This window comes from Saimiri boliviensis, chromosome 13, assembly GCF_048565385.1.
Source record: "Saimiri boliviensis isolate mSaiBol1 chromosome 13, mSaiBol1.pri, whole genome shotgun sequence".
Taxonomy (NCBI): Eukaryota; Metazoa; Chordata; class Mammalia; order Primates; family Cebidae; genus Saimiri; species Saimiri boliviensis.
Window position 1 is genome coordinate 14,572,031 of NC_133461.1, and position 72,089 is coordinate 14,644,119.

Sequence of the window (72,089 nt, forward strand, 5' to 3'; positions counted from 1 at the left end):
GAAGTCATCAATAAATGCCACAAGACAGAAGCATCATGGCCATAAAAGATTACTGTCTTATTTTTTGGTTTAATCCAAGAATCTACTAATACAGTACCCATAGATAAAAGTTGGTAGTCATTCATACTTCAATGGTAATGAATCTACCTTAAAATTAATACTTTTCTTCTACAAACCAAGTGTGGAGATCCTAAAGTATTTAATCATGATATTATTTTGTTTAAACACAAATTTGAATGCTTATTAGATCAACAGTCATAAAATTACATTTCAATTAATATAATAAAACAGGAGCCAAGTAAAGTGGTCTATACTTGTAGTCCCAGCTGCTCAGGAGGCTGAGGTGGGAGGATCACTTGAGCCCAGGAGTTTGAGGCCAGCCTAGGCAACATAGAGAGACTAGAGCTCTAAACAAACAAACAAGCAAACAGCAAACAATAAAGAAAATAATTACAAAACTGTATATATAGCTCATTAAGAGTGTGCATATAGGCAATTATATTTAGAATCACTATTAACACTCATAACTTTTGCCACTTTTAAATCAGAATGAAATAAAAAATTAGAATAAAACAACACATTTAACACATATTGTGGGTTTTGAGTGAACATTGTGCTTACCAATATTATTATTATTATTAATTATTATTTTGAGACAGAGTTTCACTCTTGTTGCCCAGGCTGGAGTACAACGGCGTGATCTTGGATCACTGTAACCTCTGCCTCCGGGATTCAAGGGAGTCTCCTGCCTCAACATCTGGAGTAGCTGGGACTACAGGCATGCACCACCACACCTGGCTTTTTTTTTTTTTTTTTTTTTTTGTAGTTTTAGTAGAGATGGGGTTTCTCCATGTTGGTCAGACTAGTCTCGAACTCCCAACCTCAGGTAATCCACCCACCTTGACCTCCAAAAGTTCTGGGATTATAAGGAGTGAGCCACCACACTAACACTCAATATTATTTTTATAAGTCAGGTTTATTGAGGTATAATTTAAATACAGAAAAACCGACTCCTTTCATGCATACAGTTCAATAACTGTAAGTGTGTAGTCATGGAAACAATCAAGATATAGAATATTTCATCATCCCAGAAAGTTCCTTTGTGTCCTCTTGTAATTAAACCCTTACTACTCCTAGCTCTTGAGACCACTGATACAATTTATGATACTAAGATTTTTTTTTCTTTCCTGAAATGGTGCATACATAGCACCATATATGATATAGCCATTTGTATCTGGCTTCTTTCATTTAACATAACACTTTTGAGATTTAGCATATTGTTACTTATATCCATAATTCATTATTTTTTATGGCTGAGTAGTATTTCATTTGTATGGGATATAACAAAATTTGTTTACCTGTCCACTAGTGGGTAGACATTTGGGATCTCTGGTTGTAATTATAGATAAAGCTGCTATAAACAGTCACATGCTGGTCTTTGCAGAATCATACATTTTCACATCTCCTGAGTAAATTGCTGGGGTTACCAAGTCTTATGATAAGTGTATATTTAACTTTATAAGAAATTGTTGATTTTTAAAGTAGTTGTATCAGTTTGCATTCTCACCAGCAATATATGAGTTTATTGCTCACCAACATTCAATGTTGTCATTTAAAAAACAATTTTAGCCATTTTAATAGGTGTGAAGTGGCACATCATTGTGGATTTAGTTTATATTTCTCTAATAATTAATGAAGTTGGGAGTCTTGACATGTGTTTGTTTGTCATCAGAATCTCTTTAATTAACAATACTGTAACTGCTTAACACATTCACCTTTGCCACTGCCTAGACAGAGCCAATTTATCGAGAGGGGAATTGCAATGGAGAAAGAGTAATTCACGCAGAGCAGGCTGTGTGGAAAACCAGAGTTTTATTATTACTCAACGCAGTCTCCTAGAGAAAAGTTGAGGATTGGATGGGAGTTTTTAAAGATAATTTGTTGGGAAGGGGCTCCGGAAATAGGGAATGCTGACTGATCCAGTTGAAGATGAAATCATGAGGGGTCGAAGTGAATTATTCTTGCTGTCTTCTATTCCTGGGTGGGATTGCAGAACGAGTTGAGCCAGCTTATGGGTGTGAGTGGTGTCTACTGGTGCATCGGAACGCAGAGTCTGCAAAATATCTCAAGTACAGATCTTAGGTTTTACTACAGTGATGTTATTCTTAGGAGCAACTTCGGGGAAATTTGGACTCTTGAAGCCAGAGGCCACATGGACCCTCAACAGTAATTTCTAATCTTGTAGCTAATGTTTTAGTCCTACTAAGGCCGAGGGGTCTCCAGGCAAGGTAGTGTTAGTGAGGTTTTATGTCTTGCACTGTCATAATTGCCTCAGTTATAATTTTTTGCAATGGCTGTTGCACTATCGTGTATTTCTAGATAATTTACAACTCATAAATGTTCCTTGTATACAAGTATATCACTTATATTGACAGAAAGCTCAATGCCTCTTTGAAATAAGCAAGGTAAGGATTATTTGATTTTTAAAACAATAGTATGACTCTAGAGATTAAGTGAATTTTTTGTGAGAATCATTCTCGTGAATCCAGAGCTAAGGGTCTTAGCATTTCCATGAGAACAAAAACAGAATACTTTAGAATAGAACTTAGAATTCTTACTAAACCATAATCCTTAAAAGTCAAGTTCATTGTTCTCTTTCTTTCTTTTTCTCTCAATATTATTATGAAGATTTCCATGATCTGTTAGTAATAAAATGTATATATTTTAAAAGGTAAACACAAAAAATTTAAACAACAATGAATTTCCATTATTGATGTATGAGTGTGACCCAAATCCAAAACAGTGAAGACATTAAATGCTAGGAAGGATGTGGAGCAACAGGAACTCATTTATTCATGCTGGGAATCCAAAATGGTGTAGCTACTTAGGAAGAAAATTTCTCAGTTTCTTGCAACTAAACATACTCTTACCATATGATCCAGCAACTGCACTCCTTGATATTTACCCAAATGAACTAAAAACATGTCCACACAAAACCCTGCAAATGGATGTTTATAACAGCTTTATTCATAACTGTGAACACTTGGAAGCAATCAAATGTCTCTCAGTAGGTGAATGGATAAATAAACTGTAGTACATAGATACAATGGAAAACAATTTAGATTTCTTTAAAAAAGAGCTATCAAGCAACAAAAATACACTGAGGAACTTAAAATGCACATTTACTAAATGAAAGAGTCCTTCTGAAAATGCTACTTATTGTATAATCCCAACTCTGACATTGTCAAAAGGGCAAAAATACGGAGACATAAAAAATATCAGTGGGACCAGAGGTTAGGGGAAGAGAGGAATGAATAGGTAGAGCACAGATTATTTCTAGGGCAGCAAAACTATTCTTCATGGCACTGTAATGGTACATATATGCTATTATACATTTGCCAAAGCTTTTAGATCCACACCACCAGAAGTGAAACTTAATGTAAACTATGAACTTTGGGTGATAATTATGTACTAATCTAGGTTCATTGATGGTAACAAAGGTACCACTGCAGTGCAGAATGTTGATAGTGGGGAGGTTGTGTATGTATGGGATTCAGAGTGGGTATGGGAACACTGTACATTTACTCAATATTGTTGTGAACCTGAAACTATTCTAAAACCTAGAATCTATTAATAAAATATTGTCAATAGGTCCTGATTTGAAGAAATATTTTAAAACATCTTGGAAAAGGCCGCTGTTGCATATATACAAAATGCATATATGCATATCATTTGTGGCAAGCAGAACTGGCGTTTTATTCTAATATGTTTTTAAATTGATATGTTTTATTGACTGTCAACAAAAAGATAGATAGATAAACCTAGAGATATGCTTCTTTCTTTCTTTTTTGATGTTTTTTAACATGTATTTTGAGTTCAAAGATACAATTGCAGATTAACTACGTAGGTAAACTTAGGCCATTGGGGTTTGTTGTACAGATTATTTCATCATCAGCTATTAAGTCCAGTACCCATTAGTTATTTTTTGTATCCTCTCAGGGGCTGAAGAGACATGCTTATTTCTAATTTTCATTAGGTTTGATTGAGCCTCAGCAAAGACACATAAATTCTTATAAAACAAAAATACGTCAGATTCCAAATTCCAATTAGTACCTGCATCTGATCTCCTTGTTTCAATGTCATTTATACTTGTATTTCACTTTTGGTGATTGTACTTAATTCTGCGTATACCTCCTAGATTGAACCAATAAGAAATCATCATTGCCTCTTGTTTCTACTATAAAAAGAATACCGGCCGGGGGCGGTGGCTCAAGCCTGTAATCCCAGCCCTTTGGGAGGCCGAGGAGGGTGGATCACAAGGTCAAGAGATCAAGACCATCCTGGTCAACATGGTGAAACCCCGTCTCTACTAAAAATACTAAAAATTAGCTGGGCATGGTGGCGCGTGCCTGTAATCCCAGCTACTCAGGAGGTTGAGGCAGGAGAATTGCCTGAACCCAGGAGGCGGAGGTTGTGGTGAGCCGAGATCGTGCCATTGCACTCCAGCCTGGGTAACAAGAGTGAAACTCCGTCTCAAAAAAAAAAAAAAAGAATACCATTCAGTATAATATTTTCAATATTTCTTTTTTTAAAATAAGACAGAATATCCCTGTTTTCATTCTAATGGAAAATTCTCCAAAAGTATGCTTCTTTTAAGATTTACTGGTTCCCAAATCTCCATAAGAAATGTCTAGTATAAAATTTTCTTTTCTTTTCTGTTAAAGGTATTTACCTTATAATGATCCCTTTGGCTTACTGGTAGAAAGCATTGCAGTTTAAACTGTTAGAGAAGAAAGTAGTTTTCCGAAAACATTCATGATAATAGTATATATATTTGATGAATAAGGTTTTTCTTGGGAATTTCATACATTTGTAAATAAACTAAGAGAAAAATGAAGTTTTTCTATAAAAAGTTAATAGGTAAAAGTATTTCATAAGAAAACTGTAAATTCGACATCCATTAGTAGAACAAAGGAATAGACCTTTATGTAAAGCATGTTTAATGTTTAAAACTCATTAAATTCATATCATACCTATTATAATCAGGCCAAGAAGGAAACTCACATGTTCCCTAGAGTAGATTGATTTTTCCTATGATATTTAAATGAATGGGTGGTGTGTTATAGTCATAAATAACATCAAAGTGTACTATTCATGTACTGGGATTAAAGTTCTGCTGTTACTGTGAAGTTAATCATCTTCACAATTATACAATCAAATGAAGAACTTTGAGTATTTTTTAGAGGGAGAAGAAAAACCCCTAAGGCTCTTTTTCTTCACACTTGCAAAAAGAACTTCTGTGAAGAAAAGAAAAGGAGCTTTTTAACTATACACCCTTAGGGAACCTCTTGGACACCATAGGCATTTATGAACACAACAAAAAATAAAGAAATTAAAATATTCTGGATTACCAGGTTTTCCTCAGGGAAAATAAAACTAAACACAGGTTAAGATGAGTTAGAATAAGTAGTCCTTACATTTCACAAAATAACAGCATTTCATAGAATGTATACTACTGTTTATTTCTGAGAAAAGAAAATGATGACCAAAAGGAAAAATAAAGCTTTTTGTCATTTCCTCACCTTCTTTTTAGGTGATAAAGGGGAAAAAACATAAAGCTAAGTTAAAAGATCATTTCCCATTCATAACTAATTCATTCATCTGATAAGAAGAAAACCTTTTCATATTCAGTCCATAAAGTAAATGTCTTGGTAATAACAAATTAAGAGGAAGTGTATTAGATACTATGAATTATTCACAGGAAGTTCTAGAGAGCTGAACAACATACTATTAATTCAGCTTTAATATTAAAATCCAATTGCAATAAACTAGTATCCTTTTTCTAAATATCTGTGTGGCCAATATCTTTTCTTTCACAAAAGAATTTTCTCTTATTCGAAACCATTTAAAAAATGGAGGATTAGGCTAATGAATTCTCTAGACAATGAAAAGAAATTACCAATCTACTTCAAGTGTGTATTGAACTTTCTCTTCAACTTAATACACATCACATCTACCGCAGGAGGCAACAAATACGGCTTCTTATTAAATCTATTTATAGGTGGAGAATTGGAAGCTAGAACAATCCATTATGTCTGCACAAAGCAATATCTCTTGAAATGTTTCACATTCCATGTTTTCATCTCTTAAACAATATTTGCTCAATTAATATGTTTAAAATCAGGTAGCAAGAGCTGCTGTGTAAGTATTCCGAACTTTGACTTTGTTGTTGATAGATGATTATGTTTGGTTAGTTTCATTTCAAGCACAGGCTGAGCCGGGGATACCTTCTGCCTGCCGGTGGTCTGTTTGCATGCAGTGCTCAATACTTCCTTGCTTCACCTGATACTTACTGTTGCTTTTGCTCCTTAGAGCAAAAGAGCTGCCTTGCTAGCTGAGTTGCAGTCCAAAGAGAAGTGGGTAAGTAATGAACTGTGAAGAAATACATCACTGGCAATGGGTTGAAGTAACCAGGAAGTGACTAGATATAAAAGCTGTCTGCAGGCTGGGTGTGATGGCTCACACTTGTAATCCCAGCACTTTGAGAGGCCAAGGTGGGTGGATCATGAGGTCAGGAGTTCAAGACCAGCCTGGCCAAGATGGTGAAACCCCGTCTCTACCAAAAGTAAAAAAATTAGCCGGGCATAGTGGTGAGCACCTGTTATCCCAATTGCTTGGGAGGCTGAGGGAGAGAATTGCTTAAACCAGGGAGGTAGAGGTTGCAGTGAGCCACAATCACACCACTCTTCTCCAGCCTGGGCCACAAAGTGAGACTTCATCTCAAAAACAAAAAACAGAACAAAACAAAAAACCTGCCTGCAAAGGCAACCTTATACTGAGTGATGCAGACATCTCACCTTAAAGATTAGTGCCGTAATGCTCTTTAACTTCCCATAGAAGCATCTCTTCTAGCATCTGGTAGGGGAAATTGCCCAGTACTTCAAAAGAGATCTGAATTTCTAGAGTGCAACTACTGAAGCTTCTACTCCCAGAACCCAGTGAATACTACTTGGTAACCCTGTTTGAAGACACCTATATAGGTGCTATGCATGTCAATCATATAACAATTATCCTGAAGAATTTCAGCTAAAGAATGTGCTTAAGTTTCACCATGATAGGAAATGATTTTTATTAAAACAAATAAACAAGTAGCAAACCAGAAACTAAAACAATGTGTCTTTCTCCTGTATCAGGAAGTTTTTTTGTGGTTGTTCATTGGGTCAAAAGATAATTAAATAGAGTAAAATAAGAGATAGAATCAAACATTAAGATTTTTTCTTTTGATTTATGCATAAATTTTTAATATAAATATGAAACCATGAGGCACTAATGGAAGATGAAATATTTCAGTGGACAAGACCGAGCATTTCAATTTCATGACAGTATATATAAACCCGTTTACATTTTTTGAACATGCCAGCATTGGGATCTTTTAAAGAAACTAAATATCTTATTGCTAGAAATTAAGTGATATTTGTGGTGTTTGATCCTATAATAGATTTCATTCATACACTCACTCTGTGTTTCTAACTGAATTATTTAGAGAAATGTACATGCTTTTGAAGTTGTCTGTCTTCTGTGTTCTTCCATGCAGTTTGTTACTAAAATACATTGAACTATGAAAATATTTATTCCATACAAATTTCCTGCTAAGACCATACACAACATACAATTTTTACACATCAATAGTGTCCTCACCTATTCTGGCTCTTCCAGTTCTCTGGTTCCTAGATTTATTTCACAATACATCCACACATGGGGATGGGGAATCTGGTCCTGTGTTTCACAACATTGAGAGCTCACTGGATGCATATTGTGCTAAATACGTAGTTATAACAAAGAAAAAAGTACACATACATATATTCAAACAAACAGTTTGAAATACGGGCACTCTGCTTAGCACAAGAGTTTATCTCTCAAAAGGTTAATTGCCTTACTTAGAATATATTAAGTATATAAATTCAAATTTATGTAAAATACAATAGCATATTGTGACCAGTGCAGTGGCTCACTCCTGTAATCTGAGCACTTCGGGAGGCTGTGGCGGGTAAATCACTTGAGGTCAAGAGTTCAAGACCGGCCTGGCCAACATGGTGAAATCCCTTCTCTACAGGAAATACACAAATTAGCCAGGTGTGGTGGTGGGCACCTGTCATCTCAGATACTCGGGAGGCTGAGGCAGCAGAATTACTTGAACCAGGAGGCAGTTGCAGTAACCCAAGATGGCACATTGCATTCCAGGCTGGGAGACAGAGCAAGACTCTTGTCTCAAAAAAGAAAACAACAACAACAAAACCAATAGGATATTGTTACATTCTAAATGAAATCTATATGCAGGGAATTCAGAAGTGAAAACTGTTTTCCTAGATAGAGTAGAAAAGAATTTGTTTTTGTATTTTTACAAAGAGACTGAGTATGGGAAATAGTTGAAACCAATGCATAGATAAAGGAATTAGAAAGATTTATTCAAGACAATGGGTGCTTTCAGCTTTTCAGGGAAAAGCCAGCTCATCTTATGAAACAGTCAAGCATTAGTTAATAAAAGACTTGTGCTGTTAACATAATGAAATATTGGTTAAAGGGGAAATTAATGAGATGATACTTTAGTATAACGTAAAATCAATGTAAGGAAATCTAACCGTATTTGTATAGCTGTTACTTATGTGCATTTTATTACGCGAAAGTGAAGTTTGTAAATGTAGTGTGGGATATTCTGCATGGTAAATTATGGGAATGGAATCTGGGACCAGAGAATGCTAGGGAACAAAATTTACTTGATTCTTGCCAGAGTTTGGGATAAAGTTCTCAATTGCCAGATTGATCATGGGAAGGATGAAGGAAGAATGAAAGAAGTTACCAATAGACAATGGACTGGACTGGAAGACTGGTTACATCTGAGAAATGAAGGAGGAAAATGAGGCAGAGATGGTGCTGACGTTTCAAATGTGCCTGATGATTTGTGGAGAGAGAGTTGTATTGGCAGCTGGGAAGTCATCCAGAAAGTGAACTTAAAAAAGGAACATGATGAATTATGTTCAAGATATGCCTGAGTTGAGCAAAGAATGGAAAATTCAATGGGATCATAGCACAATATTATCTCTGAGTTGTAATGGACTTTAAAAACTACAAGGCTGTCTTCATCTGATATGTCAATCTCCTTAAACATCATCCCTAGCAAATTGTCATTCCACCTGTGTTTGACATTTTTTTTTAATGACAGGAAAATTCCTTATTTTTCTACCAATTTAATGGTTTTTGACCAATTCAGTTATTATAAATGTTCCTCTTACACTGATCCAAAAGTATGCTCCTTAAAATTTTAAGCTTTGGTGGTAGCTTCTCCCTGTGGAAACACAAAATAAATTTAATCCTTCTTTCACATTAACAGTCCTTCAAATACTTGAAGGCACTTTTCATGTCCCATTGAGTCTTCTCTTCTTTAGGTTAAACATCATTTGATGTGCTTTCAATGCTTTAACTGTGTCTTTCTTTAAAGTGTAGCGCCTAGAACTAAACCGAGATTTCAGAGAAAGAACAGAGCTAACTTAAAAAATAATAATAATAAGATACTATTATCAAGATTTCTGAAGCTGTGACACAAGGAGAGTGTTCAAGGGAAAAACACACACCAGAAAGCGGAGCCAAGGACTGAAGATTGCACCTCAGCAAATGACACATGAGACTTAAAGAAAGAAGAAGAAACAATCCAGGCAAGACAAAGAAAGTGGGGACGGGCCAGGGCCAGCACAGTTAAAGAAAAGGAGGGTTTTATGATGATTACGGCAATAAAAATATAAAACGCTACAGAGAAACTGCTTTAAACATGCTGAACAAAGGCCATTGGGTCATTTATTAATTATCCTATGGGTTTTAGGAGAATTGGGCTCAAGGAAACCCTATTTCAGAAATTTCAGTTGTTGAGTCTAGAAAACATTGACAGTGAAAGAAATGAAAAAAATGACAACTGCTAGAGTAACTCTGTTTAAACTTGGAGGTCCAGATGAGAGGCATCTCTTCAAGTAAACTTTGCCCCTGATTCATGATTCTGGAGCACCTGTGAGATGCCCTGCTGGAGCATTCCTTATTGATTTGCAGCTCCTCCCCATCCCAACCGTATTATACATTTTTGATGACAGAAACTTGTTCTTAACCACCCCTGTGTCCTCAGCATTCAGCCCAATGTCGGAAGAATAGAAGATGGTTGACAGATGTTTGCCGAACCAGAAATTGAATGATCTCTAATGCAAGAAGTTCAAGGGAAGTGCTCTGCACAGTTTTGCTCAGTTTTGCTTGCTTGTTTGTTTGTTTTGAGACAATCTCACTCTGTCTCCCAGGCTGGAGTGCAGCGGCACCATCCTGGCTCACTACAACCTCTGCCTCCAGGATCAAGCTATTCTCCTGCCTCAGCCTCCTGAGTAGCTGGGATTACAGGTGCCAACCACCACGACTGGCTAATTTTTTGTATTTTTAGTAGAGACAGGGTTTCACCATATTGGTCAGGCTGGTCTTGAACTCCTGACCTCAAGTGATCCGCCCTCGTGGGCCTCTCAAAGTGCTCAGATCTTATTTCCTGTTTCTCTGAGAACTTTCCCCCATTTAGTGTGTGCTTTTGTTTCCAACTGCCTGAACCTGGCACTACTTTGGCTAGCTGTTTTAGGGTTAATGAATCCCCTTTGCACATGCTTGGACAGCAGAAGTGCGCTGGAGTGCCCTGGATTTCATCCGTCCCTCACAGGTGGTCCATAACATAACTAGGTGTAAGAGCAAGAAAACCCTAAAGCCCTGGCCTCTGGAAGAAATCACTCTCTGGCAAGGGTTACACTCCAGACTTGCCTTAAGGGACAAGGCCCAAACAATCCGCTTGGGGACTTTGAATTCGCATCCATGCTTGGCCTTTGTTTCTTCTGCAATTTCTTATCAGTTTGTCCTCTGAGTACCTTCTTGATAAATCACTGGCACACCAATCCCTGATTCCCAGATCTACTTCTGGTAAACCTGATTTAAAGTGAAACTCCTTTTAATATGGGTGATAACTATATTGAAAAGCAGAGAAGATGGGTCAGTACAGAAAGATGCTTCAATTGAATATGTGACTGTCTAGTTGAGGATTTGTACTCATTGAACATCACCCCCGTCTCCCTCTCATTGCCTAGCCTCTGGTAACCACACCATTCTATTTGCTGCTTTTTTTAGTTTAATTGTTTTAGATTCCACACATAAATAAGAACATGTTGTATTTGTCTTTCTGTGTTTGTGTTATTTCACTTAGCACAATATTCTCCAATTTCATCCATGTTGCACAGAGGACAGAATTTCTTCTTATTTTAAGGCTGAATGGTACTCCATTGTGTACACAGAATGACATTTTCTATATCCGTTCTTCCCTGATGGACACTTATTTAGACAGGAGAAAAAAAAAAAATTTGAGATCAATTGTACAGCATGGAGAATATAACTAATAATTGAATTCTATACATTTCCTAAAAATATAAACTTCTGATGCCCTCATTAAAAAACAGGTTAAATATTTGAGGCATAGAAACTTTAGTTAGCTTTATTTATTATTTCTAAATTATATTTAAAAATCATAATATCTCCCTTTACCTCCCTTTAAATATATGCAACTATATAATTTGTCATTACATAATTAAAATTAAAACTTAAAAATATGTGATTATGTAAACTTTACATTATAGAATATTGATGTAATAGCTGAGTACCAGGTAAAATCTTAGAGGAAAAGGGCTTGACACTAAACTTTTTAGAAAGAAAATGGAAAATAGAAAAATTTCATTAGGTAGGAATATATCCTTTTATTGTTTGGGAATTCTGAAGAATAGGCAGAGTTTAGGATAAAAAATAAATTTCAGTTACATAAATATAGAACTGAGTACAGATATAGAACTTAATATGATGATGTAACTGAAAATCTGAAACAGATCCAGGCCAGGTGCAGTGGCTCATACCTGTAATCCCAGCACTATGGGAGGCCAAGGTGGGTGATTCACTTGCAGTCAGGAATTTGAGACTAGCCTGGCCAACATGGTGAAACCCCATCTCTCCCAAAATTACAACAAAAATTGCTGGGCATGGTGGCACGCACCTGTAGTAATGCCAGCTACTCAGGAGGCTGAGGCATGAGAATCACCTGAATCCAGGAGGCGGAGGTTGCAGGGCGTCAAGATTGCGTCACTGCAGTCCAGCCTGGGCAACAGTTAGACCCTGCACTCCCCGCCCAAAAAACTGAATGAGATATAAGTACACACAGAATATACTAAAAAAGGTTTTTCAAAAATAAGCATTTTAGTTTCAAAATCAGGTGGTTTTAAGGAATTTCTAAATCCTTCACTGAGTGACACAAGACGATGTGATATATATTAATATTATGCTCCAAAGATCAAGGAGATAAATACCATTAAAGACCCTATGATACTCACTTTAACAAACACTTCAAAATCATTCATTGAACATTTTTATCAGATGCATGTTTATGCCACGGATACCAAACTAAATTAAATCTAAGCTTGTACTATGTTGTTAGCCTATTGGGCAAGAACAAAGAATCATTTAAGTACATTGAAATACAAGAAGTTTGTCTTATGAGAGAGACAAACAGTAAAATTAATGCACAATGAATTAAAAGTATAGATTTTCAATGTCTTGATAAAGCTGGTGAAAGGCTTCAACACTTCCAGAGTTGATTATACCATATTTAAATATACCACACATTTAAAGGATGTTCCAATCAGAATGGGAGTGGTCAGCTATGAAGTTACTGAAAATGGTAGTTAAAAGGTAAATATGGGCTGGTCTGTGTGAATGTTGCCAGAAGAGAAAAACTCTTAAACAGGTATCCACATACTTTGGCATTCCAGAGTCTTTGGGTTGGTCCATCATTCCTTCTGTGGGATGGATGCAGTGTGCTTATTCTGGTGCTATTAACACTTACATCATCTGCCTTTGTTCTGCTCCTAGGCTAACCAGGCGTACATTTTTTAGTCATCCCCACAAAATAGTGGGTAGAGGAATGAGTATTCCATTCCGTGTGATAGTTATGAGTGTTATCCTAAGTTAACAACTAATGTTGTCATTCTTCCTTAGTTAACTGCATGTGAAACCATCTATTTCTAGATGCTATGGTCATCTTTTGAGGTGCTAATAAAACAATCAAATTCACCAAGAGCCTATAAAGCCCCTTGGGTGACAGCCAATCAATGTCACTTGCCCATCAACAACAATGTTTTCTATGTGTACAAAGCAGCCCTCCAGTATCCATTTTTCCCTCTTCCAGATATTCTGCCTCTCACCAGCCTCAACACTTAGAATCAAATCAGAAACAAATCATGGAAATAAAACAGTAGTCAGATTGATTACTAACTGTCCTAACTAACCCTTTTTTTTAATATCACATTCTTCCTGGTTCATTCCCTTACATCCACATGGATCCTATGTATACTTGTTGTTCATATTTCCCTCCCTCCCTCTCTCTTTCCCTCACTCCCTCCCTCACTCCTTCCATTCGTCTCTTTCTTCTTTCTTTGCTTCCTTCCTTTCTTCATTTATCTGTCCCTCCTGTGTTCACATTAGATTTAGCAGCTACTTGAAGTTGATTTTGGTGTAACTTTTAAGTTACATCATTGTTTTTTTCTGTTTTACAGATTTTAATTTATTGGAAATTACAGTAAAGACGATCTTTCCCACTATTCTATTTGAAACCACTGTGTCACAATTGCAGTAAATGACTATGTATATATGGGCCTGTGTCTAGACTCTAGTGTATTTTATCTTTCATTTAAATCACTTATTTAATTACTACAACTGTTTAACAATTTTCAATATCCAATTGTTGAACAATTGGTCTGTTTTTTTTGTTTTGTTTTGTTTTTTTCCAGAGTATCTTAGCTACTTTTGGGCCATTTGTATGTCCATATAAATTTCAATCATGTTTTCAAGTTCCATAAAGGAAAAGTAGAAAACAAATCTGTTGAAAATTTGAGTGTTCATGGCATCTATATACATTGACTCTTGAACAATGTAGGAGTTAGGAGTGCTGACTCTTCACACTGTTGAGCAGAAACCTTACCAATAACATAAGAAGCTGATTAACACCTATTTGGTATGCTATATATATTATATATTACATTCTTACAACAAAATAAGCTGGGAGAAAAAAATTGTTATTAGGTCAGGAATTTGAGACCAGCCTGGACAACATGGTGAAATCCCATCTCTACCAAAAATACAAAAATTAGTCGGGCATGGTGGTAGGCACCTATAGTCCCAGCTACTTGGGAGGCTGAGGCCAGAGAATCACTTAAACACAGGAGGCAGAGGTTGCAGTGAGCTGAGATGGTGCCACTGCACTCCAGCCTAGGCAAGAGATTGAGACTCTGTCTTAAAAATAATAAAGGTAAAATAATAATAAATAAAGGTAAAATGATTTACTTTCATTAGGTGGAAATTTATCATCAAGTATTCATCCTCATCATCTTCACTTTGAGTAGGCTGAGGAGGAGAGAGAGGAGAGGTTGGTCTTGTTGTCTCAAGTGTGGTAACAATTTTCAGAGGAAGAAGAAAAACTGTGTGTAAGTGGACCTGCAGTTCAAACCCCTGTTGTTCAAGGGTCATCTGTATTTTTAAATTTTATTTAGTAAAGATCAGCTGGTAGTGAACCTTTTCCTACTTTATCCGAAAATGTGTATAATCACGTTTGTCCTTTTAAAACATGTTTTCTGTATTTACAATTAAAGGTGACCTCTTGATTTTAAGGATTGGAAGATATCTCCATTTTCTGGCTTCTCTTTTTCTTTAGAATTTACCTGGAATTCTAATTATGACTTATTAGGTAGTACATTCACTTAGATGGTCAGCTCCTGGTATATTGGGCCTGTGCGCTGTGCCACTTCTTTTCTCTGAATTATCCAGGTAGAGTGTTTCTTTGCAAGCTTACAAAGAGTCAGGAGTCCAGTTTCCACTCTCCATTGAAATCAGCGCTGAGGATTTCTCCCAACATTACCAATTAGTCAGAACCAGATCTGAGCAAGAAGAGTGTTCTCTTTCCCTAGGGTGTCCTCACGAAAATAGCATGTTTGCATTTTCTCCTTGGAAGGAAGTTCACTTAGCGGTCTCTTCCATTTGCTAACTTTCAGTCCTCTCATTACATATTACCTTTTCTGACCCACATTCTTTTCCCAGTAGTTGGAATTATCAGCTCAGATCTACTGTTTAACCAAAGTGCCAGTAATCACTACAGTCTTGCTAATGTTTCTTCTTAGCTCCATCTCCAGCCTTCCAGTAAAGTCCTCCCGTAAGCAATCTGAGGGCACACATTTAATTCATTAAAACTTTATTTTTACCAGATACTTTGACTGTCAAGTGTTTAGATGGTCCACCGTGCTTGGAGGGGATTAAGGAATGAGCCAAGGTTATGCAGTGCTATAGCTCCTTGCTCATTTCTGCATACTAACAACAGATGTTAATTTGCTCACAAGTAGTGTGTCCAGATTTTTTAACGATAAATAATTCACTGTTCCAAACCACTCATTGTGTCCTTCACAGTTTGCCTGTGTTATAGGATAAGTGAATCCAAGAGCATAATAGGTGTCAATCCTCGTTAACACCCATTTGTAGCTTCCTGTGTTCCCGGATAGAGGTGTAATATAATCCACTGTGAGCTTTGTTCAGGCTCTTGTCTTTGGGGAATTGTACTCACAGAAATTTCCAAGTGATTTCTCTTCTGTTGCCATTGGATGCAGTTTCTTATCACCCCAGCCATTTTGTCAGGTACAGCAAAAATGTGCTATGACTCTGCTTATTTAGTGCATGGCTGAGCACACACAAAGCCTGCTCATTCCATGAAATCAGTTAACTGGCTCCAGGGATCTGACTGAGGTGTCTTCCCTAGCATTCTTGTTCCTCGAGCCCTCTTGTATGCACATTTTGTGAACATCTACATGGTCCAGCTTTATTCTTCCTCTAAGTTGACAGATATTTCTATATGTAAGGACCTCATTCAAGGGTGATCTTTTGTGTCCAGGTATTTAGGGACCATTTACCTGACAATGTAGCAAGGCAATGGCGAAGAGTTAGCGTTTCTGTGAAAAAATTACCTACTAGTCTGTGAGCATCTTGCTTTTGAATAAGGTCTGTTTATACAACAATTTGTTTTTCACCTTTCGAGAAATGCTTTTGGTTGTATGAGCCCACGTAAGTCTCAGAAATTTCCCAGGCTGAACTCAGCTTTGGATTTTAGCTGGACGTATCTAGCAGACTTTGTCATGTGAGTGACATGTTCTTAACTCCTGTGCCCTTCTTCCTTTGAGAATGAGATTTTCACGATATCATCAATATAGTTCACTAAGTTGCTCATAATGATTATTAACTGCAGTCTCATTTCAATAAACTGGTGAATTAAAATATTAATGTGGCAAGATAGCAAATGTATACTAGATCCCATTATGTGAGAAGGCACATTATCCTGGTTCGATTTCAAAATTGGGACTGAAAGGAACTCATTTGGTGGCTAATTCTATAATAGTAAACAACACCTATTTGGCCTATTGCACTTCCTGTATAATCTTTTACCAGGCACAGCTGTGGTAATCAGTGGCATCACGTAGCTTAATTATGAAGTGTGTACTGCTAACTTCTAGGAGCTATGTCTCAGGTACTGGCCAGATAGGAAAAAATAGCTTACAGACCTGTTGCTTAATCATTTACTTTGTGACAGTGAAATTACATCCCCAAGTTCATTGAATTGGAGATAAAGTGTTCATATTCAAATTGTTGATATCAAACCTAGTATTACATTGACAACATTGGGCTTTCTCATCACATGTTGGAAAGAGTCTAAAAATACTATCTTCATAAAAATAATATGGTACTACTAATTGGAAAATAAAAAGCCTTTTTCCTTTTCTTTACATGTTTTCTAAATATAATGAGGTATTATCTCTGTAGCTGAGAATAGCCTCTCAGTCCATATTATGCAGGAATTTTTAATTTATATTCTCTCACCAACTATTATCCCTGTTTAGGCTAAATGTTAAGTTTAAATTATCTTCGCTTTTGAAAAAAAATTACAGCTGCAAATTTGTTACTGAAAAATAAAGCATTTTATTTTATTATGTTTTTAAAATTATTCTTAAAATATAACTTGACAAATAGTATTTATTTCTTGGCTCTACCAAAGAACAAAGACCAACTCTCAAAGGAAAATGCTTTATTTTCTAGCAGAAAAAAAGCAATGTACTTTCCTATCCAAACAGACTTCTTGTGGCAATTTTAGGAGACTAATGTGATCTAATATTCTAGGCGCCTTGCAGCTTAATGAATTGACTAAAGACAAAAACCTGACACCAGATCTTTACTACTGCAGGTGCCCCCAAAGTATTTCAGGGCCAGATGTTTGTAAGTAATGTGATTTTCTAGTTATTATCTCCGACACTGGGAAACAGGTAAATTCAGTTTGGTTCATTTCTGTTTCAATGTTCTTTTACTTTTCACTCTTCTCCACAGGGTCAATATAGTTCACATTTCTTAAGAAGTGGTAAAATAATACCTCATTAACTTAAGAGTCTGTCTTCTGCAGACTTACTTTTTATAGATCTCTCTCTGTTGTTTCAACTCAGAAGGTATTAAATTTAAAGATGTGTACTCTACTGCATGATAAATAAAACAGTCAGGTGGGAGAGCCCACTTAAGCATCGTGCTGTCAGGCCATTTGCCTATAAAGAAATTGCAGGAGAAAGTTAGACATTTGTTTGGCATAACAAATTTTGTCTCCAAATGGAAGTTTGGAATGTTCCCAAGTATATTTGCACTTGATGCTTCATAAGCAATGTACTGCTATGCCCTTTCATTTGATGCTGTTATTTCCTTGTGATCATAGTTGTTCTCATAGAACAATTAGAGTTTTGATCATAGAGTGGCTGAAGATGATTTTATTAAAAAATGTTATTTAACGTTTTATTGTCTTGCTATATTTTATATTTAGGCTTTGATCTAAAATGTAATCCTTTATTGAATGTCAGGATATTACCATATATAGAGAGAGATAGTATTTATTATATTTTTATATATATACTTATAATAAAATATATATTGAATGTGTATATATTAAAAGAAAGTATTTTATTTCAAAAATATTGAAAGGATTCTTCCAAAGTACCTAAAATACCCTGAAAATAAAGATTTTATTTTTTAAATATTATTTAAATTTCTTTAGAGCCATGATTCCACTAGAAGAAAAGACGTTGCTGATGTTGGGTGTGGCTGCTTTACTCTGATATCTGCATTTGAAAGTGCACATATGCGTGTACAGAGATAGGAGCATTTCGCTCTTATCTGGTAATCAAGGGCTCAGAGGCAAGAGTCAGACTTGTATTAGATGGAAAATCTGAGGCATGTGTGATTTAGATAATGAATTTGGAACCCTGACGAATATTGTCACAATGCTTCAATGATTTGATGTCCTTGGTGTAGTCAACAAGGTGAACTTTGCTGGCTTTTGTTATAAGCAGTATAAAGCAAATTATGCCTCTCCTAGTTCTGGTTTCTTGAAAGAGAGAAAATAGTAACTGTAAACACAAATTAGACAACCACATAAAATTTCCCATAATATTATACAATAATATTTATCCCTTCATTTCCATATAATTTACACCAAAATTACCTTATTTAATTGTTTTTCTGGTTTATTAATAAAATTGTCAGGAACAACATAGGCTGTAATGGGCAGTTTCATTCCAAGTTTTGTCTTGTATATCAAATATCATTGCTGAAATAAACCTAAAATAATGTAGAAAAGGGTGTCCATCTCATATTCTTTAAGAACAACTTTAGTTCCTAGGGTGTAGATATTTTTCTGATGATGTAGCTATGTCATGAAGGCAAAATCAAATTATACTTATTAAGCCAACATGTAACTAAGTTGGAAGACGTTATATGGCCATGTACTAAACTATTTCAACAATTCAAATGCTATTTTTTTAATAATGGAAAAATTCTTGATAGAACAGAGTATATTAAGATGATTCCACTTATGAAATAACTTACCTAATCATTGTACCTGTCTGACAGAATAAATACACCATTTGATTCACCCCCAAAATATTAGTTTTTTTAACATGTAGTTTTTGCTTGAGAAACGAATTGCTTTCTTATAGTCTAAGATGCCTAAGCATTCTTTGCCTAAGTGGTAAAATGTTTTGCTGTACTCTGATGCTCAGAAAATAACATTATTAAATTACTTTTGGTTTTCATTGAGTGATTGCAGTAATGACTTTGTAAGTTAAAATGAGACAAAAGTATTAACAGTTCAGAACTGATCATTATGTATGTTTAGAAAAATGGGTAAATGTTGATAAATATTTCCTAAAATCTTAGATTCTACTCATCATCCTTTCTCATTTCACCTGAGTCGTGACCCTTGTCTACTGTGAAATTGCAAAGAGGACTTCCAAATGCTCAAATCTGTGTTCCCAAATCTTTTCGGGATAATCAGAAATTAAAATGTAACAGCGATCTCAAGAAAAAACCTGTCTTGCTATTTTATTCCCTAAGAAAATTTTCTAATGATGTGGTAAAAATTGTCATTCTCTTAGATGCGACTAGGATTTAGACTTCTGAACCATAGAGTTTGCTCTGCCGACTGATCTTCTGACACTTTGAGAGGTTCTTTTTTTATCTATACTAGTCTGGGACTTTCATATACTTACCTCTAAACAAGGGGAAAAGTTCTTTTCCATTAAAAGGCCAATTTCTCTTTGAAGTACAGCTCCAGTCAAACCATGTATATTTCAACAACACATCAAAGGACCAGCCAGGATTGATACGGAACTGATAGTTTGATATTGAAAAGTTACTATAGATTAAAAATTACAGATAACAAAAAGTGTGTATTTAATTACATCCATATTTTAAGAAATAAGAATACGTATAAAGAACATGGATATATATTCTCTATATAATATTTTCAAACATCAATATATGTGAATAAAGAGTGTAAAACTTAACATCTTCATACGCTTTTCTTTTGGTTTTCAGCTTTTCACTAATACAGTTTTATCAGAATGTAATTTCAGTGTCCTTCCATTTTCCCTTGTTTGTAGCCCAGCTTTATTCTTGCATCTCTATACCACTGACCAATTTATTACTAGTAAGATAAATAATTATTATAGCATTAGGACAATTAGAAAAATAAACTGATTATTTACTAAGCTTTATGGTTTGTTTGTAAAGATAGACTTATGCAGTAAAATTTTGTTTTATTCAAACATGGTATATTCCTTTTCTTGCTTCTTGATTTTGACTTCAGTGATAACATAATCTTGTAGTTATTCTCTTAAATCTTAATTCTCTTTCTCATTCTTATTCTGTTTAACCTCTAAATGTCAGGATTCCTTGAGGCTACATTCTAAGAAATCACTTTCTGGGGGAGAAGTTTCTCCTGATGTATCTCATTCATTCCCCTGGCCATAATGGAATCTATATGTCAAGGACACAAAAACTAATCTGTAGTCCAGTTGCCTTCTTTGAGTTTCAGAGTCACATATTCAACTTCCTATTGGAATTATTTGCTTCAGTAGCTAAGAAAAGAATTTTTTTTTAAAGGAGGGGAAAAAGCATAAGAGATAAAGTAAACAGGCAAACAAAACAAAACACATCAAGCTGACTAATTAACCTTCTTGGATAAGTCTCTCCATATTTTTTGTCATCTCAATAAATGGTAACAGTATCAAATTAGTCACTTAATGTAAAATTTCAAAGTCATTCCTAATTTTTCTCTTTTCTTTACCATCTCAATAATCTTCCACAAAGTTTTGGTAAGCCAGCTCTACAAATGGGCTCATATCAATGTTTCTACCTCCAGTACCCTGATGTGAACCACCATTGTCCCTCACTGGGCTGCAGCATTACCTTTTTGTCTCCCTATTTCCACTCTTGCTTTCAGTTCACTATCCATTGAATGATCTTTTCAAAAACATCATGCCATTACTTGTATAAAGCTTTGACCATTACTCTTAGGATAAGAATGCTGTAATATTCCTGTTTGATCTGGCCCTTGTTAAGCTCCCTACCTCTCCTTACAGTCTTCTGTTGCTTCTATACATGCTCTGGTCACACCAATCATCTTTCTATTCCTCAATTTCACCGAGTGCTTTCTTACCTCAAAGGCTTTAATTCCTTATTCCCATGCACAAATTTTTGAAATGCAATTCCTGGCATCCATCAGCCAAGGAACTAAAACTCCCACTCAACCCTCAGCTCCTGGCTTAAAATTCACATTGCCAAAAGCACTTTCCAGATAACATACACTTAAGATGGTCTTCCTGTTCTTTAAAAACTGATTTTCCTCATCTGTCTTTATATCCACCACCTTTCTGCCTAAAAGCAATCTATGCTTTGCCTTATAATAATGTCAACACACAATCTCCTTCTCTCCCTCTAGCAGAGCAGAGAGGCAAAGACCTTTGTTCCCTAAGGATATATACTCCCTCACTGCAGAAGATAAACTCCTGAGAGGAAAAAGAAATCGGAACTGCAAGACATTTCCAAGAGTTTATATTATTCATAAGAGAACAAGGCAGAAGCAATTCTTTTCCACCTGAAGGAGGTGAGTTTAACTGGAAGAGCATAATCTAGTGGGAGCCCTGAACTAGAGAAATGTCATCCAAGTCCAGTCCATTTCAGAACAGAAATGAGCTTGTGTAATTCCTATCAGCAGTGCTATTATTCTCAACTTTAAGAGCCAAAGCACTTTATATTCCTCTGTTATCCATTCATTTTCTTGTTAAATAATATATAAAGCAAATCATGAAATATATACCTTGAGAGTTCAGAAAAGGAAAAAAATATATACAGAAAAGAAATAAGAGAAGTGGAATTAATAAAAATGAAAAGTTAAATTAAGTCATAAAAGTGTTGAAACAGTGGAAAACATTAATAAAATATAAGAACGCTGACAAGGTGAGGTATGGCAACTTACCCAGAAGTTGTTTGTTTTTATTTTTAAATAGTATTAAAAAGAGCTAACGTCAATGCAGGGTTTCTCAACTTCAGGGCTGTTAACATTTTGAGTCGAAAAATTATCTGTACTTGGAGTGGCCGAGGACAGCAGGATGGCCTTGTGTATTCTAGAACATCTAGCAGCATCCCTAGGCTCTGTCCATTAGATATCAGTATCGATCCTTCCCTAAGTTGTGACAAACAAAATTGTCTCCAAATACTGCAGATATCTCAAGGGGAGTTACCTTACTCCTCCCATTGAAAACCGCTAGATTCCTGTAAAGGGAACAGAATTTTGCCTGAAAAGATCCATTTTTAAGCCTTAGTCACAGTGAAAATTTGAAATAGTTGCTTAACCAACTGTATCTGTCAAGGTTCTCTAGAGGGACAGAAATAATAGGATAGATGTACCTATAAAGAGGAGTTTACCACCCGGCGCCGTGGCCCACGCCTGTAATCCCAGCACTTTGGGAGGTCGAGGCGGGTGGATGAAGAGATCGAGACCATCCTGGCCAACATGGTGAAACCCCGTCTCTACTAAAAATACAAAAATTAGCCGGGCGTGGTGGTGCACACCTGTGGTCCCAGCTACTCGGGAAGCTGAGGCTGAGGCAGAAGAATCGATTGAACCCAGGAGATGGAGGTTGCAGTGAGCCGAGATTGCGCCACTGCACTCCAGCCTGGCAACAGAGCAAGACTCTGTCTCCAAACAAAAAAAAAAAAAGAAGAAGAGTTTACTAAGGAGTATTGACTCACAGGATCACAAGGTGAGATCCCACAATGGGTTATCTGCAAGCTGAGGAGCAAGGAAGCCACTCTGAGTCCCCAAACCTCAAAAGTAGGGAAGCCAACAGTGCAGCCTTCAGTCTGTGGTGAAAGGTTCAAAAGTCCCAAAGGAGTCACTTGGAGAACTTGGAGTCACTTGGAGTCAGAAGTTTGAGGGCAGGAAGCATCCAGCAAGGGAGAAAGATGTATGCAAGGTGGCTAAGCCAGTCTGGTCTTTTCATGTTCTTCTGCCTACTTCTGTTCTGTTCTCACTGGCAGCTGATTAGATGGTGCCCACCCAAATTGAGGGTGGGTTTGACTTTTCCAGTTTACTGACTCAAATGTTAATCTTTATTTGGTAACACGCTCACAGACATATCCAGGAACAATACTTTGCATCCTTCAATCCAATAATGTTGACATACAATATTAACCATCACACCAACAAATCTCTAAAGTTTTCCTCCGGAAAATGCAGATATCTACACTGCCAACTTCATCCATTATATGATATAAACACTTTCAAGAAAATACAAAATAGAAAAGACAAATTAAAACCAAGGAATAGAATACGTCATAAATTCAGATTCAATCCAAACTGTTATATTGCAGTTACAAATTTTTTTCTCTGATCTTTTTTAGCAGCTAAAGTAAGAAGACAGATGATTATTTGCATAATTATTTAACTGGCAGGAGGCAGAAAGCCAGTTCCTCAAGGAAAGCATGAGCTCTCTTAGCCTGTTTCTACAAGAGACATCCTGACATTACAAAGAAGTCATAAAGGATGGGGAGGACAGTGCCCCCACAGCTTTATGGCAAGTACATTAGTGATTTTGATACAATCATTTTCATCTAGTGTTTGTCGATAACATTTCAGGACATAACATTTAAATTTAATCTAGCGAAGGCAACTCTTTGATCAAAAAAGGTATGAAGCTCCAGCTTGATGAAAGGCCATGATTTTCTGTATCCAAGGTTGGTGGTTTGGCTGTACAACCTTTGAGATCTTTTAGCATTACTTCTTTGTCTTTGGCTTCTATAAGAGCTTGATATCAATTATTTTGAGAATGTATCTGGGGATACACACTTGCTACATAAACTGCATAACAAGGCAATTAAAAGGACTACTTTTTTTTTTTTTTTTTTTTCTGTTTCTTATCCTAGTAGACAAGCCTTTACCATCTGAAGTCCAAGGCCTTTTCTGTAATTATTGCGTGTGGTCTACCTGCCTGAGCTGAGCAAGAGAGTTAAGTTCATAGCGGGTAGGAAATGTGGTGAGAAAAAGGAACAAAGATTCCTTCCAATAGTCCAGATTATTAAATTGAGAGATGATTTGATAAATCCTTTTAGCACCCCCATTATTGTAACATTTTATTGATGAAATTTACAAGGCCCAGACCTGGAGGAACATAATATCATAGCATTTTAGGCTTTCCAGATTATGGAATTTCTGACACTTGAGGCTCTGGGAGAAAAAAAGAGTTGATGAAAGTAAATTAAGGAAAATCTTGCTTTTTCCCTCTCCCAGTGGAAAGCGTTAAAGGGAAAAAGGAGGAAGAGTGTGAAGAAAATAAAGCTATTAGGTTTGGCTGGAAATGGGAAATTGCATTAGATCAGAGAAGATAAAACCAATGAATGTGTTGTTTTCAACCAACCCAGGAGAAAGCAACATCATATACTCTTGGATCTGAGCTTTATTAGGCAAAGAAAAGTTTTGAGACAGAGCTTCCTCAAACCTCTGGGGTGTACATGTTGAGTTAAGAGCCCATGAATATGCTTTAGATACCAGTTTGGCAAGATTTATTTCCTTACAAGATTTAGAATATAATAGGGAATCAGATGGGCTGAGATGAAGCCAGGTTTCATCTGGGTAAGATAATCAGGCCCTAAATAAAGACAGACAAAATAATGAGCTCCATCCTCAGGGGTCATCCAGGCATGCAGCTGGCAGGTGGCAAATGTCTCCATGCTATATACTGGTGACAACAGGAGACATTACCCACAGGAATGCTGGATCTCCTTCAACATGCCAGTCATTTGTCTATTTGCTCTTTTCAGCCTTGCTCTATCCATTTCTTAAACACAGACAGCTACATCTCCCATGATATCTTGTTCATTTGCCTTGTGGCTAATTTGAGACAAAAGAAGTGCTGTGATACATTTGGGGACAATGTAGTATAGTTTTTTTTTTTTTTTTTTTTTTTTTGACTCCTTTCCCAACTATGAAAAGAATCTCCAGCAGCATTGCCTCTTACCTTAAATTTCTTTAACATTTTACAAAATGACAACTATAATTCTCTCTGTTGCAATTTATTATGCAAATATATTAGAGATTGATAGCAAAGATATCTGAGAATGAACCTCCCAGAGTGGTAGAGTATGTTCGTGTAGTATCTTTGTCCAGACACAGTAAAGCTGTGTTGTGCGTAAGTGTGAAATTTTCACTGTGGAGAAGTTACACAGTATAAAAGGATGATGAGATTGAATTGAGTAATATAATATTTGAATTCTAAATTAACATTAGTTTTCCAAGATGATTAGCATATTTCTAATTGCTCTCCCTAAAATTATTTTACATATCTATTTTTCAACCAATGTAATTAATAAGGCAGCTAATAAAGTGTGGAAATGTTCATTTTAACATATGACTGATTTTAGCTGTTCAGTCCATGAATTTTATATTTTTTAACTTTTCCTAAAATCTGTATCAATTCTTAAAATTGATTGTGCTACCAAATGCTACAGGAGGGACATTTTTTTAAGGATTAAACTGACATATATGTGTGTGTGTGTGTGTGTGTGTGTGTGTGTGTGTGTGTGTGTCTATATATATAAAACAATGCCCAACTTAACGTTAACAAATCACTAAAGCTATTAAAAGAAAAGTTGCACAAATTGATGTTAATGAAAAGTGAACATAACCATAAAACAGTGCCAGCATCTTAGATGGCTTCCTGTGTCCCCTCCCAAATATCCTCAATTATTTTCCGGACTTCTGACACCATAAATACATTTTAGAACATTATATAAATGGATTCTTTAAAGGGGTTTGTTACTTTGGACCTGTTTTCCTTGGATCAACAATATTTGTGTAAAATCTATCCCTGTTTTATATGTTAGCAGTCACTTGTCCATTTTTATTACTGTATAGTATTGTGCTGTCTCAATTTATTGCAATATATTTATTCATTATTTTGTTGGTGGATATTATGGGGTTGTTCAGTCGATATTCACGGTTGCTTTACCCACATAATTACATGTTTATATGCTCTTACTCAATCTGTGTAACACATGTAAACATGTGGGATAATTTTCTTTTTGTTTTGAAATAGCACTTTTAGTTGTTCTTAAGTGTGAGTCTACGAGTGAAAAATATTCTCAGTTTTTGTTTCAGAAGGTCTTTATTGCTTTGTGTTGGCACGTAAATGCTTTTTAAAAATATAGTTAATTCCATTGTATTCTAATTTCCATAATTTCTGTTGAGTAATCAGACCTGAGTCTTACTGCCGCCTTTTTTTTCTCCTCTGAATGGCTTTCAAACTTTTTTTGTTTTTAATTTTCTGCATTTTTTTCTTGATATACCCTAGTTATAGATTTGATTTTTGTTTTGGTTATTGATGTTATGTTGTTGTTATTTTGTATTATTTTTCCTGGATTTTCTAGCCATTTTTTAATATGTGGCTAAAAGTTCATCACCAATTTTAAAAATTTATAATTTAGTTTCTCTTTATGCTTTGTTTTTGTTCTATTTTCTCCTTCCTCCTATTCTAGGATTCCAATTACAAACATGTAGAACTTTCCACTCTACCACATAGTTCTTTCAATTTTCCCCTATATTTTTATGTTTTTGAATTTTATCTTGAATTTCCATCTTACAGTTTCATCCTAGATATTTTTCTCTAAGCTTCCTTTCAATTTACTAGTGACCTTCTCAGCTATGTCTAAACTGAGTTCTTAATTTTGTTTCTTATATTTTCCTTAATCTTAATATTTCCATTTAATTACTTTCTAGTCCTTAGTTCACCATAAAAATATCTATGTTAATATCTCTTTTGAAACAGGAATTATGGTTATACACGTGTGCAAAACTCTATCTAGAACTCTGTTGCATTCATTATTTGTTTCACATTAGCTTTTGCTTAAAGCTTGCCTTATAATATAACTACATATATTTAATTCAGTGTATATTGCATATGAAATGTTATGTAGATAATCTAAATATTAAATGCTATTATATTCATCCAAAGACAATAACTTATGCTCATGTAAAACAGGTAGACTAGGGGCAGAGCTCCTCACCCTAATTAGTGATTGGCTCATTTGCAGGTGTGCTTTCATCTGTGCCAGGGTTGTTTTATCTTGTATCTACACCAGAAATGCAATTATCTACAACTCCTCCAAAACACTGGTGTGTATATCAAGACCTCTCTCTTTTAATTCTGTCTTATTTTTGTGCCCAGCTCTGTAACTATATTGAAAACGCTGCTTAGATTCTGAGCTTTTCATGGACTTGCTTTGTTTCTTGTCTCACTTATCACCCCCAAAACAAATTATGCAGATAGAGTCAGTGATTGTCCCCTGTATACACACATCAGAAAGTGTGTCCATAGCTGAGAAAATATAACATATAAGTAAGAAACTTAGAAATCGGATCAAACTCAACTTATGGCCATAGAAGATCCTTCTACCATTGTCATATAAAAAGTGGTATTGTGAAAGCACTAAAAATTTATTCTGAAGGTCTGATCTTGTGTCTCCATAAGAATAAAAGCAAATATTCATTGAGTATTATGTTCCAATTACTGTTTTTTAAAAAACATTTTAAAATTTATCGATCTCTCTTAGCAATCATAAAAGATAGTTACATTATTACCTCCATTTCATAAATAAAGAAATATGGCACAGACAGGTTAAGAAACTTGCTCAGATTTCACAATTAGGAAGTAAAGGAGCTTGAATTTATATCTAAGTTTTGACTCCAGAAAACATTGTCATAACCTGCTAGGTCAGATCAACTCTTATACCTTGCAGTGAAGTGGGTCCTTGTCCATTAATCATGGACTTAGTAATAGATTGAGCACTTTCCACCGAACAGCAAATTCTATGCTAATAAAGCACAGTTTGTAACCACAAACTTTGTCAGTTTAGCAAGCCTCTTTAATAAAACTTTCTTTTGAACTTTTTTAGAAGCTCTAATTTAGAAGTTCTTTTTAGAAATTTTTTATTGAGGAGAAACTTTCACTCTATATTTAAAACAGGAAAAAGGGAAAATAAACTTCTCTGCAAATAAAATTATAAACAATTTCTGAGCTTTTCTTTGTTTTCTTGACATAGCATTCTGAGTCCTTCTTTGTTTTCTTGACAGAGAGTTCTGAGCTCTAGAACTATGAGACAATGAGCTGGTAGATTAAGATGGTTCCAGAAAATATAAATAGCTTAGGTGTTGAAGAAAGATTTTCAGTGAGAAATACATTCTCAGGTAGAAAGTCTACTAAGTGTTAAGAACATTTACATGTATATTTAACAGTGGGTTGTGTTGTCTGGGCTTTGTCTACGGTGTGCCATTATTCCCCTGTATTTCCACTGAACCTCGAGTTACTTCAGCTACACTCAGCATGTTATAAAAAACAGGCTTCTGGGGCTGTGCTGAAAGAATGCAGAGGAAAGGGGAAAACTATTGGAAATTGATATTTTTAAACGTGTAGATCTCAGGTAAAAAACAAAAGTTGATAATTCTTTGCATGATTAGTTTAAAATATTTTAAATTATAACACTTTAAAGAACAAGCCAAGAGCTGTCAAGCAGTAATGGGAAGGCCATGACCAGCATTGATCTTTCATGCTCATCACCGTTGTGAACAGGGAGTCCAGACAATTCACCAATTGCCTTTCACCAGACTTGTGATGGGATACATGACATCACATGACATGGATGGGACGGAAAGAGGTTTCACTGTAGAAGGGAAAACTTACACATCCTAGGTCAGACAGAGAAGATAAATCAAGACTCCCCTAGCTTCCTATCATCCCATACAGCTGTTTGCCAGGACCAGTAAACACTGATGGATGAGAAAACTATTCCCACATTACAGTGTAGGAATCTCACTTCTCTCTCATTGCTTTTGTTTTTTAATAGGACAAGATAAGAACAAAGTTATCAATAGTGGGGCACATAGACTGTTTGAATGACAGTCCGTTTGGATTGGGAGTACTGCTTTCTATAGCTGCCTACTACCTGAAAACTTCAGCAGCAAAGGAATTTGGTCTCCCTGGCAGGAACTGGGGGAGCAGTTATTCCTGCAGTTGTCAGCTGAGGTCATATGCAGCCCTACCAGCTGGTAGAAGGTAAGGGCTCTTGCCCTATCCCAATAACAGCCAGGTCACTGTCTAAGCAACTCAGACAAAACTCTTAGAATTATTATGAGAGAGTTGTGCTCGTTGGGTCACAAGTGCATTCACTGGAAACCACAAACATACAACTAGGCTATTTAAAATGTATTAGGTTTGTTTGTTTATAGCACTACATTGATCAAACCACAGGAACGGTACACCAATTAAAGTCTTAACTGTGTGTAGTGAAATTGAGACTAGTGTTATGAAAGAGATCTTAAGTAGTGTAAGAAATATGACACGAATTTAAGGTTAAAATATTTTGTAACAAGAAAATATAAGACAAAAGAAGAAATGCACAAAGTATAGTTTTATTGTGGGAAAATATACATACATAAAATTCACATTTTAGCCATTTTGAAGTGTAGAGTTTAGTGGTGTTAAGTAAGTTCACATTCCTGTGCAACTGTCAACACAATCCATTCCCAAAATTTGTTCTTCTCAAATGGACACTCTGGCCCACTAAACAACAAATCTCCATTCCTTCCTTCCCCAGCTCCTGACAACAGCCCTACTTTCAGGCACTATGAATGTGACTGCTCTCGGTACCTCCTGTGAGTAGAGTAATGTTTGCCTTTTTGTGACTGGCTTATTTTACTTGGCATAAGGCTCATTCATGCTGCAGCAGGTGTCAGAATCTCATTTACTTTATGTCTGAGTAAGGCTCTGTTGTATGCATGCAACATGTTTTGTTTATCCATTCACTCTCGATGAACACTTAGTTTGTTCCTTCCTTTAGGCCACTGTAAATAATGTTGCTATGAATATGGATATGTGAATATCTGTTTGAGCCCCTGCTTTCAATTCTTTCAGTATATACCAGGAGTGACATTCCTGGTATATATCGTAATTTTGTGATGCAAAATACTCTTAAATAAACTTGCATCAATAAAGTGCTTTATAAAATATCTTAATGTATCAGAGATTAAGATTATATGGTCCTGAATATTATATCAGGGACCCCCAAGTTTTTTAACTTATAGCTGAGCAAAAGAACCTATTAGTAATTTCTCTTCACTTCTCTTAATAGGAAATGTAGTGTTCTCAGCTTTGATTGTGAGAGCAAACTAAACCTATGGATCTAAAGTCAAAGTCAGGCTTTGCCAAGGATGGTGTGAGCTTCACTAAACACTCAGCCATATAGCTTTTAAAAAGGCCGGTGTTTAAAAGGGATAGTGTTTAACATTTAGACGATTTCAGTTCTTTGCCTAATGATTTATGATCTTCTCTGTTCCTTCTCTTATATCCACAACACTCTCTCTCTCTGCACTCAGTCTTGTTCTCTGCCACCTAGAGCTCTGCAGCAACTTGCAGTCTCATAAAAAGCACATCAATATACATTCACTGTGATATAAATTTTGATATATAGTTCAAATATTTTCTGTGCTGTTAATACCTCATTTTGGCTATTTCTTGTATCTGATGTTGCTATTTTCTTATTTTGATAAGATACGCCTTAAAATCATGAAGACCCAATTTTCATGAGCGATTCACTAGAAACCAATATTGCATTATTATCCCAATCATCACCACCACCCTTAACCTCTGGTACCATTTATAGATGATCTGTTAACTTGCATTTTCATCTTTAAAGAACTGACATCTTGACAGATACTACTTTAATGAATGAATTATTCGACACTGAATCTCAGAGGGATTACGGATGTGTTTAACAAGATTTCTGGTATGAAACTTACACTTTCCCATACCTTGATGCCATCTCTCTGATGACAAAAAAAATAAGAAAATTGTAAAATTTAAGTAGAATAGCATTTAATGATGGTGGTATGTGGAAAAGATCATTTTGCTGAAATAATGGATACATACATTCTAATCCCACACCCAAGACTTAATTTTGGCATAATCTTAAGCAAGCTTCATTTTTCTTAGCTCTAACATTGCTTCATTTGACTCAGAATGATCTTAAAAAGTTATATAATAAATTTGAGAGGTTTCTGAAGACTTTTAAAGTGTAAGAAAATATATTGCATAATTTCCTTCATTTTACCACTCAGTCTTTAAAATACACAACAGCAGAGGTCATCATATTAATGTGCCAACTGCCATATTTAGAATAAAATTATATAGTGTCATTTCAATTTAAATATTTTGCAGATAATATACATAAATGAAATATATTCTAGGCAATCAAAATATGGCAAAAATGTTACTTTAAAAATATCTCTAGGAGTATACAGAAGTAAGAAACCAGTTACTTGGACAAAAATATTTCTAAGTAAAAGAACAAATATATATGAATTAGGGTAATCAAATTTGTCACTTTTTCAGAGAAAAAAATAATACCTTGGCATGGAGTGTCATGAATTTAAAAGTGGTGCAATTCGGACTCAAAAAATGCTGTCATGCGTTACAGTAAAAACACATTATTTTCCCTCAGGAAGTGTTCTAGATGAATTTGGTATGTTGAATGTATATCTGTATAGGATTCATGAAGTGATTATAATTCCCACTTAGCATCAGTAAATAGGCAGATCATAAGCCTGTGTTTGAAAATACACTAATTCTAAGGCTATTAGTATACACTGTCATTCTACTTTAAGAATCAGTTTTATATCTATGGATAATGGGTAAAACTGTTTATTCTGCTTTTTAGCACAAAAATGGAACCATCCTATTGGTTGTACCATAAATATATACTTATAAAGATGGAATACCATATGATAAAAGACTATTATATTGCCTATTATGAAGAAAGCACATTGACTGAAAAAATATGGTGGTTCCTAGTGCTTTATCTTTCATTTGGTTCATTGCCGTCCTCGTTGCCTTCATAACCTCTAGAAATCTTGCCTTTGAACCTCCAAGTCTTTCATCTAGTAATTCAGTCCAATATCTTTATACAGAATACAGCACGATAAGAAACGCAGTACAAACATGCACCAGAATAGGAAAGACTTAGTGATGAAAGTAACAGCATTGCTATGACGCATCACTCCAGACCCAGTCTGGAAGAGGTGTCCCTATGCATGTGTGTGGTATGTGTTCATGATGCAAACATCACTAAGCAGAAATAGTCAACCAGAGAAAGACTGAGGGATTTTCTTTTGAAAACTGAGGGAGTAAGAGCTATCGAGATGAAATTTGGTGAGTAGGATGAAGCCATAGCAAGGAAAGCGGTGGGTGGCAGACTGTGGAATTAGGAATCCTCTTGTAGGTACTGTGGCTCATAGGGTCCTGCCCGAGGAGGCCTTGTTGATCCAACACCCTTCTTATACTGGGAGCTTCCTCTTCTGGATCTACCTGTGAGTGTGAATGGCATGCATAGAAGGGAAGTATCATATAGAGACTGCAATGGGAACAAAATATTGGAAAACAATCTTCAAGAATCATTGTTGATTACTCTTTGGACAATCAATAGACTAATCAAATTTTAGGGGCCTCCTGACTCCTGTAATGGGCTTTTCATGCCTGACATTTATCTCAGCATTGAAACTCTGAGAAAATAAATTAATTCATATTAAAAATAAAATATTCACAAAGGGAGTTGTATAATTTATTCGTTCTACCTTTAAATCTTTTCAAAAGACACAAAACTTAAAAATCACTATTTGAAAACATTGGAAAAACGATGAATACTCAAATACTTGATTCAAATCAATTTCAAATTGTGACCATAGAAGTTAGAAATAATGGCAACCAAAATGCCTAGTCTGACATTGAGCTTGAGGGTTCATAGGTATTCTTAAGCTATTCTATGGCCTAATTTGTATATAGAAATAGATAAATTGTCCCACAATTGTTTTCTTTGATTCTTTAAAAATGAATGCTAGCAGTTTTCAGGGTTATAAGAGGATGAAATCAATGATCCTTTTTTTTTTTTTTTTTTTTTGAAATTTAACCGTATTTATTTAAACACTTTCTTTCTTTTTTTTTTTTTTTTTTGAGACGGAGTTTCACTCTTGTTACCCAGGCTGGAGTGCAATGGTGCGATCTCGGCTCACCGCAACTTCCGCCTCCTGGGTTCAGGCAATTCTCCTGCCTCAGCCTCCTGAGTAGCTGGGATTACAGGCACGCGCCACCATGCCCAGCTAATGTTTTGTATTTTTAGTAGAGACAGGGTTACACCATGTTGACCAGGATGGTCTTGATCTCTTGACCTTGTGATCCACCCGCCTCGGCCTCCCAAAGTGCTGGGATTATAGGCTTGAGCCACCGCGCCCCGGCCTAGACACTTTCATGTGTAAAACGTTTTTCCCTCCTTAGCATAAGATAAGAGAATAAGTTTCAGTGATACAATAGAAAGCAAATGTTCAATTCTAGTAGGCAGTTAATATGGTAAAGATTTCAGGAAAAGGGCTAGAGATTGTAGTTTCAGCCCTAGTATTTAAGAGCTATGTGACCTTGGATAAGTTGCTTAAATCTTTGTGAACCTCCGTTCCTGGATGGTATAAGAAAAAGGGATTCAATAAAGGAGAACTAAAGACATTTGTAAGTCTACAATCTTATGCCGTGATGTATTCTTCTATGAGTTATTAAAATTCAACATGTCCATAGCGTTCTATTAGGGCTGCATAATCACAAGGCAGGCATTTAATTATGTTACATTTCTGAATTCTACTCTCCTCATAAGGTAGCTCCTAAGTGCCTCTTTAGGTCAAACCAGCTCTAGCATGCTATTTAATCACTCTTAATTCATCACACTGACCTGTGTGCAGCGTTTAAGCCTTTTATATGTCAGCCTCCCATGCAGGATAGGGCATTTAACTGCTGCGTTTAATTCCAAAATGTGCTTTCAACATCAACTCCAAGATACAATATAATATTTCGGTAGGATTGATAAAATATGAGCAAAAAGTGCTAAAGTCTGTGTAATTTTGTGTGTTTCTTTATGTGTTTTTCTGTATGTATGCATATTCATTAAAATATATGCCTGTTTCTATCATGTAAGAATGTCAGTTGATTTCATGGCCAGTAATCTGGGTGCAAGAAGCAGCTGAAGAGAAGGCTGAGCATGCTTTATGACAGAGCAGAGCCTATGATTATTCTAGTATCATCGTCTGTGAATAAGCAGAAATTATCTTCAAATTAATAATCTTTACTCTGCAGCCAGCTCTTTCCTATATAGGTAAATTATCTAGAACATGAACTGTTGGTAGAGGTTAGGAAGTAATCTATCTTTTTTTTTCATTTGTTAGAAGAAGCTACTTGCTATCTCTTCAAAATGTTGAAATCTCCAAAACAGTGATTACGGGAGAGTAAAGAGTGTTGCCAATGATGTCTTAGAGAGAAGCGGGGAAATATGTGAAAAATTAAGTTACTTCGAATTCCAGTAAACCGATAAGCAAAGCATAAATATAGCAACAACACTGGAGTCCTGTCAGGAAAGATTTCCAGGTTTATTCCATAGAGATTCACCATAAATTACTAACAATAAATCCCATACTGTCTGTTTATGAATTTTTCTCACTTTATTAATCCCATACCTTCAGTATTCTCTATGAATATCATTACATTTATTTTTAATTACTGCATTTCTCAATACTTAAACTTCTGGGGTTAATCTAATTTTTTCAGCAAAACAATCAACACACTAGAGAAGATATTTCTTTGTGCTGCGTTTTGAATCAGTAATGAGCCCCTTGTCCAGTGACTTCCCACTTACAGTAGACACCAAAAGTTGAGTCTACTGGAAAGCAGGCACATATTTCTTTTATTTAGTAAATAAAATTCTTTATTTCCATCGTTAATGACATTATTAAAATGATTTTGTCTGCAGGACCATTAGCTGTGCATGTGCACATCGAGGTGGTGCTTTTTAACAGAGGGGAGCTCACTCATTCCTGAAATAAGATGGTTCCTTCCTTCTCTCCAAACCATTCATTAGTAAACATAATGTAGTCTGTCTTCCAGATAGAGATTCTCAAAGGCCCCTGTATAGGTGTTATAAAGGCAGTGTGTCTTGGCATATCTACACAGGAAGCCAAAGGAATAGGTCAAGCATAAAGGAATTTCCTGGGAATATAATGCATTGCACATAACTGAGGATCATCAAGTAATATTAAGTAAAGGAGAAGAATAGCATGTGGTATGTTGGCTATTAGCTAGAGAGAAATGTATTCACAATTAGTCAGTAACCACCAGTGTGAGGGGACTGTCAGAAGTTATTTAATTATCTGAGGATAAAACACATGGTGTACTTTATTTGTTTCAGAGTAATGGAATTATTCTTTTTGTTCTCTTAAACACTTGTGGAAAACTAATATTGCATAACTGTTAAAATTTTCAGAATAATTTTTCCTCCCTGGCACACATGTAATTCCCATTTTTGTTATCTAGTTATCTGACTACTTACATCATTTCATGTGCAATTTAAGATGGTGGTCAGAAATTCCAGTGGCAAACTTTGGCAAAAGAAGCAAAGAAGTTTCCAATATTTGGGTTTCTGATTTTATAAAGGCTGATGTAGTCGGCTTGGCACAACTATTTTTTGAGCAAATCAGTGTTAATTGCTAATAATTTACCAAAATAAAGAAGGGTAAGTGGTGTAGTGGGAGGTCTGACATAAAAGCAGGAGCTCTGCCATCCCCTCTAACTAAAACCTCAGAAGTCCAACCTAGTCGACACAAAATGAGTGCAATATACTGGGGAATTTAGGAAAGAAGGCAATTCTATCAGCCTTTCTTAAATCAGGAAATAAACAAGATGCTTCTATGAACTCCAGGAGTCTATGTTTGTTGTTTTCTTATACAAAGTCTGATCAACTCTACCACCTGAAAAGGAAGTTTGAGGAGAAGCTAGACTGTCAGATGCCTATTGGCTTATTAATACCAAATGAGAGCAGTCTCCATAGTATAGAAGAGATAATACAATAATAAATTTACAGCAGGAAAAAAATATTTAATTCTCCAAAATAATATTAATAGGCTCAAGACGAGAGTCATACATTCAGAGATCCTTTTGCTATTTGTCCAGTTTTCCCATGAGCCAAAAAAAAAAAAAAAAGCCTGTAATCCCAGCACTTTGGGAGGCCGAGACGGGTGGATCACGAGGTCGAGAGATCGAGACCATCCTGGTCAACAAGGTGAAACGCCGTCTCTACTAAAAATACAAAAAATTAGCTGGGCATGGTGGCGCGTGCCTGTAATCCCAGCTACTCAGGAGGCTGAGGCAGGAGAATTGCCTGAAACCAGGAGGCGGAGGTTGCGGTGAGCCGAGATCGCGCCATTGCACTCCAGCCTGGGTAACAAGAGCGAAACTCCGTCTCAAAAAAAAAAAAACCTTAGGCCACCTATGTGCACCCAGTCATGCCTACAGGTGCAGAGATGGGTTTAGGTTTGTCATTTCTCAGTTCATCCTTTTTCCCACTGGATCTTTACACAGCACTGGAACATTCAGAGACAATGAGTCACAGCATTCAACATTCTGCTCTACTCAATAAATGATTTTCAAGGAAGAGAGGACAGAATTGCTCAGTTAATATCGGTTTCTAGAAAGCAGCTGAAATTGGAGTATAAAAATTAGAATAAAAATTGAGGTTAGGAAAATAGAATAGAGTCCTCTGCATTGCAATTTTATGTTTCCAAGTGGGTGGATTAAAACCTTCATGAAGGAAGGAGGCATCAATGACCATTATGTATGTAAGCCAAAACAGGAGGAGAAAAAGGATTAACTGGTGGAAACAATTTTCAGAAGAGAATCAGGAAAGAACAATGCCATGGGCATTAAGGAAGGAGAAGTGGTCCACACTGGTGAGTCTTGCAAAGAGCCCTTTTAAGGTGAGAATACAAATCGCAAGGTCCACATGATGAACAGATCATGTGGACCTTGAAATGAGGTAATTCAGAAAGGTGAACTCTCAGAATCCAAAGGAAGATAGCTAGGGAGGGAAATTACAGGCAGTCACTGAGTGTCACTGTTTCTAGACTTAATAATGGACAGTCTGGAAGTATTGTTTGTGTATTGTCTTTTTTGCGAGGGGGACAGACACCCTAAATAAGGATGAATCAACATTGTTTTCAAGAAAAACTCTAACAAAGCACAAAGAAAAGACAAACTCACCAAAAATAATTATTAGTTATTATTACATCGTTTAGGGAGCCTCCCCTGCCCATAATGCCAAAATGTACCATTCACATGGTTAACAATAGAAACCATACTGTCTGAAAATTTGCAATTAGGCAGCCCTAATTATTCCACAAAAATAATATTAAAAATACAGAAAATGCATCCAAGCAATTAATAATGAACAGCAATTTATATACAAGTGATGGCGGTGGCAGTCCATCTGGAGCAGCTGCTGTGGAGATGCCAACCATAGCAGGGGAGGCGCAGCCTCTGTTGGGCTGGCAGGGGTGGGAACAGGCAGGAACCCAGTCCTCTACCAAGTCCTCTACCACGTTGGCAGGGCGGAGACCCTGCGTTCCCAGGTGCAGCTGCGGCCACTCAGCCACAGCTCCGAACCAGGTATCCCCTGTGCTCTTGGAACCTGGGAACCCCCACTGCCTCTGCAGCCTCAGAAGTGCCTGCTCCCACTCCCTAACGTCTTCCTACTCCAGGCACCCACCCTGGGGCAATGCAAAATTGTGGCCGAGCCTTGGTGCTGCTGCAACCTGGCTGGGTGCGCACACACTTGGGAGAAGTACTGACACACCAGGCTCGGCCCCTCCCGACTTGGGGCACTGACAAGCACACGAGGGAGATGCGCTGAGGGGGGCTTGGCACGGGACTGCAGATGCCCCTCCGCACAAACAGCCTTGGCGCCATGGATGGTATGTTGATGGCAGGAGGCAGACAGGCTCCTGGGTGGAAAGGGGCAGGTCCCTGGTGAAACGGTGAAACTCCACCTTTAGGCCAGGGACGGACTGAAGCTTGGGGATCAGACTTTCAGTTCTGGGTGAAGTCTGTGACCCAGAGTGAGAACTTACAGTGCTTTTTCCAGGCCCGCCCGTAACCACCCATGAACAGTCAATACATACTTCCTCCCTTCTAAGTCCATTAAAAAACCCAGACTCAGCCAGACTCACACACACATCCAGACTGCCAGCTGCGGGAAGAAGTTACCCACTTTCGGTCCCCTCGACTTTTCCCGATGACCTGCCTACAAAAAGGAGCTGGCCACTATGGGTCTCCTCTCCATTGAGAGCTGGACACTCCTCAGACGACCTGCCCACAGGAAAAAACCTACCTACTTCAGGTCTCCCAAGAGCTGTTCTGTGGCTTAATGAAGCTTCTCTATGCCTTGCTCACCCTCCGTTGTCCACACACTTCATTCTTCCTGGATGCAAGACAAGAACTCAGGACCTGCCAAATGACTGGACTGAAAGAGCTATAACACAGACAAGGTTGAAACATGCCCCTCTGCTTGTCTCGGTTGCAGATGACAAGAAGGAGACAATGGCTGTGACCCTCTGGGAAGTCCAAACTAGGAGGTCCCCGACCCAGGGCTGTGACACCCTCTTCGGGGCTCTGCAGTTCTTGGCATCTCCAACCTTCCGGGTACCACCACGTTTCCCTCATCCAAACTCAGGTGCCCACAGTAGAAGCCACATGAGGTACATCTGGTCCAGCTGCAGCCTCACCTGGAGCCCACACCTGTGCCAGCACCTGGAGCTGCCTGCCCCCTCCACAGCAGCCAGTGTGCCTGGCTGTGCACAATGGCTGGACCCTGCACTGGCTCACCCATACACCCCTCGCTGCTCAACGCCTGTTTCACCCTTGGCAGGTGTGGGACTCAGGCTGGTAGCACAAGCTGAATGCAGCCTGCCAGGCTGAGTGGGCAGAACAAGCCCAGCGGGTATGAGCAATACTCAGGCAGAAGGAGCCGCTGGCCACAAAGGTTTCCAGCTGGCAAAGTGACACCCCAAGGATCCCATGACATAAATATATATGTATGAACCATTTTATTTCCCTAAATTGTTATGCAAATGTAGACACAAATTAGCATTAGAGTACTAAGTGTTACTGTGATAGCTTATTGAGAATTATAAAGGAAGGCTATGCCAGAGGTACAATAGGTATGTGGTACTCTTTATTGTAAATTCACTCAGATTCATTTTTCAAAACAAACTTTGCAAATAAATATAGTAAAGAGCAAAATGCAAACACCAACATTTAGGGTTATAGTCTAAATAAAGATCTATTTTTATTACTTTTATTTCACATTTAGGCTTTGTATAAGAAAAAATGAAAAACAATAAAGTTTAATTGGTTTCACAGTTTCACTATATAAAAAGACAAAGCTGTTACTATTACGATTTGACTTAAGATATGTTTCAAATATTGTTAAGGTTAGCATTTTTCACAGTTGGCTGTGTATTGGAATTGTCTGGGGTGTTTAAAAAAGACTGCATTCTGGCCAGGCGCGGTGGATCACGAGGTCAGGAGTTCAAGACCATCCTGGCCAACATGGTGAAACAGCGTCTCTACTAAAAATACAAAAAAAATAGCTGGGCATGGTGGCTTGTGCCTGTAGTACCAGATACTTGGGAGGCTGAGGCAGAGAATTGCTTGAACCTGGGAGGCAAAGGTTGCAGTGAGCCGAGATTACACCACTGCACCCCAGCCTGGGTGACCCAGTGAGACTCTGCCTGGAAAAAAAAAAAAAACCGTATTCTATCCTGAAGAATACTGTTTGATTTGGTATGGGATGTGGCCTGGGCATCAGTATTGTGAAAAGTTACCCAGAGTAATTTTAATGTAGAGCCTACTTTGATAACTACGCTTCTAGGACACAGTATCTTCTGGCATCCAGTTACCTTTGTGAAAATAATGACACTTGTTCAAAACATTTGATAAAGGGCATTCCAGGTCCAGAAACTGGATTTTGTAAGTCCCATTGGGGTAGTCAGCCCAGAAAAAATTACATGTCTGTCAATTTACTCTTCTCTGCATAGGTCGCTCTGTTTTGAGATATATCCAGTCTGGAGACCACCTTGCAGATGAAAGTCAGCTTGGAAAGCAGGCAATGAAAAAACAGGTATTTTCTGTAGTAAGGCCGTGAGTATCGGATAACATAGAGGAAGGCCTCTTTCCACTATAAGGATATTTTAGTCTAAATAAAAGTTTGCCACCTCTAGTCATAAAGAATCTCAGAATCAGCTTTGGAAACTATAATTTAAATGCTATTATATCCATGCTCTGTGCTTACCTATTCCTCGACTCTGCTGACTATTGCAAGGTTGGATACAAGAGTTCAGAGCATCTTGGATGGGCACAGTGATTCATGTCTGTAATACCAGCAATTTGGGAGCCCAAGGCGGGCAGATCACTTGAGGTCAGAAGCTTAAGACCGGCCTGGCCAATGTGATGAAACCGCTTATCTACTAAATATACAAAAAATAAAAGCCAGAAATTGCTGGAACCAGGGAGGTGAAGGTTACAACAAGCTGAGATCATGCCACTATGCTCCAGCCTGGGCAACAGAGCGAGATTCCATGTCAAAAAAAAAAAAAAAAAAAAAGTTCAGAAAATCCTGCTGAAGCTCCAAACTCTCACCTCTCTCTGCTCTGTCTGGTGTGATTCCACACAGGATGCCTGACCATTTTTACTTTATGTTTCAGGCACTTTGACATACTGGCTGGAACCATATGCTCAGAAACCTAATTGCCTAGGTTTATGTTTTGATCCCACCACTCACCAGCTTGGCTAATTAATTCTCTAATCTTCAGTTTTCTCATCTACAAAATGCAAACAATAATATCTATCTCATATATCACCTGTAAGGACTCAATAATGCATTTGATGGAAATGCCGTGTTTGACTCTGTTGATCAAACTATTCATTATGATTATCAATTATTTTACTAAATCATCATCAGCAACATATTTTTTTTCACTCCCACCACGTGTTCCTGAAGTATAAGAGTGAGAGTAGCATATTTTAGGAGGGACAGTGGGTAAAAGACAGAAAAGCATCCCCTAACTGTAGAACTAGAAAATTCACCCAAAAGGGCTTCTTCCTTGTGAGTACAGATTCTTCCAATTAAGATCAAAACATACTTATTTATAGTTACTGTGTCTTTCCTGTTCAATGATAAAGCTCTCCTTTTTTTTTTTTTAATTGTCAAATAACTGGGTGTTACATGCCTAGCAACTATTAAAGGAATTTCAAAGCATGTAATCCAAAGAAGCAGAACACTTATTTTTGAAAATAGTCACCAACTATAACATATATAAAAATAACACGATACTGACAAAACATTCGGATAAGTAAGCAAAGATCAAAATGATCAGTGTGGGCCAGGTGCAATGGCTCATTCTTGTAATCCCAGCACTTTGGGAAGCCAAAGCAGGTGGATCACTTGAGGTCAAGAGTTTGAGGCCAACGTGGTCAACATGGTGACACACCATCTCTACTAAAAATACAAAAATCAGCTGAGGGTGGTGCTGGGCACCTGTAATCCCAGCTATTCAGGAGGCTGAGGCATGAGAGTCACTTGAATCCTGAAGGTAGAGGGTACAGTGAGCCAAGATAGTGCCAGTGCACTCGAGCTTGGGCAGCAGAGTGAGACTACAACTCCAACACAAACAAAATGAACAAACAAAATTAATCAGTGTGATGTGTATATTGAGAAACAAATTATATTACGCATGATCCTGTAAAATGACTTTAATTTTACAATACAGTGACAAACAGCAATCTACTGTAGAACAGAAATATATCTGACAAACCGACAAAAGCCATCTGCTTCTCAGGAAAGAGGAAGGTTCGACATGGTTTTGATCAGTGGTATCATTTACAAAAGAACAATCACCTGAAAGATTAATAACATCTGAAAGGGAAGAATTTCCTTTTATCTCCCTTTGCTTTCCTATCCTTTAATGTAGATGTTAATGAGTATTGAAATCGACAAAAAAGCAAAAAAAAAAAAAAAAAAAAAAATAAGGCACAGGAGAATGGGGCACATTGGGTTTTCATCCTTGAATAATCTGACTTGGTTAGCGTGACCTTCCTCATTTTAGCGCCTCTGAAAATAGATAGTCTGTGACGGGAATGTTTCATGGCAATTTTTTTCACAGAAAGTAAATATTCATAGAAGAAGAAAAATATTGCTAAGGCATTTCCTAAGATGATCTCTAGGAAACGTCAGAATTCTTACGCATCATGGTTTGTGAGAGATGAAAAAGTAGTCTCTTCTTCAGTCACTTAAACATCACTTTGTAGCAAATCCATTTCTGTCCTTTATTTTCTAACCACTCCCCATCTTCTGACCCTTCAATTTTCAGGAAAAGCAGGTTCTCATTCGGAACAAGGTATATTTTTATTCAGGGGTGGGAAGCCCTAATCTAAAATTAAATGTCTGTTTAGGGGCTATAAATTTGCTGCATTTGCTAAGACAACATCCCTCCCCATCCTCACTGTGTGAGCAGACCATCTTAGACACTTAAACAGTAAGACAGTGATGTGACTAATACGCAAGGAACAAAGAGCCTGGCTGAAATGGGTGTAGCACTGCCTAACAACAATCCTTTCTTATGTGTTCATTAAGCAGAAAACTAACATAAGACTATTGCTAATGGTTTAATGGGTTGGTCTTGTGGAACCACACATGTTCCTTCTCTGGAATTGATGTCTCAGTAGCTGTGTGTGGTCAGTGTCAAGGTCTTCGTCCTGCTTCGGGTTCTCTTGACCTCCAGGTCAGTCCAGCTAGGCAGGCGGCAGGGGTTCCCTCGGTCTTTTCAGTAGTGCCATGCCTGTCCTGCTTGGACCTGCTAGCCTGAAGTGCCGAAGAGCACGCAGAGACCCCCGCTGCTGCTCCTGTGGGTGCATTGACTTCTTTCTTGTCTCTTTGACAATGTTATGCTGTTATTTTAGTTCTTGCTGGCATCCTATGTTGTCATCTTCAGAAATGTGCAAGGCTCTAGGTTTTCTCTGGCCACCCAGCTGCCAGAGGACAAATTTTACATCTTCTAGACCTTGGTTTACCTTTTCTATTTTTTTCTGCAGCTGAGAGGGTAGTCTCACTCTGCTACCCAGGTTAGAGTGCAGTGGCACGCTCTCGGCTCACTGTAACCTCCGCCTCCCAAGTTCAAGTGATTCTCCTGCCTCAGCCTCCTGAGAGCTGGGATTACCGTCGTGCACCACCAGGCCGGGCTAATTTTTGTATTTTTAGTAGATACAGGGTCTCACCATGTTGATCAGGCTGGTGTTAAACTCCTGACCTGAGGTGATCAGCCCACCTTGGCCTCCCGAAGTACTTCTGTTATACCTTGATTGCATTCTATGGCAATAAAAATTACCAGTCTCCTTAATATTATTCTTGGTCTTGTGACCAGCCTATTTCATGCCATGACTACAACATTAATATCTCAGTGGCCCTATCCTTCCTTTGGCATGTGCCAGCCACTTTGATTACATGGGCTAACTAGGGGCCAGCTGCAGCAATTTAAGCCCCATCGTTCTGGATGACACTAGTCATGCAATTATCTCATTAAAATCTACTCTTGGAGCATTTGATGTTGCTCTTTATTGACTCTGCAGTTTTATGTAGGGAGGGGATAGAATTTCCAGCTAAATGTCACTGGAAATGCCTGGATAGAGATTGATACGACAGCAAAACCAAAGCTCAGGGTTGTGTTCCATCTGAGTTTGACGTCCAGGTTTTCTAATGTATAAACTTGGACAATTGTGGACCTCACTGGACCTCAGTTTCCTTGATGGTGAAGTGCAAATAATGGATGCTGACTTTACTACGCATCTGTGAAGGTGAAATGAATAAAGGTCATATAATGCCTTGTTAGTGCCTAAATCTGTGATGAATGCTGAATAAATATTAGTGGTGAATGGCAGCTTCTTTTATTAATACTCCTCATTCCTTTACTGTGACCCCTGGATTTTTCACCTTCCTACTAAAAGTGAAGTTATGGGCATTATTTGTTTACTTTTTATTTTATCAAAACTGCCATTTGAATATGCTGCTTACTAATGGCAATGCTACCACATGCTGTCAAGAAAACCAATGCCCATTAAGAAAAAATAGGTTTAATTCTATTTTGTTCACATTTGTATTTCACCAGTAGAAATAAATGAATGCCTAAATTTAAATGAATAGAAAACAAATTATGTTAAGCATTATCAGTTCAGCATTCTCCCCTTTAAAGCTACACCATATTAGCTGGAGTGAGATAGAACTAAATATATTTTCAAATCATGTTTAAATTAAGACATCAGAAGACACATTTCACATTCTCAGATGGAATTTCATTGCCCTCAGAAGAGTCAGAATATATATTACTATAATTTTCAATTATGCAACATGAAATTGAAATATTTATAAGCAATCATAATTAAACTAAGGGCCCAACATAATTTTTTAAACTACATTAAAAACACACATACAAAAAAACCTCATGTCTATAAATAATCCCTTTTATCCCCTTCCCTCAATAAAAGACATAAAATGAATGCAGCATGCCTCAAACATTTTGCATCTCTTAAATTTCACAAAGTCTTGGTTAATCCATATCCCAGCATACATTTCTAGAGAATCACCTAACTTTGGAGACAACCCAGGGTTTGGAAGAAGAAAAGTAGTAAAGATACAGATGTGTCTCACGCAGTTAAGGGATAAGGCTCCCTGAGGACTAAGCTGTTCTGTTAAGAAAAATTCTTAGACACATAAAATTGGATTATATCTGTGGTAGTTATTACCAGTATTTTTCAAACACTCTTTGGTTTTCCACCTTCCTGGCCCCTGTCGATAGGTGAATCATGTGGCTTATTTTACCAAGTGAGTTGTTAGCCAAATGGAAGTGTATTTTAAGGCCAATACATGCAATTGCCAATACAAAAGCCTATAGAGATTTCCCTTGGAAATGTCACTTTTTTGAAGGCTGTTCCTTGAGTCTGAATGTCTGCATGGAACAACGTTACTGTCTGCTAATTAGCAGTGGGCATGTGAGAGATGGATAAATATATACAAATATATACAATAAATATATATGCTAACCCTTGGCATAGCTGAGTATGCCTGAATAGCTAACCAGTAGTAGTTTTGGGAGGGGCCCTATACATAGTTTTAGCTATTGCAAAGTAGAATGTGTGACTGAACAAGGAGGGGAAGCTGTCTGTTCCAGTCATGACCTGGGGATTTGGGAGGCCAGTCCCCTTCTGCTCATAATTCATCTCCCACTGTTCTCAATAGACTGTTACATTGGGAATAAAGAGATCAGGTTCTGGGACACATTCCCAAGAATCTTTTCAGACATAATGCAGAGGTACAAGAAATTACATGGGTGGATATGAAAAAGGAATGGAATTTTTCAAGAAATAAATGCCTGAAAGAGACTCACTAGAACAGGGCAAACAGAAAACAAACTACAACTTTACTTGCAGAGAGAAAACATTTAGAACATATTTCAGTCAACAGCGTGTTAGTTTTAAAAGTTGTAAAGCAAGCTAACATACTGTGGAATACAGTATATTATATCTTCCTGCCTTATAAATATCATCAAGACAAAATGAATAAAGTTATGTTTTCTATAAGTCTACAACTTGGAAAAATAGCAAAGTTGAATGAATCTATTTTGTATATTCCTTGATTTTGTGGATGGGCTGGCTATGTTTACATGTATAATAAAGACATGCATAATTCATGAACAAATATATATTCATCTTATACAATCTACTTTTTTAGTTTTAATTCTACAAATCGTCTATTATAATGCTATTATCAATGTTTTCACAGAATTTGTGTTATATTGAAGGGGTGGCACATTCTAGTTCACATTATAGTTTTGGCACCACCCACAGGGTAAGAATTTTTAAAACTTATTTTAATCGGTTGAAAATAATTAAAAGAAGAGTAGTATTTTATGAAATTAAAATCGCATGATATTAAAATGTCAGTGTCCATAAATTAAGTTTGATTGGAACACAGCCATGGACATTTATTTATGTATTATACCTGTTTTCAGACTACAGCAGCAGAGCTGAACAGTTCCAAGAGAAAACTCTATGGCTGGCTAGGAGCAGTAATCCTAGCACTTTAGGAGGCTAAAGTGGGAGGATCAGTTGAGGTCAGGAGTTTGAGACCAGCCTGGCCAACATGTTGAAACCCCGCCTCTACTAAATATACAAAAATTAGTCGGACTTGGTGGTGGCAGGCACCTGTAGTCCCAGCTACTCGGGAGGCTGAGGCAAGAGAATTGCTTGAACCTGAGAGGCAGAGGTTGTAGTGAGCTGCTATCATGCCACTGCACTGCAGCCTGGGCAACAGAGCCAGACTGTCTCAAAGAAATGAAAAGTGAAAAAGAAGCAAACCTGCTGCCACCACCTTCAGACTGCCTCCAGATTGTGAGACAATAAATTTCTGTTGTTTAACCCATCCAGTCCAGGGTACCTTGTTGCTGCAGCCCAACCAAACTAATACAGTTAAATGGCAGGGTAGCAAACCCGTTGGAACAGAGACACTGTCACTGTGCAGAGGGCGCTAACAGGAGCTGCTGGGAGGATGGGAAATTGGGACTTCTCTTGTTCCCTTCATCTTGTTTCCCTTTCTCCAATAAAGCCTATTTGTTATTCCAATTAGATGTTGATATTTTGAAATTTGTCTTAAATTTTAGCGTTTAGGTGGTGCTAATCCAGGAATGATACTTCTGGCATGACAATCATAATATTTTAACCTTATAAATAGTCAAATGTCTATTTCTGCATAACAAAGTGATAGTGTAAAACGACATTTGTTAGGCTGTCAGGTTTTGTGGACCAGGAGTCGGGACCGAGTACATTGTCAATAGTTTGCCTCTATTCAATGGAATCTGAGGCCCTAGCTGGGAAGACTTTTCAAAAGGCTGGAGAAGTGGCCAAATATTTCCTCTTGTATTTTAATCCAGAAGTTGTTTCAGCTTTTACATTTAGGTCTATTACCCATACGGTGTTATATGTTGTGTATTATTTGAAGTATGAATCATATATATTTTTGCTTTTGGTTATCCAAGTATACAAGCACAACTTCTTGAATAGAATTTGCTTCAGAATTGCCTTCTTGTCCTAGTTGAAAATCAATTCTCATATATGTATTAGTATATTTTCTGAACCCCACTTTCCATGAAGATACTTACCTATCTCCATGCTTATAACATTTTTTTTTTTTTCGAGACAGAGTTTCGCTCTTGTTACCCAGGCTGGAGTGCAATGGCACGATCTCAGCTCAACGCAACCTCCACCTCCTGGGTTCAGGCAATTCTCCTGCCTCCGCCTCCTGAGTAGCTGGGATTACAGGCACGTGCCACCATGCCCAGCTAATTTTTTGTATTTTTAGTAGAGACGAGGTTTCACCATGTTGACTAGGATGGTCTCGATCTCTTGACCTCGTGATCCACCTGCTTCGGCCTCCCAAAGTGCTGGGATTACAGGCGTGAGCCACTGCACCTGGCAACATTTTGTTTTTTAACCATAGCTTTATAATAATTCTTTATCAAGTAGTTTTCATTCACAAATTTCGTTCTTTTTCTAAGTTTTTTTAGAATGTATAAATCTTTGGCATTTTTAAAATCTACTTTTACAATTCGATTGTATATTTTTCCTAAAAAGTAAAAGAAAAAAAAATCTGCTCAAATTTTTACTAATATTGTACCAATGCATTTGTTCTTTTTGTTTTCTTTTTCATTTGCTTACTGTTCTCGTAGCAGTTTTAGGTTAAAGCAAAGTTAAGAAGGTACTGAGTTTCCCATACATCTGCTGCCAACACATGCATAGCTTCCCTCATTCTCAATCCCCTATCACCGCAGTGCATTCTTTACGGTTCATGAACCTGCTTTGACACAGCATTATCTCCCAAAGTCCATAGTTCATATTAGGGCTCACTCTTGGTGTTGTATGTTCTATGACTTTGGACAGATTTATGGCATGCATTTGCCACCACAGTACCATGCAGAGTAGTTTTACCAACCTTAAAGTTCTCTGGGCTTTGCCTATTCATCATTTCCTCTCCCCAGGAAATGGAATTTTGACTACGCTACATCTTCGCATGTATCCATACATCTCTCCATTTATTTAGATCGTCTATTATTTCATTAAGCAAGGCTTTCTACTTCTCAGCTTAGATCTGGGGCACATCTTGAAAAAGTAAAATACCTCTAGCGTTTTCAGGATCATGATTATATTGTTAATGGTATCATCTCCTTGAATTTTAATGTCTTATTGGCCTTTGCTAGCATATAAAAAATTTACTTGTGAACATTTCTTTTTTATTCTGAAACAGTGCTAAAATTATTGATCATTTCTGGCAGCTTTTTTTTTTTTTGCAGATTTCTTCAGATTTTCTGCACTGATATTCAAGTTATTTGTAAATAAGGCCGTTTTACTACTTCTTTTCCAATCTGGATATCTTCTATTGGTTTCTTGCACTGGCTAGAAGCTACAGTTCAAATACAAGTGACGAGAGTAGAGATCTTTGCCATATTCCTGATCATAAAGACAGTTTTCACTATTAAATATAATAAAGTTGTAAATTTTACAAAGATTTGCTTTATCAGGTTGAGGAAGTTCTCTTCTAGTCATAGTTTTATAAGGACTTAGTTCTCTAGTTTTGCCTTGATGAACTTTTATTGGGAAGTAATTTGAATTCTGTCAATTTCTTTTTCTGTATCTATTGATACAGTCATAAAGTTTTTATTCTTGTAGTTAATATTGTACATTACAGTTTATACTTTTCAGTTGTTAATGCAGGCTTACATACCTGAGATAAAATTCATGTTATGATTTTTTTATAATGTATTGTTGGATTTCATTTGATAAAATTTTCTTGAGAATTTTTTGCATTTATATTCATAATTGATGTCAGTTTGCAATTTTCTTTCTGTTGAAATGTGTTTGTCATGTTGTAATATCCAAACTGTGGTACCAGAATTGGCACTGTAGACTGAAGTAGTAAAGACCAGTTGTTTTTATTTTATTTTATTTTTGTTAGTGGTTTTTTTTTTTTTTTTTTTTTTTTGAGACAGAGTTTCGCTCTTGTTACCCAGGCTGGAGTGCAATGGCGCGATCTCGGCTCACCGCAACCTCCGCCTCCTGGGTTCAGGCAATTCTCCTGCCTCAGCCTCCTGAGTAGCTGGGATTACAGGCATGTGCCACCATGCCCAGCTAATGTTTTGTATTTTTAGTAGAGACGGGGTTACACCATGTTGACCAGGATGGTCTCGATCTCTTGACCTCGTGATCTACCCGCCTCGGCCTCCCAAAGTGCTGGGTTTACAGGCTTGAGCCACCGCGCCTGGCGGTTCATACATGTTTTAAGTTGCATGGAGTGTATTGCAACTCATTCTTATTCTTTAAAACCTTTATTCAACACCTGAGATTGCAGAGCTAATTTGTGAACTTCTAATCCAACAAACCAATTACATCTCTAGGTTATTCAATTTACCTCTGTCTTCCCTGTTTAATTTTCAGTAGATGCTCCAGTATTTTGCATTTTGTCTGTCAAGATAGAAACCATCTCTCTAAATAATTGCTGTGAACTTGAAGATGACAGAGAAGGCAAGAGTGACCACTGAGTGGTAAATCTGCAATAACAATATAAAACTTGGCTTTAGGTTGAGTCACTATTTCCCTGCAGTTTCATAGCTTTCAAATGTTACTCAGCCATCTCCATAATGGCATAGCATTGGCTCTTTAAGAAGTATTGTAGCTAATTCCAACTTGAAATTATTGGGGGGTGGGGGGAGGGAACCTTGTTAACGGAAGACATTAAAAAACAAAACAAAACCAAACCCTTCAACTTTTCACATGAACCACAGACTCCAATTTCCAAACCATAGTTCTAAAATAAATAAATGAAACAAAAATACAACCAGCATTACTGATTCTAAGTTCTTGTATTGAAATATCCTAGCTTGGCTGTGATGAATACATTTTAAACAACCTTGCCAACTCCATTTTACACAATCTTGCCAACTCCATTTTACCCACCCTGAGCTATGCAGGGCACTCTGTTCTGAAAACTTTGTGGTCTCAGACACCTGGCAACTTTGTAACAAATTTTCTGAGAAACAGGGCCCACTGGCCCATACATCCTGTACCTGTAACTGTGTAACTGTCTACCCCTCATCCTGAGTGAAAAACAACTTTAAATACAATTTTGTTGTTAGGCAAACCCCTCCCCTAACCTGCTCCTTCTGCATCTGTAATAATCTGCTTACCGCCCCCTGACCCTAAACTGATGTAAAAAGGTTGACTGCCCTTTTTTCTCCACCAAGAGGTTTGAGCTCTAGCTGACTCTTCGACAGCAGCCATTAAAGCAGACTCTCCACAAACTCAGAGCATGGCGCTTCTATTTAAACTCGCTTGAGTATAACAGTATCTCTTGGTTAATTTCCAATCATCTCCATCATGTCTGTTTTTTAATGTTCCGTTACTTCATTTTCCTTATTTTAGCATTCCAGGGACTTGGTCCCATTACGCTAATACTAACAAATGATATCCCAGAGAATGTTAGCAAGGGATTTAGTTATACCATTTTGCCTATCAAAACAGTAATGTAATTTTTAACAAGAGCTAGGCAGAAGTATGTGTCTTGTCTTCCAATTGAAAAAAAAATTAAATCCAGATAGCAATTAATAATCAATTAAAAATAAGTCATTTCAACAACTTTGTATTTAAATTGTATGAAACATAATATTATTTAAAAGGTTAGCCCAGGTAAAGTTAGTTCATTTTGTGGTGATTCACAAGTGTCTCTAGGTCTTGGGAAAATTTATCTTGATAGACACTAGGAGGAAAAACAAGGAAGGAGGGAGGGAAGGCAGGGAGGCAGGCAGGAAGGAAGGAAAACAGGAAGGATGGAAGGCAGGCAAGCAGGAAGGAAGGCAAACAGGCATGAGAGAGACAGACATACAACTAAGAAGCCATAGGTCATGAGTAAGCACCAAGTGAAGCTATCGATGAAGCTGGATTAAGTGGTAATTGATTTAAGAAATATATTCTAGATGCCAACCATGGTCAATGCTATAAATTACTCACAGAGAATGCTAAATAATCTGATAGTATAATTAGTGAGGTGCAGTATAGACATAACATAAGGCAAAACTCTGCTTCTTAATGATAGTCAGTAAAAAACCTATGTCAGAATAAAAATGGTTCCTGTCTCAAATGCAAACCAGCTCCCCAGTGCCCACCCCAGAACCCCTCCAAATACACATTTCCCTGAAGTTCTCTAGTTATTGAAGATGTAATCTGAGAAGTCCTCAGAAGAAATATATTATGCATAAGGAAAAAATGCTTCAGAGATCAAAGAAAACAAGTGACTCCAATATAGAATCCCCAAGGTTTCTAAATCTGCAGGGGTTACATGGAAGAGTCATGAATTGGCATTACAATAATGAAATTTAATCATAGCAACATTTCAAATTAAGAAAAGTTTGAAAGTAAAACATTATCATTAGGACTACCTGAACTCAAGCTGATAAAACATTGCTTATTTGATGGATGCACCATTCAATTTTCTCAAAGGATCAAAAAAAGAAAAAAAAAAAAGATGACTGATGAAAATCTTTCCACAGTGTATAATTCTATAGGTTCCAGAGACCTTCTTTGCATTACAACTTTGGAAGAAGGTTGGATATATCATTTCAAATTATTAAACATTATAAATTATTATCAGAACATAGTAATGGACAGAGAAATATTTTAGGGAATGCTTATTTAGATGCTTATGTTTGATATCTACAGATGTGCCGGAAATCAGGACTAGGAATAAAACTTACCTACACAGTGAAAGGCTATATTGAGTCCCTTAATTTACAATCAGTATCTTCTGGGGACTGAGACTACAAATATGTTCTTAAAATGTGATTCTTTTTAAATTCATAGCCAGTAGCACAGAACTGAACAAGACTGCATTTGTCCTATGGAGAAAAGTGTTATTTTTCAAGGTGACTGATACTAGTTGACAATAATTATTTATCTCGAGTAAATTATCTATTGCCCTATCTCTAACAAGAAAAAACATATTAAGATTTCAAGACAGCTAGCTACAGGAAGTGAAAGTTTGATCCAATTTACATCTCAAATAATACTGCAAATCAAGAATGTTTATTCCTCTGGTGGGACACGTCTAGGAGAGATGGCTGACCTGTGTACATTAACAGACAAGTAAATCCTACTTGTCTCCACAAATGGGATGGCAGTGTCAAGCTTTATCTCATACTTATTTGAAAATAATTGATCTGTTTCCTTAAAGACTGGCTCTCTGGCCCTCCTAGTCAAAAGAGTTTCCTGGGCCTTCAACCTTTTGATTACAGAAGTCTTTTATCCACACATCCTGAGAGAATACCAGTTGCTCATTATGGCTCACACTCTCAATAAAACAATGCCAGTAACAGCAGGCATAGGTTTCTTGACCATTCAAAAAAAAAAAAAAGTTTTTGTGAAAACTAGTAAACCTGTTACCACTCAAGTAGTTTTCCACTGTGTTATTGAAGCCAGGTTCAATAGCATGTAAGACCAGAAACCTAGCATCTTAGAACGTCACTCCTTTGTGACTGAGAAGAGTTTCCTGTAGATGACTCCCTTCCAAAATTTATCTCTTGAAACATTATGGGTCAGAGACATGAAGATGAAAAGAAATCTTGTTTTGTGTTTTGACCTACAAGTTTCCTGTCTACCCCTAGTAAAGTGTGTGGAGTGAGTGCATTGATGAATCCAAGAGCAAAAAAAAAGGTAACCTCTACTAATGGCTTTGCTGTAATTTCTTTTCCCCAAAATAATGTATGCACTAGTTACTCAAAATATCTTTAGTTTTCTGGACTGTCCTTAATTTAAAATCTCTAACTAAAATCTAGTACACCCAAATCACACAAATCACAAATGTAGTGCCAAAAGAAGCAATGATTCAAAATCCAAGTGAGTCTCAAAAATCCATATTCCCATTAACTGAGTCCAAAAGATTAATCAAAAATTATTTATTGATAATTAAAATTAATTAATTATTTTAATTAACCATGTGGTGATCAAGATAACAATTAAAAATTAGATTAATAGATAAAAAATGATAAAAATGATTCCTAAACATTCTTCATTATTAATCTTTTGGAATCATTAAAAAGAAGGTAAGAAATAAGGCGATTATCTTCATTTAAACAAACAAACATAAAAGCTTTTAATATGTTCTATATGTCATAGTTTGCTTTTTTTCAAAAGCATTCAATAAAATAAACTATGTTTCCAATAGTGGGGAAATGTTTATATAAATTAAATATTCATAAACCTGAATATTTGGATTTATGTTTAGCTTTACCAGTAATTTTAGTTACTTAGGTAAATGCTTATGAAATAATGTAATATTAACTACATTGTGCTATGCATATGTTTATTCTACATAGGAAGAAAAAGAGAGGAAGAGCAAGAGATAGGGAGAAAGATGAGAGAAAAAACTGCTAATAAAGTGGTTTATTTTAGGACATTTAACAATGATGGAAATTGCCTGTGCTTGAATTTTAGTGATTGTGCAATTCCAACATACTAAAAACTACTGAATTGTACAATTTAAACATGTGAATATTACCATAGGTGCATTACAATAAAGATATAAAGATGTCAGATATAATTATTTTATATAGTTATTCATGTATAATTTACAGAAAATGCCTATTTTATGTATATAGGTGATACATTTTGAAAAATGTTTACACCCACAAAACCTAACAAGATAGAGTATTTCTTCTAGTTCAATATATTGTCTTAGATATTTTTGGTCAGTCTTTTCTTTGTCCTTCGGCTTCAGGAAAGCATTGATCAGATTTTTGTCACTGTGGATGAAATTATTTTCTACAGTTTTACATAACTGGAATCACACACATTTCACTCTTGTTTGGCACCATATTGTTTTTGAAATTGCATGTATCGGTTATTTCTTTTTTTATGTTGGTGATTGGCATTCCTTTCATCTTTTGATAAATTTGGAGGATATTTCCAATCTTCTAAGATTTGGCTGTTATGAAGAAAGCCACTATAAACATTTATGCACACAGTTATGGCTATATATTTTTATTTCTCTTGGATACATAATAAAGAGTGGAATTAGTAGACCATATGGTAGGTTTTTTAAACTTTTAAAGAAACTATCAAATTATTTTGCAAAATAGTTGTATAATTTTAAATCTCAGCAGTATATGAGTATTTTTGTAGCTCCACATTTTTTACAACTCTTGAAAGTTGTCAGTATTTGTAATATTAGACAGGTAGCTATGTAATAATATTTCTTTTTGGCTTTAATTTTACTGATGTCTGATATATGTGAATATACTCTATCTTATAACATGTACAAATTATCATCACTGGACATTCATGTATTTTTTTGAATTGTTTTTTCAGATCTTTTCCATGGTTTGTTGTTGTTTTTTGTTTGTTTGTTTGCTTGCTTTTTGTATCATGCCTTTTTAAAATTTGGTTAGGAATTGCTGCTCTGCCATGAGCTATGTAAGCAGCAGACAGTCTGTAAACGCCAACAACCTTAGGATCTGTCTAAGCTGCAGAGCCACCCACCCAAGAATACAACATTTCTTAGGAAGTTCATATGCAATGCCCAAATACAGTAAGAGTATAAGGCCCTGGGCCTATTAGCAGTTTGTTGTTCTTTGGTTTATTTTTTGATATAGCTCAATCTTCAACTCTGCCCAATACCTATGCTTAGACCTTATCTTCAAGGATGCTTCTCCTTCAGCTTACCCAGGCTAGCTGAAGTGTTGAAATTTGCCTTTTCTTTGCATATCATTCTTTGTCCCCCTTCCTTTCAAAATAATTGATCCCTGATTAACATCTTACACCGTTAACCTCATCTTAGCATCTGCTTCTAAAGAAGCCAACCTTCACCATGGCCTAAATGTTCTTCTTTTTATTAAATTTTGCTTGTATTCCTTTAAAACATAAAATAGTTTCATTTATAGCTGCATGGGTGACAAATAACAAAACTACGTTTTGTATTTCTTTGCAACTGGTTCTAACAGTGGAAAAACATAAACACCAAAAGCTTAAGGTAACCTTGGTATGCCAGAACTGAAAATATGTCCCTCATTCATAAGTCATAAAATATATTTAACCACCATGAACTTTGCTTTTTTAAGATTTCATTTTTCAAAACAGTGATAACCCCTTTGAAACACTTTGAAAATCCTGATTGTTTTTCTCTTTTGAGTACTACTCAGAGAACTTCATTGCTAGTGCCTGTTCCTTAACCCAGAAAGTGAGTAAATTGAGGCTTTAATTTTAAAACAATGGTTTACTGTTCTTCGGTTTGTATTTTGACATAGCTCAGGCTCCAACCCTGCCCAGTGTCTATGCTCAGACCCCATCTTCCAGGATGCTCCTCCTGCCTAACTCCTATCTCGGAATATTGTTTCTTCCTTTCCCAGGCTCAGCTCTTGGGATCAATTCTGGTTTAGGCTCTTGTTGTCTGCCTCACCCCACAGCCTTCCCCAATTTGGTAGTTATGTCATGCACCTGAAGTAGCAGTGAGTATTTATAGTAATACAATTATACTCTCACACTGCCATTTGCAGTCACACTGATATACAGAAAGAACATTGGAAAAGCTTAATTGATGAAGATTATACATAGTATATGTAGAAAAACTATATTAATTAAGCAAATGTTCTTGTACTTGGAATATTTGGAATATTATTTTATGTCACCAAACAGATTCACTGGTCCTCTAGTTTCAAAGCACATCCTCTGCTTCGTAATTGATGTCTGAGCTCCCCATCACAGCTAAATCCAGATCATAACACCACAGAAAAAAGGAGAGTGAAGCTCAGAGAAGACTCTAGGGCCTAAGAAATAATAAAGAAGGAATATAAGACAGTTATCAGAATCCCAATCATTGTAAAGCAAAAATAAAGACAAATGGAGCTATTTAAGTAACCCTAAGCTTTCTAATCACAGCTACACACACACACACACACACACACACACACACACACACGTAAACATGCTCACTAGACAAGCACACATAATACATGTACACACACCTTCTCTGTATGTCTTTAAGATCAATGAAACAACTTTCCAGAAATAGCTAGAGAGAAAATAGGATAATCAGAGGTGACAAGGAGAATAGTAACAGAAGCAAAAATGTATCTTGTAGCTAAAATACATTTTTTTTTCCTTTTGAAGGGATACTGAAAGACAAAAAGAGCAAATGAGAGAGGGAGAGAGAGAGACCCCTATGTAATGACCTTTAATAAGGGCATAAGGAGTTCTCTTCACCAATATTCCCTAAGTGTTGTTCTTCTGCACTAAATTACCACCTGAAATTCTCCTTTCCTTTATCCTCCTGCTCTACCTCAGAGGTGAGTCTGGGTACTGCTGACACGGCAGGTATAATTCAGTCAGTAAAAATCGCTTCACAACAAGCACATTTACCCATTGACCTTCATCCCTCTCCTTTGGAAGGGAAGCATCTGGCAGGTTTGTATTACAATATGGGCAGAACATTGTGCACAGCCCTAGGACTTCTCTCCTTCATGTCAAAAACCCCCCATAGCAAAAATTAATGTAGGAGGAAATGGGGCATGAGGCCCAACGACACTGTTCTCTCTCAAATGGAGAATTTAAGGCTTTGAGTCCTATTTAGCATCAAGCATCTTAAAGAGACATTTCCCATCCTCCATCATCATTTTAGTGGAAGGGGTTTTCACAGGGAATACAATCTGATCAGCATTCTAGAATACAGTTTCTTTATTTATATGCCATGATATTGGCTATACTGTGTTTTTAAAACACTTTCAAATAATGAGTGTTCTTTTTTAAAAAATATCATTGGCAAACAAATCAAGCATTCCGTTTCTCTAACCTTGAATTTTTATTAATGAACAGGTATAGCATGCTTATACTATGTAAATTTCTACCATTTGTAATTTTAAATTTTTAAGAGATGGGGTCTTGCTAATGTTGTCTAGGCTGAAGTGCAAGGACTATGTTCAGGTGTCTTCATCTGTGCACTACAGCCTTCAACGCCTGGGCTCAAGCAATCCTCCTGCATATCTGGGACTACAGGCATGCACCAATATGCCCAGTTTTATTTCTACCTTTAAAAGGTCTCCCCAGCATTCTGGGGGCATTTGAATTCAAATTGTCAAAACACCAGGCTCCCCACTGGCATTCTGCCAGAACTAAAGTCCCTAAGTAAAAGTCCAAATGAAGTTTACCCTGTTAAACTGAAGGCAAAATTCATCCTTCAAACAAATGGGCTCCAACTACTGGCGAAGCCTTGAAGCTTGTATAAGACAATGTAAGGTAATGAAACTAACACAGTTTGTTTTAAAACAGCAGCTTAAAATTTTCTTTGTTGATTCTGGTACTTCTAACAGAATTATTAGTTAATGTTTCTGACTCACTTGAATCATTTTTAATTGAATCATTTAGTGTTGGAAAGCAATTTATCCACGGATTTCTTGAGAATATCTTCAAGTCTTATAAGCAAGACATCCACTGGCCTTTGTTCTAGACTGTCTTTTTTAAGGTTTTTAAATAGTGACCAGCCTTAAAATACAGAGATATTACACTGTCCTGTAGCAAAAGGCACCTATTCTTACTTTCTAATATAGGAAAGGTAATGTCTCCCTTCAGAGTTAAGGGTAGCCATGGTTATGCTATTTCTAAGAGCTTAGAAATCCCTAACCTCAAGTTTCATCCCCAGTAATACAATTCAGTGCAGGCATCCTCTGTTCCTTATCTAATTTTCCTGTAGAAGCGTAGGCTCCAGAAACTGGCATGAACATGTTGATGCTCTTACCACTATTATCACTTTGAGTAATAAGCAGTCTTCTCTCACTTGTGTTTGTGTCTTCTATTAGCATACATGAAACTAGAATGCACTAACTGTGCACTTGAAAGTACAATAAAATTATAGAACTTCCAAAGTTCTTGACAGATTTGGTGATGAACATGGGATTATGACAGAGACTTGGCTTTGTGAAAAAAAAAGAAGCAGCATAAGGGCTTTGTGGATGAATTAAGTAGATTTGAGGGAGGACCTTGGGAATTAGCAGCAAATGTGTAAAAATTCCATAGTCTAGTGGAAACAAAAAAGTTGTTCTCTAGTTTATTACTAATTAGATGAGGAAAATTAGGGATGTGGCAGGCAGAGCACCAAGAGATGCCCAAACTATGTTCTCGTTGCTGCTAACTCTTCTCTGGGAGGGGAACTTCCTTGCCAATCTTCCCTGTTGGCTAATAAACCCAGATACAATCCAGGGATCTGCTAGCCAATTTAAATTTCCTGGGACTATGTGAATGGATTCAAGTGCTTAATTCCTCTACCAGTCTAGGAAAAACTTCTGTGTCTTTAGCAATAACAAGTGATCCTGAGATGTGTCCTAGATGTTCAGAAAGATCTTCCACATTTCAGACGACAGTTACAAAAATGTGCTTCTACACTGAGCATAAAACAGGGAAATTGCTTGAAAACTATGGGCAGAATCCAAGTTAATCATCAGGTTTTTGTCTGGTTCTCTTGTGAGATTAGGAGGCAGGGCACATACTCGTTAAGGAAAAATGGCAACAGCTGGGTAGTTTTAAAACTCCCATATCTATCATTGCTATCTTAGATCCTTTGAGAAAGGTCCATAAATAACCTCAGAGATTTCTGCAATGAGTCCTGTTATAAGAGAGCTTTGTCTTCATCTGGGGTATTTCCGTCAGACAGACAAACTCCTGAAGGTAACCATACATGAGGCATTGACTATTATGCATAGGCTCTTACTGCTCCAGATTGAGTTTTCTATAATAATAAAAGTGACTTATTTTGTAGACTGAGAAGCTGATCCAAAGAAATCTAGATAAAATCTTCTAGTCAGGCTTACTACCACAGAAAACTTCAATAGGCTAAGAAGAGAACATAAGCACTGTTATCTTGGTGATGCAGAGCAGATACTTTGGATTAAGGTGGGCTTATCAAAGAACATCACCCTGTATGATCCAAGCTCCAGTAAGTCAGAAGGTACAAAAGCCATAACCCCATCAAGAAGCAATGCAGCTCTCACTGCTAAGTTAAAGGCTCTCACTGTCTAACAGAGAGCACTGGACAGGTCCAAATACTGAAAGTTTGCATGAGCCATGTGCTGCCATCATACTTCTCAAAACAAAAAGTAAATGCAAAGCCGTGTTTGGTGGCATAATACCACATTCCTCCTCTGGGACACTGTATTAGTTTGTTTTCACATTGCAGATAAAAACATACCAGAGATAGGGCAATTTACAAAAGAAAGAGGTTTAATTGAACTTACAGTTCCCTGTGGCTGGGGAAGCCTCACAATCATGGTGGAAGCCAAGGAGGAGCAAGTCACATCCTACGTGGATAGCAGCAGACAAAGAGAGACTTATGCAGAAGAACTCCCATTTTCAAACATCAGATTTCGTGAGACTCATTCACTATCACAAGAACAACACGAAAAAGACCCGCCTTCATGATTCAATCATCTCCCTCTCACAACATGTGGGAATTATGGGAGCTACAAAGATGAGATTTGGGTGAGGCCTCAGAGCCAAACAGTATCTGACACCAATCTCTCCTAAACCTTCTACCCCAAAATCAGCTGTTGTAAGGGAAGTAGAGATGATTAAAGGAGGAAACTAACTCTCTATTAACCTGGGGAAGGAATGAAGACCAGACACACCCTTCAGAGTGAGCTGGAGAATATAAATGAGAGAAGAAAATTAAACTTTTATGGCTCTGAGGGATATGTGTGTCCAAAGCATGGTTTTCTCCAGACCAGGGGAAAATAGGCACCCAGATTCAGTTAATGCTTTTTAAGCACAGTGGGGAAGGGAAAGTAACATGACTGTATTAATTCTTTTAAAAAAAAAAAAAAGAAAAAGAATTAAAAAAAAAAGAATGAAGGAGAGGAAGAAAGAGGAAAAGGGAGAGAGAACAGGGGTGTTGCTTTATTGCCCGAGCTAGAATGCAGTATGAAAATGGGTATTCCTATAACTGTGCTTAATAATGAAGACACAAAAAAAATGATGGAAGAAAATAACAAACAAGCAGCCAACCAATATTTCATTTAAACCTGTAAGTAGGTGTGATGTGGTACTGATAAGAGTGTATGTTTTGTGTATGTAAAATGGAGAGTTCTATAGATGTTAAGTTTACTTGTTCTGGATCTGAGTTCAAGTCCTGGATGTCATTGTTAATTTTCTGTCTCATTGATCTGTCTAATATTGATTTTGAAGTCTTCCACTATTATTGGGAAACTTAATAATAATATATGTGGGTTTAATACTGCCATTTAATGCTAGCTGGCTGTTTTGCCCATTAGTTGATGTAAATTCTTCATTATGCTGATGCTCTTTACTTTTTGGTATTTTTGGTATTTTTTAGAAAGGCTCATGCTGGTTGTTCCTTTCTATGTGTAGTGCTTCTTTCAGAAGCTTTTGTAAAGCAGGCCTGGTGGTGATGAAATCTCTGGGTGCTTGCTTGTTCACAAAAAATTTTATTTTTCCTTTGCTTATGAAGATTAGTTTGGCTGGATGTGAAATTCTGGGTTGAAAATTCTTTTCAAATCCTTAAAAGGATGTTGAATATTGGCCCCCACTCTGTTCTGTCTTATAGGGTTTCTGCTGAGAGATCTGCTGTAAGTCTGATAGGCTTCCCTTTGTGAGTAATCTGACCTTTCTCTCTGGCTGCCCTTAGTATTTTCTCCTTCATTTCAACCCTGGTGAATCTGACGATTATGTGCCTTGAGGTTGGTCTTCTTGAGGAATATCTTTGTGGTGTTCTCTTTATTACCTGGAGTTGAATATTGCCCTGCCTTGCTAGGTTAGGAAAGTTTTGCTGGATAATATCCTGAAGCATATTTTCCAACTTGGATTCATTCTCTTCGTCATATTCAGGTACACCTATCAAACGTAGATTAGGTCTTTTTGCATAGTCCCATATTTCTTGGAGACTTTGCTCGTTCCTTTTTATCTATAATCTTGTGTTCTCATTTTATTTCATTAAGTTGGTCTTCGACCTCTGATATCCTTTCTTCTGACTGATCAATTTGGCTGTTAAAACGTGTGCATACTTCACGAAGTTCTCGTGTTGTGTTTTTCAGCTCCATCAATTCACTTATATTCCTCTCTAAATTGTGTATTCTTGTTAACATTTCATCAAACCTTTTTTAAAAGTTCTTAGTTTCTTTGGATTGGGTTAGAACAAGTTCTTTTAACTCACATAAGTTTCTTATTATCCACCTTTTGAAGACTGCTTCTGTTAATGGAACACACTCATTCTCCATCAGGCCTTGTTCCATTGCTGATGAGGAACTGTGATCCCCTATAGAGGGAGAGGTGTTCTGATTTTGGGTATTCTCAGCCTTTTAAGGCTGTTTTCTTCCCTTCATTGTAGATTTATCCATCTGTGGTCTTTATAATTACCGTCTTTATAATTGGGTTTCTGAGTGGACGTCCAACTTGTTGATTCCCAGCACTGGAATCTGAGCAACCCACTGGGCCGGCTAAAACAGTGGCATTAAGATTGATGGTGCTTTTCTGACTCTGCACCAAGAACTGCTGCACTGAGGCAAAACCGCCTCGCCAGCCACAAGAGGTGCACTGGTGACCCGTGGGGCTCCTTCACTGGGAATCTCCTGGTGTATAAGCAACAAAAATTCATCTGAAAGTGTGGCATCCTCTCATTCTCTGCACGTTCACTGGGAGCTACAATCCCGAGCTGCTGGTGATCAGCCATCTTGGATCTCTCTCCTGTATTAATTCTTTCTTGCATTGCTACAAAGAACTACCTGAGGCTTGGTAATTTATGAAGTAAAGAGGTTTAATTAACTCACTACTCTGCAGTCTGCACAGAAAGAATGGCTGGGGAAGCCTCAGGAAACTTAAAATCATGGTGAAAGGTGAAGGGGAAGCAGGCAGCTCTTAATGGCTGGAGAAGGAGGAAGAGAGCAAAGGGGGAGGTGCCACACTTTTAAACAGCCAGCTCTCATGTGAGGTCACTTGCTATCATGAGAACAGCAAAGAGAATATCTACCCACTAGATCAATTTACCTCCCACCAGGCCCCTCCTTCAACATTGCAGATTACAATTCAACATAAGATTTGGGTGGGTACACAAATCCAAACCATACCAATTACTTTGTGGGCAGGATCCTTTGGATGAAGTAAATGTAATATTTCTGCCCCTAAAAGTATAACTGAAATTGATGTCATATGCTTATACATCCCCAGCACGTAAATACCAGAGAGATTCTCCAGACCTGGAAAGCACAGAAAAAACAAAACAAAACATAACTCACTTCCCTAAATCCTGCTTCTGTTTGCCACCAATATTTGGTCCTGATTTACCATGAGTGCCTCTACTCTCTGAAGGTTAAAGCTCTCACTACATACATGACTTCTTAGTGAAGAAGTCAGAATTTTTCAAGTCAGAAATGTTTCAGTCTCACCAGCCATGACTGCAATGTTATTATACTACCACCCATAAGAGCTACTAATAAAACCCAAAATTCAGATCCCTGCCTGACAACCTCATTGTCTTGGGATGATGTGAATGGATTCAAACTACTTACCTGCCCTGGCAACAAGAAAAAAATGCTGTCTTCTCAGCTCCTACCACCAAAAAGGAGGCCTGGCACCTTATTGAATTCAGGATATTAGAAACAATATGTGCTTAAGTTTGACACTGGGCATTGGTCTTTCATATTGAATAATCCTTAAATCAGTTTCCTTTGTATATGACACAAACTATGTGTAGGACAGCAAATTATGGCATAGTCCCTATTTTTGTGCCCCTTATGTATGAATGACCTTTTTCAGCTTTGAGTTTCTATGACCGATGACTTTGCCAATTGGGCCTTTCTCAAAGTGGGGCTGACTTAATGTAGAGGCCACCTTTGGGATTTTGGCATCATTGCCTTCATGACACTGCTGCCAGAATTATAGTTATTAGCTTGCCACCGGGTTCTTATTGAAATTGAATGCCTCACTTAGATGTGGGTTAACTTGGACTTAAAGACTAATGAGGTGGGAAGGACGCAACAACACTTATTTGTCAAAAGGAAATGTTATATTTGAGAATGCAGGTGACTTGCCTTGGCACCTGTATCTTCATTTTACTTGAAGGGTGGTAACAATAACTTTGGAAGAATCTTTATATCCTACACCATTACCTTATAGGAAAGGTTCTTGGCCCCTGAGGCTTTTGATTCACTGATGTTCCTCTGAATGTCTAGGCCTGGTTCAGTGATGATTGGTTAAGCTGGAAACTGATGAAATCCAGTGGGCCTTTACATCTCTCAACCTCAGCACCAGCTGTGTGGAACAGAAAACGTTGAGATCACTCTGCTTAGTGGACAGAACTCACAGCTATCTTCATAGCTCTGGCCTGTGAGCACCTTGAGGAAACGAGTTGCAACTCAACTGATGCTTGTGTTGCTGCCAATAGTCTAGTGTTTAGTGCGCCAACTTGGAAAACTACAGACTGGCAGATTAATACTCCCCTCTTTGAGGCCTTGAACTGCAGAAACCAATCATAGCTACTGATCAAACCATCTGGATTTTTCATGCAAATGAACAAGTTAAGTGTCTGTTTGCTGATGAAGCCAAGTGAAGTCAAACTGCTGTTGGAGCCTGTCTCACACAAAACACCATCCTTTGTGCCTCAGAATGGGAGCATATTTCCATCATAGACTCTTTTTCTGATGCACAGATCACCACTTCATGCCAGACTCAGGACTTTGGCTGTAGTTGACCTGTCGTCTCACACAGAGGGAGGCCACATTATCTGGGGTGTTGCCCTTGCCTGATCCTAATGGGCTGTTACTTCACATTTTAGACTCCTGTCAATATGATCAGCAGTGTCTTGCCTGAGTTGACAAGGTCTCCGTGCTATGGTGTTGCCAGTCAATCTGATCAGCTGACTCCAGTCACACCATTCATACCATTGTGGTCCATGAAACCAATCTGTCATGTGCTTGGGTTAACCCTGTGATAATGGTGAGCATTTCATTACAAAACCCACTCAGCAGTGGACTTTCCATGCTCCCAACCATCTACAGGCATCTCTGCATCTTTACCAGCATTTGGTTGTTGCTATTTTTCATTTAAGCTGCTCTGACATGTATGTCATTGTGGTTTTAATTTGCATTTCCTTGATGGCTAATGATGTTGAGCATCTTTTCATGCACCTATCATTTTTGTATTCTAAGTTAAATGCCTGCTCATAATGTTGTCATTTTCTAAATAAATTGTTTTTTATTTTATTTTTAGTTTTGAGATCTTTATAAATCCTAGAAACAAATACTTTGTGTGGAATTGTAGTTTGTATACTCATCCTCTTCATGGGATCTTTTTGAGAGGCAAGTTTTTAATTTTGATGGAGTTTAATTTACAACTTTATTTTCCTTTTGGGGATTATAGTTTTGGTGTCAGGTCTAGAACTCTGTTCTTAGTCCTAGATCTTTAAGATTTTTACCTCTATTTTAACTAAATTTTGTGGTCATATGTTCTTCAGCAAGTCATGATCCATTTCATGTTAATGTTTGGTTGAATTTCATGTTTTGCCTATGGATGTCCAATTGCTTAAGCACCATTTATTGATTTATTCATACACTGAATAGCTTTTAAACTTTTGTCAAAATTTATTTGGCCATACTTGTGTGGGTCTCTTTCCAGGTTCTCTGTGATTTTTTGTTTCATATGCACATTTAACATTATTACATATTCCCAGTGGAATAATCAGTTATGATTATTTTATGTCTCTTTGTCTTTAGTAATTCCCTATAAACTTTAACCATAATTTGATTGCCATCCCTATTAAATTTACCTTGTGATTGCTGCTCTCTCTACTGGATACTTTCAATCTCATACATTTTAATATACCTTTATCCAGAGTAAATCATAACCTAGTCAATATTATTACAAATACGCGAATTAACATTTTCTTGCATAATGCATGTCTGCTAATTGCTTGGCAAGATCCTCAAGAATCAAGGAAATAATTTTATGTATATGTAAATCTCAAGTGATTAGAGAATCTTTATTTTTTCAGCAGCATCCCTGCATTGTTGAAATATACCATCATATAATCTAGTTAGTTAATTCCTTACATTCCTACCTGGGAATTATTCTAGGCAAGTCCATGCTGATAAAGAGAGGTTATTACATGGGAGATGATAGATGTTTTATTATAACTCAGGAGCACACAAAAGAGCAATCTATTCTTAGAAATTAAACAACTGAAATAGAAATCACACAGGCTATCGTTAGGAAAACCAAAGTTAGGACACTCTTTTCCATAGTAGTAATTAGTAATCTTAGGCCCAGGAAAAATAATAATAACTAATATTTATATAATCATTTGGAGGTTGGAAATTATTTTTTTAAATTAACTTTTTTAAATCTTCCTTAAAAATCTGCTATTTTTGACATTTTCAATATTAGGAAAGTTCATCTTAGATAAATTGATTGATCTGATATATAAAATTAGATCATAACCTGAGCCCCAACCTAGAATGTGGATCTACCAAATGCCAAGTCTATGCTGATGCATGAGAGAGAAAAGAGAAGTTTGAGAGAGAAATTTCTGTCCTTAACCTACCTCTCTTTCCCTGGCTGAGTTTCTGCCTCATGAAGGTGGTCAAGAGTTGCCACTAGATTCATAGGTGTTGTTCAAACAAGGTGAGCAAATTTAAGTTGGCTTGTCATTCTTGTTATTACTAAACATGTATTTAAACAACGTAAAAGAAAAAGTGGTTGAAGATTATTGGTAAATGCATAAAAATGTTTTGTACTAAAGTCACGAAGCTTCATATTGCATCTTATGTTCTTACCCAATGGAGAAAATACAGCTTCAAGTATTTGAAAATGAAAAAATATCTTCTTAATCAGGAATATGGTGAATTCATATCTTACACATGATTATCTTAATTATTAAATAGTTTAAAAAACTTAATTTGAGAGAACCATACATAGAAATTGCAATATTTAAGTTTTTTTTATTAACTTCTGCAAACTAGTAAATTCCATGAAAACAGCATGCCTTCTAAAATTCACATGATAGCCTGGAAAAAAAGCATTTGCTAGCTGAAGTTTTTTAAGACTGCCAGGAAGTCTTATTTATTTGATAAAGACATAGTTCTCTTTCACAAAAAGATTTCAATATTTTTAACCATACCTTACCAGAATTTTGCCCAGCAGTAATTTTTTAATGTGTACAAATTCTATGAATGTGCGTAACATTTAAAAATTAATTGTGAATATGGAATGTGAACATATAAAAAAAAAGGGATGTCTCTAATTTTAAGTGTGTTTACCCTTCAAAGTAGAATGTGAACATTTTCAAAGTTATAACAATTCAAATGTTAGCACTAGGCAGTGTTTTCCCATCTTAAAGCAATACTTTGGATGAGGATGCTTTATCACTATTAACAAAACATCTGTTGGAGCCTCAGCAATAAAGACAAATAGTTTCTTCTTTAATTGTTTGTATGTGAAATGAACACTGGGTTATTCAGAGAAGCCAGGCCATGACTGATACACAGCAGAAAGAAGCTGTGTTTGGACAAGTGCACAATTCTGCTCTGAGCTGTGTTCTATGAGGCACTCTGTCCTTGAAATTGAGGTAGAGGTCAAGACAAAACAGACTCAAGCAGGTGCATGGGATTCCTATGTTAGACAATGATGATAACAATTCCCTCTCTTAAAAAGGGAAGATGAGCTGATACAGCACTTTCTCCTATTTCTCAGTAAACCCTGAGTAACCCCAGGTTGATGGATATACTAGTGATGACATAAACCCTTCTGAACTTAACATCCTGTTTAAGGTGATCCTTTTTCAGACTTAATGATCCAAAAATGTATTTCACACATTCTGCAGTCAGAATCACCCTTTGATTACATTTTATCAATGATGTCATTCAATTATCTTAAATGATTTAAATCTTTATTTTTTTCCCAAAAATGTAAGATATATTGGCTTTAAAATATGATAGCTACTAAAATGCCTCGTTTAAATATTTATCTAAAAGCTGTTCTATTAGCGTAATGAAAACCAGGCCTTTACTCCGTAATCTTATGATAGAGAAGAGAGCTAGATTTTCAGAATATCCATACCAAATTGTTGAAAGTCTTTGGAAGTTGCAATGCAGATAGAAGCTGGCAGTTTAAAATCTTCTGACCTCTTTGTGACTTTCCTGAAGTGAGCTCCTTCAATGAGACCAATGACAAGAGAAATGGTCCATGCTGGATTGATATTAAGGCTCACCTCTTTTCAATTCTTTTTTCAGTAGTCTCAGAGGAGGAAAAGGATCAGACATGCTCCCTTAATTTTGTTTCCTGGCAATTAACTCCCAGAATAACACCAAATAATTACAACCATAACATTGCAGAGAAAGTTAGAGTAGCAGTAAATGTTGCTAAGCTGTGAACTTTGACAAACAAGCCCCTATAAATGGTGCAAGGCTGACTGGTATGCACCTGGTAACATGTTCTGCATTGACACTCAGAAAATTCGGGGAAGACAGCTCGTCACACTGAAGGAAAAGCCTGGTGTGTGAAGTATGACATTGTGTTTTGGGTGTAAAGGACAGCAGAAATGATACACAGAAAGAATTCATGAAGAAGGAAACCAGTAGAACCTTAAGTTAAATATCTATGGATGTTCCTGGGCATCTGTAGTTCTATTTATTATATTTTCTTTTAAGAAAAAACGAGAGAAAAATAGAGTAGTTTTATTTTGTTGTTCTCCCTAAGGGTACACAACAGAATAGCTCAGGATGGCTCTGAGTTCTGGCATGGGCAAGTAAGCAGAAAATGAAAGATTCTGTTTTACCAAACTGATAGGTCAGTATCTCTATGTCTCCAGGGGCTCTAAGACTCCCTTAAACTTTATCAGCCAAAGAACCCCACCCCACCCACACCAGTGCATGCACTTGTTTTTTTCTTTCTTTTTCTAATCTCAAGAATATTGTATTTTATCATTTTTCTTTTACTTTCTTTTTTTATTGTACTTTAAGCTCTGGGGTAAATGTGCACATCCCACAGGGTTGTTGCATATGTACACACATGCCATGGTGGCTTGCAGTCTCCGTCCCCTGTCGCCTACATCAGGCATTTCTCCCAGTGTTTTCCCTCCCAGCCTCTCCATCCACTGCTTTCTCTCCTCTAGCCTCCAACCCACCAATCTACCCCAGTGTGTGATGTTCCCCTCCCTGTGCCCACGTGTTCTCATGAGAACACAAGAGCACTCTGGATTCTTTACTGGTGAAAATCTAAATTTGTTAAGTATGTTGATTTGCTCTTGCACCATTCCTTTATAATTATCCTCTTCTTTTTTTTTAAATTCAGTGTATGTTCCTCCTTTCACCCACAATTTTCCCATTTCAGTTAAACTAACCTTGCTTCAAGTATCATTGTGACTATTGAACTCTGCAGACTCCACATGCTCTATTACCAAGGCCTTTCTTCGATTTGCCTATTTTCATATTACATTGCATTTTATAAGGCCATGAATACAGCAATTAATTGACAAAATTTGAATTAAGCTTTTAATGATTACTTCCTCCAGAAGTTTTAATTTAATTTTCTCCTCCATTTCCAGTAGCTGTACTACTTTAACCCCCAGTAGTGAAACGTATGGAATGCTCCAGGGTGACGATAGAGAAGTCCTAGAAGAGAACATTCTTTCTTAAAGATCTTTGTATTTTTCAAGAAATAGCAAGATGATTCCATTAAAAATCTTTTCTATCAAGAGGGTTTTTTTTTTTTTGGTTGTTGTTGCTGTTGTTTAATTTACCTTCTAATGCAGGTGGGATCTTTCTAAATCTCAAAACTTTAAAGTTTAGGATTTATTAGTTTTATGATAGTTTGAGACCAGCTATTCAGCAAAATATTTCCAAGAACTCTAGGCTTCTCATATTTAGGTAGCCAAAAATAAAAGGAATTTTTTTTTTTTATTTAAAAAAATTCTGGCCGGGCGCGGTGGCTCAAGCCTGTAATCCCAGCACTTTGGGAGGCCGAGGCAGGTGGATCACGAGGTCAAGAGATCGAGACCATCCTGGTCAACATGGTGAAACCCCATCTCTACTAAAAATACAAAAAATTAGCTGGGCATGGTGGCACGTGCCTGTAATCCCAGCTCTTTGGGAGGCCGAGGTGGGTGGATCACGAGGTCAAGAGATCGAGACCATCCTGGTCAACATGGTGAAACCCGGTCTCTACTAAAAATACAAAAAATTAGCTGGGCATGGTGGCGCGTGCCTGTAATCCCAGCTACTCAGGAGGCTGAGGCAGGAGAATTGCCTGAACCCAGGAGGCGGAGGTTGCGGTGAGCCGAGATCGAGCCATTGCACTCCAGCCTGGGTAACAAGAGTGAAACTCTGTCTCAAAAAAAAAAAAAAAAAAAAAAAAAAAATTCTGTCCCTTGCAATTCAATAACCCATCATAAATTAATTGAATCATTCAAAAATCAGTTACCTAGAGAGAGAAAAAAAAAACATTAAAAAAAACTAGGATTTACCCTGGTATTAGAAGAAGCAATTGTGAAAAATATTATTTTACTATACATTATGTTCTAAGGAAAATTTATCTATGGACCCAAGGTTGTACATATTCCCAGGATCTTAAATGATGAGCTGTAGACAGGAAAGAAAGATAATGGCTATTGAAATTTAGGTTTTTTTTTTTGTCTTGAAAGAATATTATTTATATTTATTTTTTTGAAGTCTCACTCTGTCACTTTTTTAAGTCTCATTTTTTTTTAAGACTCACTTTTTGAAGTCTTACTCTGTCACCCAAGCTGGAGTGCAATGGCACAATCTCAGCTTACTGTAACCTCCGTCTTCCAGGCTCAAGCGATTCTCCTCCCTCAGCCTCCTGAGTAGCTGGGGTTACAAGCACGTACCACTGTGCCTGGCTAATTTTTGTATTTTTAGTAGAGACAAGGTTTCACCATGTTGTCCAGGCTAGTCTCGAACTCCTGACCTCAGGTGATCTAACCGCCTTGGCCTCCGAACGTGCTGGGATTACAGGCATGAGCCACCATGCCTGTCCCAGAGTATTAAATTATTGATAGTAATATACTCTTGCATATTCTGTAAAAATGTGTAAGTTTAAAAGTAAAATCTTGGACAATCCCAGTGTATGTAGTGTCATTAAATATTAAGGTGCCTCTTCAAACACGATGTAAACTCAGTCTCATTTACCTAAATTCCACAACATGTTTCTTAATCAAAATGTACCTGATAGTTACCTTAAAAAGAGTCAACTGGTAATAAAGACACTAGTTATTTAAAAAGTTAGCCAAACAAGCTAACTTTGGTTTATACCGGATGTGATACGAATTAACGTGGGAATGAATCCTTAGATACATAGTTAAATTAGTGCAACAAGAAGTTTGGGACAAAGATAAGCAAGCAAACAAAATAAACTGTTAAATCATAGTAAAGCTGTCATTTTTTTCTGATTTTCTTCTAATCCCATAGTATTTTTGAGTTCTGAGCAACTTCCAAGTATGCAAACACTTGGGACCCCCTGGTACAAATCTGCCATGGAGTCACAAAGAACACTACAAATGCCAGTCCAATCCTGTGAATAATTTAAAGTTAACTTTTTTAATATTCAGTAAAGTTCATCCCAAAAATGAAAAATTTGCACCTATGTATAAAGCACTTCAATACTTCTTGAAATTTCCATTTTCCATTCTGTGTATAATATATGCATATATATTTTCTTTGAACATATGTCTAATTTATTATCTATTTCTTTCTATGTAAATGTATCTATATTTATACACATATCTGCATATAAATACACTCACACATAGACACACACACATGCAAAATGTGCACACACACACACACACACACACACACACTCCTCATGTACTCATCAGCTATCTGAGGCCAGACATGCTCATCTAACTTTATCAGTACCATTTCTCTCTTCTCTTTCATCCCTGAACAGGCTTTATATTCAATAGATTAACTTAAACTGTCATATTTCTTTAGTTGTTTTCCTAATTGACTCATTAACAGCAACGTTTTCTCGTTTGCAGGTTGAGAGTTAGATAAAGACAAACCTTAATCTGTATTATTTTATCCATTATATACTGTTAACTGAGTATTTGTAACTCTCTCCAACACATGTACAGATTCCATTCCCTTATTAATCACAGTCCAATCAAATCCTCTGCTTCTTTTCTACCACACTAGATTGATGTCCTCTTTCTTCCTACATTGATGGGTCCAGCTCAAGACAACTTCTCCTGATAAGTGATCCACTTTAGGATAAGATTTAATCTCCCTAGACCATCTTGCTTCTGTTATAAGAATCAGGATAAATAGCACTCATAGTAAAATCTAGTTTCTCTGTTTGTTCTACTGTCCATTGAGAAGACTCAAGAAGGGGGAGTGATTCTTGTTCACTTGATGTATGACCATGCTTCTACAGGATCTTACTTTTCCCAGAAATAAGGCAAGATAGAGTGCTCCTAGCACTACAGATAAGGCTCCCCACCTTTATTCTTCAGGCCTCAAAGAGTCCATTTTCAGGGTCTACAGCATATCCCAGACCTTCAGTATTGGACGCATCCTCCTATATTCCTGACATTGACAGCCTTGAAACCACTGACTGCCTTGAGGCTGCCAGGAGGTCTTTCTTCCTCATTTTTTGTTTATATGGCTCACCAAAAAAAGGCCTGACCTCCTTAAACAAACACAGCTCATATTCTACCCCCTCCTTTGTCCCATCATAACTAATGAAACCCATCCACTCTACCTTCTAGTAACATATTCATGGACCATCAGCAACAAAATTTCCTATACTATCAACTTTGAGCATTTATTTTACCTTATTGTTCTAACTCAAAATGGGAACCCCACTTCCTTTGCAGTCTCAGGCTGTAGCTAATTTTCCTTCCACTAGTGTGGCCTTTGGATAGTTATCCTCCTTGGCTCTCACTTCCATTTCCTGACTATTTTCTCTTCCTTGTCCCCAAAACTCCCATTTGAAAATTTTCACGTCATCACACTGTTCATG